Source organism: Leptidea sinapis, chromosome 2 (genome assembly GCF_905404315.1).
Source record: "Leptidea sinapis chromosome 2, ilLepSina1.1, whole genome shotgun sequence".
NCBI lineage: Eukaryota > Metazoa > Arthropoda > Insecta > Lepidoptera > Pieridae > Leptidea > Leptidea sinapis.
In genome coordinates this window covers 18,480,821-18,552,909 of record NC_066266.1, presented here as the reverse complement: position 1 = coordinate 18,552,909, position 72,089 = coordinate 18,480,821, and the positions used below count along the sequence as shown (strand labels likewise).

Here is a 72,089-nt window from a genome sequence, read left to right as displayed (position 1 = left end):
GCGTTAAAGCAAAAAGCAATCATAAGTTATATAAGTTAATACTATAGGCACACGGTTTCAATTCTTCATATAAATAACTTGTCCCAACGGCTCAAATTTTCGACCAGTTTCATTTTTGCCGGCCGAGAAGGTGCTTCACGACGAAATTTTAAATAAAATTTCTTTAGTTTTGCAAATTGTGACTGCTTATTTGTCGCCATTTTTTAGTGATTTTTAACAATTTAAATGTTGACACGTGTATGTGTATTGATCTATTTTTAACTTTGCACTTATTATCTGTTCTGGTTTATTGTAACACTCTTGTAGTAAGGAACCCGATAAAGTTTTTCTAGGTGGCAGATTGTAGCCAGTGATCCACCTGGAATTTTTTTTAAATTATCTTTCCTCGACAATTGAGAATGCGTCAAATCCATCTATGCAGAGATCAAGCAAATCCGAATCAATTTGTTTATTTTGTTCTACACTAATAATTCTTTTTTCGGTATATATGTTTCAATAACTCTTTGTCGTATGGGTTGCGATGGTGCTGCTGCTGATACTGGTGCTGGTGCAGGTTCAACTGTTAATGATGGGCCCGGTGGACTAGCTGTGGAAGTACTAGTCAAATATTCGGGGTTTCGTGGTAGTGAAACAGAGTTATTTTCCCCTTGACACATTGACATATACACTGCAAATAGTTTGTATACAATACAAAAAATAGTTAGTTTGTCTATGAAATCTTTGGCTAAGTTGGAACCAAGGAAGATTATTTTGTGGCCATTGTGATATTTTATTTAATCCTTCCTAAGTCATACATACAAAGGTTATGGTTTCTTGATTTTGCATAAAATATCATAGAAATTTCATCTGCGAAGGTAAAGATTCTTGCATTGGCATTAACTGCTCATTACGTCGCTAACTTCATAAAATAGTTTAAGTTTGATGCATATTCTTTTGCTCGATACAATCCCATTCTTCATTTCGAATTATTGCTAGAAAACATTTAGTGTGGCCGCTGCTGCTTGAATGGCTTCTTTCACAGAATGAAAGCGCTCCAGTGGAATTCCATCTGGTTGGTACTGCTTTTATGATGTTCTGGGTTGCTGGACGTTTTGGTTACTGGGTTCGTATTTCATTCGCTTTTCTTTACCAAAACAGGTTTCTTTGAAATATCTCACTGTTTGTGTCACTTTATTAATTGTTTCATCATTGGTGTTTAAAGTATCTTGGACTACAAGATTTATTTTATGCTCAATGCCTCCAAAGTATTCCCAATTGAATATTTGGCTTGCGCTGGATATTTGGGCATTTTCTGTTATCGATAAGTTCATTTTGTCTGTTAGATCCCATGCTTCTACTATTGCCCTTAGCTCCCAGGCAACCCGGCAATGCCGTGGTAAGTAGAGTTCGTTGCCAAGCGGTTTTGATCTCTCCAGACCATGACATCAACGTCTCCACTGATGTAGCCGCCAATTTTGTCCAGGACGCATACTGGCTCATAATGACGGCTGGTCATAATCGAAATCGCTGACACCGTTGGAACACGATTTCCTTTTGTTCGCAAGGTGCCAACACAATCAAATCCCAATAATTTAAGTTAACCAAGAGCGGATGAATTGTAGAAGTTATCCATCCACGGCGTGTACCCCGTGTGTGTTCTAAACCTTTGATAAGCTTTAATACAAGCGCCGGTGTTCATGCTGCGAATGGATCGGTGCTGGTTTGTGCGCGTGAATTATGAATCGCCACAATTAGCCAGATTCTGCTCGAAAATGTCGTAACTTTTGATTCCCACTGCTGCAGCTTTATTTGGGATAAACTGGTTTATGTCGAGCCACCCTTTTCATTGTAGCAGTGACGCATCAAGAGGGCTGTAGCGTCGCTTACAATTGCTTTTTTCAGCATTACAAGCCTCCTTTTGAGCTATATGTTCAACGTAATCGTTCTTCATTTTAAGCTGTTCCTTAGGTGTGGCTTTTTTGTATTTCGAACTCATCGAGCACTGACCTTTCTTTGGCACAAAAAAAGCTATATTTATTGCAAAAAACTCTTCTGTACGTTATTTCTGAAACTGGTGGAATAACGTTTAGATTTATAAGCTGGTATCTTTGTAATAGACAAAGAGGCATCTAAATACAACGTTTTGATGTTTTACATATTTAATGTGGCTCCATAGTAGGGAAGGAATCAATATGCTTCTTGACGAAGTTAATATTTTTATTTGGTTTTACTAGGACGTTTCAGTGAAGTGGGCAGGTTTCGCCACCTCTTTTTCCTCCATCTCAGTAGCAACTGACTAATTATTAATTTTAACCAAACAATGAGAAAGTCCTAGCGGTACAACATCATAACATCATCATATGTTTTACGAACAAGAAGTCCATCTCAAAACTTTTAACATACAGGTAAATTAGAATAATAAACATACACATATAGAAATATAATTAATAAATAACTTTTATGTACGCGTAAACGTGGCGCGTCAACAGTTTGTTTGTCTTACTATTTTTAATAATATTTTTGTAATTAAAATTAGTAGATCCCGTATTTGGGATTTTTTTATTCTAAAATGTTTTCCGTCAATCGAGCCTAGACAATTAGGCATATTCCACAAAGTATAGTATCGTTCAGCAATTCGCTTCCACTTATCATGGTCTGGAACTGGCATAAATCTATTCTTTAAAGAATCCCATATTTTTTGTAGTATCAGCCACAATCGTTGCAATTGTGGATTCTCCTCTAGCGAAGTATAAGCCCAAAGCCACATATGTACTAGATGTACCTCCTAAATACCTGTAAACAAATAAAGCTAAGTATCGGTAAAACCAATAAACACAAAAAAAAACATTGACAGACAACATATAAAATAAATTATTTTAATAGATTTTTTTCACAGGTGCTGCTTGCAATGAAAAATGGCGAAATCTACGTGTTGTTTATATGAGACATCTGAAACCTTTGCCAAGTGGTTCTGGAAGAAAACGGAAAAAACCGTACTATTTACTTGATCATATGCATTTTTAACGCCATATGTAAAACCGACGAATTCACCTGAAGCAGGGAACTTGCCATCCACTTCATTACAGAATACATCTGAAATGTCAAACGATCTGCCAGACGACGTGCCTGCCGAGCCCGAGCAACCTACTGAGCGCTGTGATATAGAACCTGCACCTTCCAGTACACAAGATAATATTCAAGATAATGCAACCCAACATTCTTCTAACTCAAAACGGAAGAACTATTTATTGCACGAGACTGATAAACATTTTATTAATTATTTAAAAAAGAAATCTAATAAATTGACTGTATCTCAGACTTCCATGGACTCTGTTATGTCGTTTTTGAATAGTCTAGCACCAGAGTTAAGAGAAATGAATCTCCAACAATTCGAAATGTTCAAGAGTCGTGTGCTAAGCCTTAAGAATCCATCTTCTATTACGCCTGAAAGTGCAGCAACGAGTCAATTTATTACGTTAAGTAATGAAACGTCCCATCAAACAGTATATTTATTATTTATTTTTTAATAGTAAGATTTAATTTTAATAAATATGGTAATAATAAATCTTTAAAAATACTTACATAAGTGTTATTAATAGCCTTTCTTGAGGACTCACACATTCTCTCATATTAGTATTCTGTTTCTGCAACTGAGGTGTCATTATTTCAACAAGCTCATACGATAACAATCCAAAAATTTTCTATCAGTTTCTTGTAATTCTTAAGCAGTTACAAACATACGACAGGTGATATTCTTCTCGATGTAGGGATGTATCCACATAGTTCTTCTTTTGCGCCTTCTTCTTTGTCGAAGATACAAATACATAACCACAATTTCTTCGTCACTCGAAGAACTCATTATGCAGACCTCTGTTCTCAAAGAAAACCGAAATGATTGTGGTTGCTCCGTGTGATGAAAACGGTTGAAACTGGTTTCAAACCAATAATTTCAAGAGGGTTTCATTGCAGTTGCGTTTCACCGTGTGTTCTGGGCCTAAGAGTACCAGTAAGAATTCCACGTAAGCTTATTACTCCACCTTGTTGAACGATCCTAGGTACCAATTCCCCAGTCCCACGATTATATAAAATTTTTATGTCAGTACGAACAGATCCTTCTTTTGTAAAGTTTCAAGCAAGCACTCTATATCACCGAACCATGGCCTCAAACACTGGTGCCCCCACTCTGAATAGGAAGGCGGAGGATATATTAGTTGATTCCGATACACTAAAAGTTATTGAAGGTACAAAAAAAACCCTAAGATTGATTTAAACGCAGATAAAAAATATTTGTGAAATAGTTGAAATGTATGAGAAGGTAATCAACATGTTGAAAGGAGAAAGACTAGCATCAGGCCCATCCCAAATGGAAATTGACCAGAGCCCTACCGAGGATCTAATGGGGATAGAAAATAATATTACAGTGGGAAACCACATAATGAGTATTATTTTCACAATCCACAACGTGTTTCGCCAATCAATCAAGGGGAAAGAGTTTAACATAATCAAGAAAACGAAGGCCACCTCGTATAAAGCGCACTACAAGGGGAAGGATTACAACATCCCAAATGAGGCAATTGAGAGAGCTTGGTCTTCCATCTTGAAGAAGAATAATCTTGAATATAAGTATTTTGATTCGGCTGATGAGAATTCATGGTACGGGACAATGGGGCCTTATTTGGACATGTTTTCAGCGTACCCATTGAGAGTGAACGAGCTTCGTCTGAGCCACAACAACATGCCTATAACCAAAGTGGATTGTGTTCACAAAAGTTTCCCAGTGTCAAAATACGGACTGTCTGGTGCTCACCACGTTCTTCTCGAGGGAACCTCATTACCACCAGAGCGCAGGTCGTCAATAGTACAGAGCTTGGGTCCCATGACGGCGTGACTTTGTATGATACGTAGTAAGGGGGTTAACAAGAGGAAATATGCAGCAGTAGTTAAGATGGCAATGGCACATGTACCTTGCATCAATAACATCATAGAGCTCACTAAAAACACAAAACAGGCATCGGAGATTTCCACATTGACGACTTTAGTTGCGGATATATTGTTGGTAACCACATCTGGACAGGCAACAAGAATGTTTTTCCCGTTAACTATTTTCGCAGCAGTATGAAATATACAGGTTGACACAAGAAGGTTTTGTGATTTCTTCAGCACCACAGGAGCAGGTGGTTGGTACGCGTATAAGTGTGCGGCAGAATAAGGACAAGTATTTACGATCAACGGTACCATGGAACACGAAATGGCATCCCAAATAGTGTTTCATGGGATCTTCGGGACCTACAAGGAAGATCTGGACGTCTTGTAGCGTATTACTGATATCTCGACGTGGTTCACTAGAGAGGAATTGGGCCCTTGTTTTAGAAAGCAAGGTTCTTCTACAGAGGTGATAAGAGTAAAGTTACCTACTGTCAGATTCTATTCAAAAAATGTCCTTCGCGAATCAGACTGGTTTATTGTCAGGAGTGTACAATTAAGTTGTCACAGTTCTTTCTTTCTTCAGTTTTTCTTAAATTCGTAGCTTAAAGCGTAGCTGATATTTTGATATATTTGCTGATTCCTTAGCCAAATTCCGCAAGACCATTTGCAGCATCATTGGTAATCTTCGATAATGTTATAATTGGAAAATTCATGTAACTGTGTATAACTATGTAACCTACAAATTTATTAATGTTAACAAAATGTTTCATTCGTAAATTATTCTTTATAAAACCTAAAATTAATTATTACTGTCCATGCTGTGTTTATTTGTAAGTAATCACTACAATTACTTCCTAGTTTTTAGTTCTACTTTTTATATTTGTGTGTATTATTGTAAGTGATTGTAGATAAACCTAATAAATAAATATATAAAGCAGAAACAGGTTCATTTCGCCATATGTCTTTGCTGTCTTTGTTTTTACAAATTAACTGCGTCCGACCATAACTTGTTTTGAATGCGGTGGGCCCGGGGTTATAAGGTCAAATTGAAAGACGTTTAAAGAAAAGAACACTACTAAATTTTTAATACTGATGCCTTCATCCTGCAATTTAAAGGTGCAGCATATCGGGTTCCAGGATATCCTTGATCTGATTACCACGTGTACCAAACACTTAGCGGCAGCGATTTTTCGCTTTCAGCATTGCACGTTGATAAAGCCGTAGTGCTATTCTTGCCCGGAGATGAGATTATTCTAGTGGATGTGTAGCCTCTAAGCCCTACAAACTTTGAATTGTCTAGGGCGTTGCAAATTTTAATAATTTGTCATTTTTGTGTTTTTCAATAATCCTGAGCGGCACTGCATTGTAATGGGTAGGGCGTATCAAATGCCAGCAGCTGAACGTCCTGCTCGTCTCGTCCCTTATTTTCATAAAAAAAACTAGATTCATCGGAATTCCAGATATGTGAAGGTTTATCATGTAAGCCTAAATCTTAATAGTTTTCTCCAGCAATTCAAAGTAAGGATAGATTACCGCAGGCCTGCATGATTTGTACGTGCATATTCTACGGGGTGGGGTTATTTTACGGAAAGGTCATGCCTTTTTTTGAATGCAGGAACCAGTCCTCTTCTGGAATCCCGTTTTTGAACGGGGTTTCGATATTGTTTTCGACCACGTATTGACCAACGACTTCAAGTACGTTGCGTGTCAAACCAAAACTGTATTTCTACATTATGTGGAGATATTCGTCAAGCGTTTTCTCCACACCCCTAACGCTGTAGGTCTACTTAATGTGTTCGATTTAAGACCATTCCTATTATATACGCGGTTCACTATTGTTGGTCTAAGTATGCCGTACAATTTTGAAGCGACATATCCAGATAGTGTACTATTTTTACTGCCTCGACAGTATCTTTTAAATGTTCTTGAGTGTAGGCAGCGCCTCTATTAGATTTTTTTAAATAGGTTTTCTTCATGTTTCATAGTTTTTCAGAAAAAAGTTAAAAATAAGTCCCCTAAAAATAAATCAATAGGGACAATTATGTTATTAGAAATTATTAATGCATCATAATATTTATCACCCCTGACATCGGCGAAGAGGAACATACTGTTTCTCTTTCCCCGTAAGTAACTTTTCTCCTTTTTAAGTTTTTGGAGGTTATGATTTGGAGGAGGTTAATGTGATGAAACTTCTATTATTTGCAGGTTTTGGTATAGATTATCAAAGAAAACATAAATTTATCGTTATGTTATTATTTGGCGAGAATAAAACTACTGCAGCCAACCCGTGTTCTTAGACTTTAAAACTGCCAAATTGTTTATATTACCACATTTGTTTTTTCGGCTGTGGAACGTCGTCGTAGCGACATCTGTTAGCAACCTTTTGAATATTTTTACTGTGCTGTTTTATCGACTGATTCACGTATTAGAGTTACGTGTTCCTCTAAAGCCCCGTCCATACGCTTGGCAAACAAACATGTGGATGGGTGTTTGTATGTGTTTGCCTGTTCCTGTTTATGTTCACCACTGTTTGGGGTCGGTGTCGGTTTTTCTGCACAGATCAAAGGCTGTTTGGCAAACTTTTCGCGGTGTTTCCATACGCTTGGTAAACGTTTATAGTGTTTGTTGTTGTTCTTTCCGCAAACTGAAAAGAACGGAGTCATACGTCATTTCCCACACAATTTGTCAAACAAAGAACTACATACCGAATTATGTTCAATTTACGAAAGAGTAGCAATACGCAGATTCACAAAGAAAGTTGGTCAAGAACGAGTGCCACTACAAACGATGAGCATCACTTTTCTGTCCAATGTTTTACCGGTTTATTTTCATTTCGAGTATTTGAAGACGTAACTCCATTACAACAATGTTTTATTTTCATCTTCTCGATGTAGGGATGTATCCACATAGTTCTTCTTTTGCGCATTCTTCTTTGTCGAACATACAAATACATAACCACAATTTCTTCGTCACTCGAAGAACTCATTTTGCAGACGTCTGTTCTCAAAGAAAACCGAAATGATTGTGGTTGCTCCGTGTGATGAAAACGGTTAAAACTGGTTTCAAACCAATAATTTTTTTATTTTTATTTAATGGATCACCAACATAAGAAATAGTAGTTACAGTTTTAATAATTACATTGCATTACTTATAAAATTTAACTTTTCCTACAATTAAAGGTAATCACAGCATGCTTTCTGTTACAAAAATTATTAGTAAGGACAAATCAAAAGAAAAAAAAATATTAATTAAAATTACTAAATTACGAGCTATTTATATTAATTACAAATCTGTGAATGCAGTATTCCAATCAATTTATTATATAAGACTATCTAGGTATTACATTCTGAGGCTGTAGATAGGTCACACTTAATAAGCTTTAATTTAAAGTTGTTAAGACTATCAAAATTAATGTCGATATTTGGACTTTTCTTTGTATAGTCATTATAGCGACGAGAAATGCGTACCACAGGTGAATCACGTCCTAGATTGGTTTTACAGAAACTTGGCTCAAACAAGTCACATAGATGTCGTGGTATTCTGGCAGGAAATTTAAATTTAAGTAACAGAGCTGGACAATCAATGCCGCCGTTTATTAACCTATGGAGAAATAACATGTCGAGATGAGATCGTCGCGAGGATAGCTGCTGTAATTGAAAGTGCTTCAGTTTGTCTGCATATGTCCTGACTGTATTTGGAGTCTTGAATCGGTACGATAGACTACCAATTAACTTTTTCTGTACCCTTTCCAGTCGATAGACGCACATATATATGCACCTTATAAGTCGGGTTCCAAGCTGTACTACAATACTCAAGCTTGCTCCTAACGTAACAGTTATATAATTTAATTAGTGTAGTAATGTAATTACTGTAGGTTTTTTGAAGCCCTTTGTACTTCTTAAAATAAGCACAGAGATCGATTTGCTTCAGCCGAGATTTTATCAATATGATCCGAAAAACGTAGCTTACTGTCTACTTGGATACCGAGGTCTCGAATACTTGGTACTTCATGTAGTTTTTGTCCGTCAATGAAGTATTCGGATTGCAAAGTGCATCGCTTTCTAACATACTTTATATGTTGACATTTTAAGGTGTTTAGAAACATTTTGTTCTTTGTGCACCAATCATGAATTTTGTCAATGTCATTCTGAAGGTATTTCTCGTCAGAGCTGTTTCTCACTGTCTTGACCAACTTGAGGTCGTCTGCAAAAAGATAAACATCACTGTGATTTACAGATCGTATTATGTCATTGATGAAGACATTGAAAAATGGTTTCAAGAGGGATTCGTTGCAGTTGCGTTTCACCGTGTGTTCTGGGCCTAAGAGTACCAGTAAGAATTCCACGTAAGCCTATTACTCCACTTTGTCGAACGATCCTAGGTACCAATTCCCCATTCCCACGATTATGTAAAATTTTGATGTCAGTATGAACAGATCCTTCTTTTGTAAAGTTTAGTCTGTCAAGCAAGCACTCTATATCAGCGAACCATGGCCTCAAACACTGGTGCCCCCACTCTGAATAGGAAGGCGGAGGATATATTAGTTGATCCCGATACACTAAAAGTTATTGAAGGTTCAAAAAAAAACCTTAAGATTGATTTAAACGCAGATAAAAAATATTTGTGCCTTAAATGAATAGTTGAAATGTATGAGAAGGTAATCAACATGTTGAAAGGAGAAAGACTAGCATCAGGCCCATCCCAAATGGATATTGACCAGAGCCCTACCGAGGAACTAATGGGGATAGAAAATAATATTACAGTGGGAAACCACATAATGAGTATTATTTTCACAATCCACAACGTGTTTCGCCAATCAAGCAAGGGGAAAGAGTTTAACATAATCAAGAAAACGAAGGCCACCTCGTATAAAGTGCACTACAAGGGGAAGAATTACAACATCCCAAATGAGGCAATTGAGAGAGCTTGGTCTTCCATCTTGAAGAAGAATAATCTTGAATATACGGATTTTGATTCGGCTGATGAGAATTCATGGTACGGGACAATGGGGCCTTATTTGGACATGTTTTCAGCGTACCCATTGAGAGTTTACGAGCTTCGTCTGGGCCACAACAACATGCCTATAACCAAAGTAGAGAACCTCATTACCACCAGAGCGCAGGTCGTCAATAGTACAGAGCTTGGGTCCCATGACGGTGTGACTTTGTTTGATACGTAGTGAGGGGGTACAGGAGGAAATATGCAGCAGCAGTCAAGATGGCAATGGCACATGTACCTTGCATCGATGACATCATAGAGCTCACTAAAAACACAAAACAGGCATCGGAGATTTCGACATTGACGACTTTAGTTGCGGATATATTGTTGGTAACCACATCTAGACAGGCAAGAAGAATGTTTTTCCCGTTAACTATTTTCGCAGCAGTATGGAATATACAGGTTGACACAAGAAGGTTTTGTGATTTCTTCAGCACCACAGGAGCAGGTGGTTGGTACGCGTATAAGTGTGCGGCAGAATAAGGACAAGTATTTACGATCAACGGTACCATGGAACACGAAATGGCATCCCAAATAGTGTTTCATGGGATCTTCGGGACCTACAAGGAAGATCTGGACGTCTTGTCGCATATTACTGACATCTCGACGTGGTTCACTAGAGAGGAATTGGGCCCTTGTTTTAGAAAGCAAGGTTCCACTACAGAGGTGATAAGAGTAAAGTTACCTACTGTCAGATTCTATTCAAAAATGTCCTTCGCGAATCAGACTGGTTTATTGTCAGGAGTATACAAATAAGTTGTCACAGTTCTTTCTTTCTTTCTTCAGTTTTTTTAAATTGGTAGCTTAAAGCGTAGCTGATATTTTGATATATTTGCTGATTCCTTAGCCAAATTCCGCAAGACTATTTGCAGCATCATTGGTAATCTTTGATAATTGGAAAATTCATGTAACTGTGTATAACTATGTAACCTACTAATTTATTAATTTAAACAAAATGTTTCATTCGTAACTTATTCTTTATAAAACCTAAAATTAATTATTGCTGTCCATGCTGTGTTTATTTGTAAGTAATCACTACAATTACTTCCTAGTTTTTAGTTCTACTTTTTATATTTGTGTGTATTATTGTAAGTGATTGTAGATAAACCTAATAAATAAATATATAAAACAGAAACAGGTTCATTTTGCCAGATGCCTTTGTTGTCTTTGTTTTTACAAATTTACTGCGTCCGTCCATAACTTGTTTTGAACGCGGTGGGCCCGGGGTTATAAGATCAAATTGTAAGACGTTTAAAGAAAAGAACACTACTAAATTTTTAATACTGATGCCTCCATCCTGCAATTTAAAGGTGCAGCATATCGGGTTCCAGGATACCCTTGATCTGATTACCACGTGTACCAAACACTTAGCGGCAGCGATTTTTCGCTTTCAGCATTGCACGTTGATAAAGCGGTAGTGCTATTCTTGCCCGGAGATGAGATTGTTCTAGTGGATGTGTAGCCTCTAAGCCCTACAAACTTTGAATTGTCTGGGGCCTTGCAAATTTTAATAATTTGTCATTTTTGTGTTTTTCAATAATCCTGAGCGGCACTGCATTGTAATGGGTAGGGTGTATCAACTGCCAGCAGCTGAACGTCCTGCTCGTCTCGTCCCTTATTTTCATAAAAGAAACTAGATTCATCGGAATTCCAGATATGTGAAGGTTTATCATGTAAGCCTAAATCTTGATAGTTTTCTCCAGCAATTCAAAGTAAGGATAGATTACCGCAGGCCTGCATGATTTGTACGTGCATATTCTACGGGGTGGGCTTATTTTACGGAAAGGTCATGCCTTTTTTTGAATGCGGAGGGGAACCAGTCCTCTTCTGGAATCCCGTTTTTGAACGGGGTTTCGATATTGTTTTCGACCACGCATTGACCAACGACTTCAAGTACGTTGCGTGTCAAACCAAAACTGTATTTCTACATTATGTGGAGATATTCGTCAAGCGTTTTCTCCACACCCCTAACGCTGTAGGTCTACTTAATGTGTTCGATTTAAGACCATTCCGATTATATACGCGGTTCACTATTGTTGGTCTAAGTATGCCATACAAATTTGAAGCGACATATCCAGATAGTTAGTTTTTACTGCCTCGACAGTATCTTTTAAATGTTCTTGAGTGTGGGCAGCGCCTCTTTTCGATTTTTTTAAATAGGTTTTCGTCATGTTTCATAGTTTTTCAGAAAAAAGTTAAAAATTTGTCCCCTAAAAATAAACCAATAGGGACAATTATGTTATTAGAAATTATTAATGCATCATAATATTTATCACCCCTGACATCGGCGAAGAGGAACATACTGTTTCTCTTTCCCCGTAAGTAACTTTTCTCCTACCCGAACAAAGTTTTTGGAGGTTATGATTTGGAGGAGGTTAATGTGATGAAACTTCTATTATTTGCAGGTTTTGATATAGATTATCAAAGAAAACATAAATTTATCGTTATGTTATTATTTTGCGCGAATAAAAGTATTGCAGCCAACCCGTGTTCTTAGACTTTACAACTGCCAAATTGTTTATATTACCACATTTGTTTTTTCGGCTGTGGAACGTCGTCGTAGCGACATCTGTTAGCAACCTTTTGAATATTTTTACGGTTTTTCTTCACAGATCAAAGGCTGTTTGGCAAACTTTTCGCGGTGTTTCCATACGCTTGGTAAACGTTTATAGTGTTTGTTGTTGTTCTTTCCGCTACGTTTTTATATCTAAAAGTGCCGTAAAACACTTTTCGGACACGAATTATCTAAAAATGAATGACGACGGGGGGGGGGGGGGGCTTGATCCGCTAAACTCCAAGTTTGCGGTGCAATATGGACAATGACATCAGCGGCGGCGGTGAGCGTAGTGACTCTAATATGTATTCTCCGTTCATAAAACCTAATTACATAAGAATGTATCCAGAGGACTCCACAAATACAGAGTTCAAAATAGTTTTTGTTGAACTTGCGAACAGCAATGAGAAATGGGACATAAAAGTCCAGTATACCTGAATCATCTTTTCTCCACTGGGATAAAGGGTGTGATGGCTATTCGGCGATTGAACGCCAATAAAATTGCAGTAATATTCAACCAATATAACACGGCCAATTACTTTATCTCTAACGCGGCTTTTCTGGAATAAAAATAGCGCGGGTCTACATTCCAGCAACGCAAACTGAAAAGAACGGAGTCATACGTCATTTCCCACACAATTTGTCAAACAAAGAACTACATACCGAATTATCTTCAATTTACGAAAGAGTAGCAATACGCAGATTCACAAAGAAAGTTGGTCAAGAACGAGTGCCACTACAAACGATGAGCATCACTTTTCTGTCCAATGTTTTACCGGTTTATTTTCATTTCGAGTATTTGAAGACGTAACTCCATTACAACAATGTTTTAAATTCACTCTCCCAAAATCTGTAAGGGCAAGCAACGTTGTTCAGTCTGTTCTGGTGAACACTTGTATAAGGATTGTGACAAACCTAATGATATTAGCTGTTGCAATTGCAGTGGCCCTCATCCTGCAATTTAAAAACTATGTCCCGTAAAGATGAATAAAATTAACGAAAAGAAAAACAAGATTACTTATGAAAGTATTACACAAACTATAACTCCCAGATTCCCCCCACTACCACCGCCTCGCCCTGTGCGTGCTGTAACAAAACCTGTAATTGTAAATAAGCTTGAAATTTGCCTGTGCCTCAGACTGTAAATAAAGATGTCCCTCCTATGGACATCAAAGCCCAAATCGTCTCCAACAATGACGTACTTCTGGCCCTGGTACGTTGCTTGGTGGAGCTGGGCACTACGGAATGGCCCAAGACACACATTTCGGATAGGTCATTTCCAGGTTCGTCAGTCGATCGGACTCAATTATTACATTAGGCTAAGTCAAAGGTGAAGATAAAAGATGGAAAACGTTTGTAGCTAAAAGGGTAGCTGAGATACAAAAACTAATACAAGCAAAATGGAATCACGTAATAACGTCGAATAACCCGGCGGGTGTAATTTCAAGAGGAATTGAAGCAAGTAAATTCCACAATTTTACACTATGGTGGAATAGCCCAACTTGGTTAAAAACAAATATCCCGTAACCAAAACCAAAGCTTAACTATGCGAAGCAATCAAAAGAAGCATTCACATTAACTTACCAACAACTATTTAACCAAATGATCCAAAAGATGAAGAAAGATTTTTGGAAAAGCTGGACCCACGATTCTTCATCAAGAAAAATACAAGTCGAAGACAAAGAATGAAAACTTAAGAATTGGAACTACTAGTACTAGCGTGTTGCTCTGTTTTTTACGTTGTATTTTTTTCTTCTTGCTTTGTTAACTTGTTGTTTTTCAGCTTCATTTTCTTTATAACATTCGTAAACTTCATCGTGGGTTATAACTTAATAAATACGTAACTAATTAATTAAGTACATCTTAGTAGACATGAATTTTGTCTCTGGTATGACGTGAATTGTCATATATGGTGCAACGTCCTCAGCGTTCGAAAAAAAGCTCGTGGTTTCACTTCTCGCTCCTAACCTCGGATATTATAGTGGCGACGAGTTGAAAAAAATAATATATGTAATACATATACGGCGTGTGCGTCGTTAAGCTCGATCGTCTGCACCGTTCTGTTTTAATATTATTTAAATTTAATTACAAGTAACTCACGGGATTGTCAACTTAACACAAAGACTATAGAGACAAGTGTTGCGTGATAACAAAGTGTCTATCGCAGTTGCACTCGATAGTAACGCTTTCGTGGGTGCGTGAATAAGTATACGTAGGGCTTACTTCAACTATCCGACAGCACATACGCTCGCAGCTCGACGCCGATCCATCTGCGATAAGGTGCGCATGCTATTGTGTGTGTATCTATTACCTACGTTGAGTTGGGTTTTTTACGTATTGCCTTGTTCGGAGTGGTTTTTTTATTTGGTTACTATGGAACGAACACTACCATCCAGATTCGGTTCGGACCCTGACATATCTCGCCACAACATAATGTCACTGTGAAACTACTAGTGTTCATCTCAGATACCATAAGATCGTGAGTCGAAGGCGTTATATCAAAAAAATTAGAACAAATCTCGTCCGACTTCGTGTTACTTAAAACGGAAGTGACAGATTCACTTAAAGATATGAAGACTCGTTTAAACGAGATCAAGTCCGGAGCCTGCTTTGCCGCCGATCGTCAGGACAAACTGGAATCACGAGGATCCATCATAGAAAAATAGTCTGAGCTTATGAGCCAACAGGAAAATGATATAACTATTTTAAAAACTGAGTGCGCGCGTCTCAGCGCGCTAATACATAATAAAGAGCAGTGGGAGACAGACAATTGGAAAAAAATTAAGTTCCAGAAAACAATAACGAACAGCTCAATAACTTAACTATCCAATTAGCCGAGTCTATCGACGTCACCCGAACACCCACAAAGGACACAGAATTTGTAAATACAACGGAAGCAAACGAGGCCCGAAGTACCGCGCACTATTCTCGTCAAGTTCAGAAACCGTGGTATTAAAGGCAAAATTTTTGCGGGGTGCAGCGCTGTCGCGGTATTACACGTAAACACATGGAACTACAGGGCGACCAGCGAGTATTTGTCAACGAATACCTTTAAAATAAAAGTCTATTTAATAAGTGTCGAGAGCTTACTTTAATGAAAATCATACAAGTATATGTGGATTTGAAATTGCCAAATTTTTGTGTGAAGGGACGACAAATCACCGAAAATATCTATAAAAAAAGAGGTAGATCTCTCAAAAATAAAGTGATTTGTTGTCCTTCACTTTTACTACCGATCTGAATATTAACTTTTGCGATACTTACGGTTATCTAGTCTTGCCATAAATATTGAAAAAAAAAAATCTATTACAAACCACATTTATTACTTTTACAGTGTGTTAGTTTAATACATAAATATAAAACAATTTAAAATATAAAAAGCTTATTAGAAGTGGTCTTCAATGGCTGCAATATAGTCCTTTAAACGTTGAGGCCAGTTATCAAAAGAAGCACGCACTCTTTCCATGGGAAAATTCTTAACTGCTATCGTACGGATTGTTTTAGGGAATCCAAATTACCATAGCGTTTAGAGCAATCCCTACTTTCCAAAACTGACCATAAATCCAGCGGATTAAAATAAAAAACCATCACTGAAGTCGTATAGTGACCACGTTGCACTATGTCGACTAGTTGGGAAGCTTCCTTAGAGCTTTGAGCATAAATACGTTCATTTTGTCTGTTAAAATGTTACTCAATCGTAACAATTTTCTCATCCGTAAACAGTACTTTTCTGTGACCTCCCTTTGCGTACCGCTTCAGTAGTTTTTTTTTATGACATTAAGGGACGAGACGAACAGGACGCAGTGCAGTAACCCAATACAGTACCGCTAAGGATTCTTGTGAAACCCAAGAATGGGTGGTAGTTTTTGACTTTCAATAAGTGATGTCACATCCTATTTTGAATAAAATATTTGAATTTGAATAACATTTAATCTTTTCAATTAATAAATTAATTAAGTGCGTGTGGAGAAAGTACGTTAACAATGTGAATCGGCAAGTTAAGCGAGTTTGATGTGAAGTGCGGAACGTGATCGTCATACGTCGACAGACTAAACATGTACTTTAAAGCGAATCAAAGACAAACTTAAATTGCCTATTCTAATAGCAGCAATAGGTGATTTGGCATATCATCTGCTAGCTAATCTAGCCAGCCCAAGGATACCATCGGAGTTATCTTCGAGCGAGCTGACGAATTGTTAGGTATCCACCATTAGCGGAAAGATACCGGTTCAGACAGAGAAGGCAAAACAACGACGAAAATAGTGTAGATTGAAGTGAAGAACTGTCACTGAGTTAAAATGACTGTCCCGTTATTGAAAATTCGGTGACAAATTAAACGAAAATCTACGAGATTAGTTTGTGTGCGGGCTGAGAAGTGACGTATTCCAGCTACGTTTATGGGTGCGCCGCAATTGTGTATTCTCTTTCTTGTAATTTTTTGTTCTGGTAAACGATAGTTTAGACATTTTCTGTAAAAATATAGAGAGATACCCATAGACAACAGACGCATTGGTATCTGATTCGCTAATCTAAGGCCAGTTGTCTCTTGCGCCGATTAAGAACAAAACTGTCACCTGCACAGTTCGCACGCAATACGCATATCATATTAATTAATAATCCATCAACGAAGTAATAACATCGCATCAAAAGGTATCAGTGTAACGTAACTCATATTTCATTCTACAAACGCCGAGAGGACAGTAACACCCACTTTAGCATCAGGAGTTTCTAGAGGATTAGCTCCTCGGAGTCTCAGGTATGTCTGTCTTTTGTTTTGCCATAACTTATTTACATTTTTAATATCATATGTTTTTCCTACCCACGCGCTAAAACAGTTTATTCGCGGAGCACGACGAGTTAAACTTCAATGACACAGTGAAATTGGCGGCGGAGACCGTTGGAGTGAGCCCGGTGCATGCGCTTGCGACGGTGCTTCCGGCAGCAGCTCGCTAACGGGCCGCGGCACGCAGTGGTGGCGTCCGGCAGAGCGGGCACAAACAACTATCTGACTTTTCGTAGCGCCTTTTAAAATTTCGTGCATTCTGGTAGTTTATGTTGAGACATTTTACAAAATTGACACTGATAATCACATTTTGTCTGTATTAGTAGTGTGTGTGATGGCGGCGTATTACATATTCTTAAAACCTTCGTAAGTGTCGAAAAAAACCCGTAATTCCTTCTAAAGAAGGAAAAATAAAGAAGCGGTGAAGATTTGTAAGTAAAAATTTGATTTATCAAAGCAATATATTTCATTTTATCTGACACGACGGTTTGCTGACAACTACTTTTTACTAGTGGCGCTGTCAGTATATATATGAGCGCAGCTTTAGATTAAGAGTGACTCGAGCCGATACATCAAGATTCACCGCGTTTATCGTTGACGCAATTATCAGAGCAAAAAATGGAACTACCATCATGTTGGTTTATGGGTTGGACATGCGTGGTGGCATTTTTTGATATCACAGTACCTGAAACGACAGACGATTCAAAATCAGAAGAGATAGATATTTAGCTATTCGGAGAAGATCTCTACCACCACGTCCACGAGCTCTTCCCGGCTTCTTCCACTATGCGCCAGTGATTTGATATCTGTAAGGAGATCCGGTCAATAAAGTAGCGGTACATGACTTTTTTTTAATGAAAATAGGGGACGAGACGACCGGACGGTCAGCTGATGGTAAATAATACGTCCCGCCCATTACAATTCAGTGCCGCTCAAGATTCTTGAAAGACCCAAAAATTCTGTGCGGCAATACAACTGCGCTTGTCACCTTGAGATATAAGATGTTAAGTCTCATTTGCCCAGTAAATTCACTAGCTACGGCGCCCTTCAGACCGAAACACAGAAATGTTTACACATTACTGCTTCACGGCAGAAATAGGCGCCGTTGTTGTCCCCATAATCTAGCCGGCTTTCTGTGCAAAGGTGTCAGTTGTCGCGCGCCGCCGCGCAGGTTACATGTGTAATACATTATTAATTATTATCATCATACCGCCACGTGTCACAGCGCAAGTTACCTGACGTGTTAAAGTTATTATTACGACTGCGTGTGATTACGGCCTATTTACTTGTGTCCAATTTAAAGTTTTATTCTAATTATAAGCTACATAATAATTCGTTTAGTGTATTGAGGCTAAAAATCAGTGTCTGTAAATATGGAGTGCAGTGGTGGTTGTGGACATCCTTTGACAGAACAATTGCTTATGAAGTGCTATTACTGTAAATTAGGCTATCACTCTGAGTGTCTGAATATTAACCCACAACAATACAAGACACTTAGTAAGGACTATCTGGCCTCCTGGAAATGTCCCTCCTGCTGCAATGTAACTCGGCGACGTAAAGGAAACCGTGAAAACACTCCGGTACGTAATTCATTAATTCCGTCCGCTGAGGAAACGAACACGTCACCTAAACTCTCCGAACAACAGGCGACACATCCAGAATTTGAATTGCGTAAAAATGATCTGCAGAATATGCTACAAACATGGCGTAAAGAAATCGACGACAGCCTAAATAGAATTAGTGGCGATATCAAAAGTGCTTTATCTGAAGTACAGCTTGAAATGCAATCACTGCGGACCGAGCAAGCTAACTTGAAAAGTGGTTTGGCCAGTGTAACCAAGGATATCACCGAACTGCAATCATCGGCCCAATTTCAATCAGAGGAGCACGCTCACATTGAAAAAAAGGTACGTGAACTTGAGGAATTTAAGAAGGGTGTGCTTGGAACAGCTAATCTCGTTTCTACCCTGGAACATAAAATCGACTCCCTGGAGCAGCAGGCGAGGCAGTGCAATATTGAGATATGTAACGCACCTGACAAACGGAATGAAAATCTACTTTCAATACTAGATGCCATAGGCTTGGCTATTAACTACACAATCTCGAACAAAGATGTAATTTCGATTCATCGAGTCTCACATGCAAATCAACAAAACAATCGCCAGCCTAAAAACATAATTGTCAAATTCACCACTAGGATTCTGCGTGACAACATTCTAAGTGCTTTCCGTGACGCTCGTGGAGTACGGAGTGAACAGATAGGTATTCAAGGTCAGTCGCATATTATCTTTATGAATGAGCATCTTACTCTTAAGAATAAACGACTTTTTCGCGAGTGCCGTGAGGAGGCGAAGAGGCTCAAATATAAATACGTGTGGGTCAAAAATGCAACTATCCTCGTCCGAGAAAATGACACATCCCCATCATTTGCTATCCGATCCACTGGAGATTTTACTAAATTCAAAAATCGAGGCGCTGACAGAATGGAAAACTAGTCGATATCAAATAAAATACATATACATTTTTTGTGCACTCTGTCTCGCTCATCATGCGATCACAGGCCTTAATTACTACATAATAAGGATTACCTATTATTGGTCTTGTATGCATTATAAACGTAAATACCTATTTTATATACCTACTATACTATATATTATATACCTGACTTGCTGCAGTTATTACCGATTGTCACCAGTAAATATATTTATTACCCTATATTTCTATTTTACTGCTGGTATTGCGTTTTTTGTATAATAATGTTACTAAAAACATGTTTATTTTCTTATTTTTTGGCTAATATAATGTATTCTCGTGTCACTCTTCGTAAAATAAACCATATTACTTGAACATGTTACATTTATCTCACTGTGTTTCTATTTTGTATTGCCGTTTTTGTACTAAAAACATGTTTATTTTCTTATTTTTTGGCTAATATAATGTATTCTCATCTCATTCTCTGTAAAATAAACCATATTACTTGTACATGTTACATTTATCTCACTGTGTTTATATTTTACTACTGGTATTGCGTTTTTTGTATGATAATGTTAGTAAAAACATGTTTATTTTCTTATTTTTCAGCTTACAATATAATGTATTCTCATGTCACTTTCCGTAAAATAAACCATATTATTTTTAGTTACAATTATGTTACTTATTAACTATTAATCAACAATTACGTCATTGTAGTTCTCATGAAATCATAATTAATGTGCGTGTCACTCTGTGTCTAAAAATAATAAAATTATAATAATGCGATTTAAAACTCTAATTATTTTTAATTTATTAGTATACAGTAGATAATTTTTATGGACAAAGTTCTTTCAGTGTATTATCAGAACTGTCGTGAATTACGGACTAAGCTCCATACGCTTTATATGAATATACTTATGCATGACTACGATCTAATACTCCTGACTGAAACATGGTTAACTGATGAGATATTTGACAATGAACTCATTGACTCGAGATATCACGTATACCGGTGTGATAGGAACCGAACCGCGACCGGGCGGCGTGATGGCGGTGGAGTTATGATTGCGGTGCGTCGCTCCCTGGCTGCCACGCTTCTTACGCTGCCAATGTCACAGCCAGCCACTATGCTTGCCATGCCACCAATTATTGATTACGTACTAGTTGAGTTGCGCACTACAGCTGGCCGTCACATATTTGGTGTAACATATATTCCGCCGAATCAGACCCATGATATATACCTATCTTATTTTAATTACCTACAAGAAATCTTGTTACTTAGCGATAATATACACCTTGTTGGCGACTATAACATACCAACAATAAATTGGTTGCGACACGGTGCGCATATGGAACCACAATTAAGTAATAGTTATTGTTTAACGAGTCAATATTTTTGTCAATTTATGTATACCTTGAATCTATCACAATATAATTGTTTTGAAAATTATAATAATCATATTTTAGATCTATTCCTATCCAGTAACAATGATTGTATTTTATTAAATGCACTTACTGCCTTGGTGCCACCTGATGGTCATCATCCACCTTTCTATGCACTATTGCCCTTTGCTAATAGACCACATATCCCTTTAACTACACAGACACACTACTGTTTTAAACAAGCTGAGTATTCAATTATTAATGAAGAGATACTTAACACCAACTGGGAAAGATATTTTCAAGGCAAATCTGCTGATCAAGCTGTCGGTTTATTCTATGAAATAATCTATGGATTCATACGTAAGTATATCCCATCTAAAACTATAAAGGCAAAGAGCTTCCCAGTTTGGTTTAATTCATCCTTAATACATATATTTAAAGATAAAAAAGGGCTTGGATAAAGTGGAAAAAATTTAATAATACGTCAGACTATGAGATATTCTATATACTCAGACGTCGTTTTAAAAAGGATTCGAAACGTCGTTACAGTGAATATATGAACATAGTAGAAGATAGTATTAAAGTCAATGCACAATATTTTTGGACATACTTCTCTAATATAAAAACAATTCCCGTATTCCTTATAATGTATTTTACAAAAATAATACAGCTAATACTCCGATCGATGCATGTAATTTATTTTCTGACTTTTTTTACTCGGTTTTTGTATCATCTACTCTTACCAATGACTTTGACATAGATCATATTGAATGCACTGGTAAGGATGAAATAGTGTGTGACATTATCAGTCAAACTGTTATCTCGACTGAAAATGTAATTAAGGCTCTAAACAAGTTGGATGTAATGAAGGGTTCTGGTTTGGATGATATACCTCCAATATTTTTCAAAGCCACTTCTACTACCATTTACAAACCACTGCATATTTTATTCAGTATGTGTCTTAAACAAGGCATATTTCCAGAGAAATGGAAAATGGCTCGCATAGTGCCTGTACGTAAAGGAGGATCCAAAAAGAACGTAGAAAATTACCGACCAATCTCTATCTTGCCTGTACTTTCCAAGCTCTTTGAGCGGCTTGTACACGATTCCATTTATCCACTGATACATAGGATTATAATTCCACAACAACATGGATTCGTGCAGAAACGCTCAACAGTAACTAATCTTCTTGTTTTTGCTTCACACTTATTTGTAGATTTAGATAACAATAGACAAACAGACTGCATTTATACAGACTTTCAGAAAGCTTTTGATAGGATAGACCATAGACGCTTATTAGAAAAATTAGCATATAACGGCATACGTGGTGATCTTTGGCGATGGTTTAAATCATACATCTCAAATCGCACTCAAAGAGTTATCATCAGTGGACATGAATCGAAAATGGTAATGATTACTTCTGGAGTTCCACAAGGGTCAATTCTTGGACCTCTTTTATTTATTATATTCATCAACGATATTCATACATGCTTTAAACATAGTAATTTTCTACTATATGCAGATGATCTTAAAATATTTAAAACAATTGAATTACAAGAATATCATTACCATCTTCAGGATGATTTAAATAGATTTACTAAATATTGTACAGAAAATAAACTTAATCTAAGCTTAAGTAAATGTAAGCATATCACTTTTACTAAAAAGAGATCAGCTAGCAACTGTAAATATTCACTTTATGGAGAGAGTCTAGACAAGGTTAGTAATATAAAGATCTAGGAATAACATTGGATAGTAAGTTACATTTAGACACGCATACACAAAACATTGTAAATAAAGCTTTTAAAATGTATGGATTTATAATGCGGACCGGTATTAATTTCAATAGAGTTGCTACATATCTAAATTTGTATAAATCGCTGGTTCGCTCACAACTCGAATATGCTGTTTGTATCTGGAATCCCCATTATAATAAATATGTTAAGAGAATAGAAACTGTACAGAAAAAATGTTTACGGACGATGCACTATAAATGTACGGGAAAATAAGCTACCTTCCTTATGACCAGCTTCTTGAAAAATATAGTATACTTGACTTGCAGTCAAGGCGCAAACAACTTGAAGCTATGCTCTTATTTGATCTGTGTCATAATAAATACGACTGTATTCCTTTAACTCGTAAACTCTGTTACAAAATACCAGTTAGAAGTCATGTACGCAATAATCAAACGCATAAACTTTTTGCTACTATAAAATGTCGTACAAATTCTGGCGAGCGCTCACCACTATGGAGAATGACACACTCATATAATGCGTGCTTTGGCAATATTGATATTTTTTCCACACGTGTGGGCTCTTTCAAAAAGCTGGTCATGGATTATCTTAAGAAGAATATTACTATATTAGACTAAACCTGTAGAATAATAACAATAAAACTAAACGAATATATTTTTTATATCTACACTTATATTCATACATGTACCTTTCGTAATTAAGTATTAATCAATAACTATGTGGTTGTCGTAGTGGGTAGCATGTATAGTATTACTGTATTATATTATAACTGATTTTTTTCTAAGCACTGCGTGCTACTGTTTGTTGACCCGAATAAATAAAATAAAAATAAAAAAGGTGCCTCCCACTGGTAAAATGATAGGTTTCTTATTCTTAGGTGTCAGCAACAGTAAGATATGTTCAGGATAGAATAACAGGATTATTATCAATATGGGAAGATCGATTTACTTGTCCACAAGGAATTGGAACATGTGTACTGGTAGAGGTAGAAAAAGGTGCTTGAAGAGTGACCACTCTATTGGCACTCCAGTAGAGCTTGCTATATATTCAGTACGCATTTCTGTTTATCGGGTAAATACTATTCACCCTGAACCCATTTACAGCAACAGCTCTAGTTTGGAACCTCAGATAGGCACATCTCAATAATTCAGCTATTTTGTACGGCATCGACGCCCGATTGGAATTTAGTAACCACTGCCTGGTTGCATCTTGTGTGTTGAGTGTGGAGGGATAGTAATTATTGTGACATTATTAGCCCTAGCCTCCATCAAGACTATATCTAAATTGCGCGTATGTGAATAGTGGCCATCCAGTATTAAAAGAACAGGTGAGGCTTGGGTCACATGAGTTTTCTCAACGAAATGACGGGGCCAGTCAGCCATCTGTTTATATATTTCTTAACAAATATCAAAATTCATACAAGCTAATGGGATGTTATTATCAATCATTTGGTTGTATCTAAGTAAGAGTTACGAGTTAGAGACACGAAAACTATGGGAACTGTAGCTAAGTCAAATAGATTCTGATGAGATGCCATTCTGGGAACAGCTCAAGAAGTTATTAGAGACAAGATTTGGAACTGTAGAGATATAAGAAGGTGCTAAGCCAAACTCACGTGTTAAATTTTTTCATTCTACAGTCCCGGATAATAAATGTATCACATGTGTAATGGGCAACATTCAATTTATAGTTGTAAACAATTTGTAAAATACACACCCAACGAACGGTCAGAATATGTTTAAAGGACTGTGCTTGAACTGTCTTTCACCTAATCATATGGTGAAAAAAAATCATCAATCGTCGAGTTGTAAGCGATGTGGAAAACACAGTCACACATATCATCCACCCGACCAATCATGAGCGTATTTACCGGCCAGAATGAGCTTCGTCAGGACGAGGCGTTGAAGGTTGTTCTCAACACAGCTTAGACCTTCTCAGTAGCTGTCGATGCGGGGGCTTCGCTGCCCTGCGGAGCGGGGAGCTCCTAAGCACAACATACTGGCTGTTGAAGTACGGGACGGATACTGCCTGTGAGTACTACATGGCAAACATACCTACAGGAAAGTGGGTCACCTACAAAGGCAGGCAGGCCGACACCTTCACCTCTCTTTGCGTAATGATGGGATTCGTAAAGGAGCTCACCCGCGAGTATATGGACACGGGGTTCAAGAGATTGAAGGCAGGACTGGCTTTCCAGGGTCTGGCAGACCTCTTGTAGGATAGAATCAAGACAGTACTGTGGAGCACCATCTTGAATGAGCAAACCAATCTGTACTCCCACGTGAATAAGAGACAACTCCTGCTCACGCGAAACCTAGAAATAATCGGAAATGCCACCATGCTTGCCTACCAGCCCATCACCAGTAGAGCCTTCATGAATCAGCAGTGGATTATAACAAATACCAAGACCTTAACCATAGCTTATATCCCGATTTGTATGTCGTCACACTTCAGTGGACCCGTCGCGTGAGCGAGTGCAGAAAAATTATCAAGGGAGCAAAGCTATTATTGACAGGGCGCAGGACACGGACCTGGCCAAGCCATCTCAAAGCACAATAAGCTCTGTCTCGTGTGGGTCAGTAAAGCGGAGCTATCAGAAGAAGATAAAAAGTGGTTACGGGATATAGGCTGCGACGCAACTGTAAAGGAGGCAAGGAGGCTGGTGGAATATTATTTATTTTATTATGCCCTAGTCCGAAGCAAACTAGAAACAAGCACCTCTGTCTGGGATCCATACGAGAAAAAGTACGGACTATTAGTAGAAAATAGTGCAGAAGGCCTTCCTAAGATACCTTTACATATACCGGTTGCTTGGATATTATCCTTTCATGTATCCAACCAAATTTCTATCAACGCTATCTTGGACAAGAATGTGATCCATTCAATGATGGGTGGACTTCCCTAGTTTCTGAAATACTAAGGTACGCGGAGATCATTGAAATTGTACAATTAATTCAATTTATATTCCTTTTTTGTTTGTAATTTTTCCTTTTTGTGTTTCATCTAATTAGTGTAAGTGGCACTACTGTGCTAATTGGACAATAAATAACTCCCTTCCTCTACACAGGCAAAGTTCAATCTCGCGGATATGGAATCGCGAGGAACATCAGCCAAACAACTTGGTCGAATTAAATCCATCGAACAGGATGAAACCAATACAGTACCAATATTATATTATATAGTATAGTATAACTTTTATATACAACAGTTGTGCGAAAATTGAACTAACATTAAGTTTTTGTTTCATCGGAATTGGTTCACTCTTCATCACTAATTTATTGTGTTTCCGAAGTAAAATATTACAATTATAAAATTATACCATATTATAATACGTCATCTATCGAACTAAGACTGAACGAAGCAGTATCTATAATGTAAAATTATTCGTTGTGCGTTTCTGAATCGTGGTGTTTTTCCGTGAAAGAAGAGAGCCTCACCCATGTCTGCCGAAATTTTGAGGTTTTGAAGGTGTCATAGAACTTCTCGAGTATTGTCTTTGAATTAAGTCTTGATATTATTATCATTCGTTTTATCTTCCAAAAATGTTTACGAAAAAGTTTTGGTTTAACTTTGAGGTCTTAATTTTAAGACGAAGCAAATGATACTACTTGCATTTGAGTCAAGTAATTTTATTTACTTCTTAGTTTCAAGTTAGTTAACAGTGTTGAATTTGCAGAATAAAATAAGTCGTACATTTTTGTATTTGTAAATATTATTTTCTTGCAAAGATTGTCTTTATTACGAGTTATATCTGCTGACCTTTGTTTTTGGCTTTTGTTTGCGTGTGATATCTTTATTGAAACAGTGTAATATGTATATAGTAGATAAGGATGGTTTAGTAACCAAGTAGTACCAAGTACCTAATTACAGATTTTAAATTTTAGTTTGACTTCTCATTTTAACAAGAGGGTAATCTTAAAAAATATATATATACAATAATCTAGTTCGGACTTACACATATTTTATTTATAATAAAGTCACCTAATCTAGAGGTTTAAAAGCTGTAATTCTTAATAGAAATGATCAGAACATTAATGAAAATATGGCAAAGAAGTGCAATGCTTGCGGCCGCTTTACAAATACAGCAGATAGAATAGATAATATATCAATAGATACTCGTCGTATTTAACATTCCGGTGGAAGGAACAGTTGCTGCGGGATGCCTATGTCCAGGTTGTAAGGCCCGTACCCCCCAAAGACCCCCTGCAAAGACAATACGGACATTCCATTGCGGGGTGAGAAATTAGACTACATTGCTGTTTCCCAGGGCTTGAGTCCCGCGTGCGGCTCCTGTGCAGACTTGTTGAAGGAATTGAAAAATATAAACGTTAATTGATGTGTATTTAAGGATGATATAAACTGTATGAAAGAAGATTTAAGTGTACTTCGTGGCGCAGTCAAACGTTACAATGGACGCCTGGATGATATGGAGTCACGTCTAGTATGTCTCGAAGAAAAATATTATGAAGAGCTCTTGGTGCAAGTTGAAGACCCGTTGACTGTACTGTCTTCCTTGCAAAATCATTTAGCGGATGGTAATAGTACAATAGACATTTTAAAACAGGAGAACATGACTCAGAACAAATTTTCTAGTTTGAACAATATTGAAATTCAAGGTATACCTCAGAAAAATGGCAAAAACCTTGTTTCTATTCTGCATGAAATTTGCACGACGTGGGGTGTTACATTGTAAGCAACCGATATTTACACAGAGTTCGACCATTTAATCGTGCAGGCGAGCCAAGCGCTGCTCGTACTCACCATCCGTCCATCATAGCACGCTTCATACAGCGTCTATGCAATAAGCTGCTTCTAATATTTACATCAATGAACATCTCACACCAACCAACAAACTTCTTCTTAAAAGGTTGCGCGAGCTTCAGGCCGATATGAAATATTCATACGTACACGAGTTAGTGATCAACCATTAAAGATCGTTTACACGAGACCAGCAGTTCTCCAGGAGACGCGTAGTGCGGATACCATTAACAAGCGCTCATTGTGCAAACCGCTTTTTTATTATTATACATTAAAAATACACGCTATAACGAATTAGTACTGTCTGGTTATATCTATGATTAGATTGTAGAAATATAATTAATGTCCATGTGTCACTGGCATTCTGTTTTTCTTGCTAAGCTGTACGGCTTCGTGGCTATACAATAAAATGTTGCACGATTGGCTGTTGGTGTTTTCATTACTACAACCTTTTTTGTACCTTACATTTAGCATTGGCACTCATATAAATGTTTGCAAGGATCTCAAGCAGCATCTCTCTGCTAGGTCATTTAACAAGCTCTCATCTCATCAAACATAACAAGTGCACTGACAATTGCAGACCTCTATTATATATATATATATATATACTATTTCCCAATTGAGTGTCACTGTGGTTACATAATGCCTGAGACACAGTTCAAAGGAATATGTAGACATGGCACACTTGTGTCTGTCATCTCTGATTATGACCGGGAATATTCCCAATACTTGACTCTTAATAAAATGACTATGGCCTCTCAGATCCATACTACATCATCTGGAGTCACAGGAAACATGATATCCCTCTAGAATGTAATTCGTAACAGTTCGGTAAAGAAATATGCAAAATTACAAGACAAGAAAACTATCTTGCTACTGGTATTCCAGTACTCGATAAAGACCTGAATGAATAATATTTATACAAAAAAAAGATAGACACTTCAAAGGTGGCATGGACGTAGTCCTACGTACTAAGAACGTAGTCCCTTGTCAGAACTTAAATACAGATTATCCAATGTCAATTGGCATGCTTTCGCCTCACATCTTGACCAGAAAATAGAGTCTTTTCCTTTATCAAATCCAGCCAATGTTGTAGATACCAAACTCGTAGAGGCAATGATCTCATGTGCAGATAATAACTTTCCTTTAAAAACCCTTCTAACAGAAGTACAATTTCTACTTCTTGGTGGGATGCAGAATGTACAGAGGCGGAAATTGGCTGAAAAACCTACTCAAGAAATATAACACTAGTTTTATCTGAGTCATTTCATTCTGTAGAGCATAATTTGAGTGTTGATTCATCTAGTTGGCTCTATTCCTTCTCTGATAGAATGTCCCCCCCTTCCGTTCCCGATTATTTTTTGGCGCCCCAACACCTAGTTCTCTCTACCCAGTCTTGACTGCCCTTTTACTTTCCCTGAACTTCTACTGGCTATAAATGGTTTAGATGACTCTCCTCCGAGGGGAGATGGCACCCCATATTCATTTCTGAAAAATTCTTCAAAAAATACCAAGGAATACTACTTAGACCTCACTTAATAATCAGTTTGATGTTGGTATAATTCCTCCGCCTTGGAAAAATCAAGTAGTTATTCCAGTGCTTAAACCTGGCCAGAATCCATCTGAAGCTTCCAGTGATAGACCAATCGCTTATCTTCAGCTCTTGCAAAGATTTCTGAACACATGATAAAACACAGACTGGAAACGTAGAAAGTGTACGAGTGGAACATTGCGTTGTATCGCACATCACGTTGCACCCTGTCAGCGCTTGCGCTGGCACGTGCCGTGTTTCCACATTTTCCCCCAGTTCACGCTCGAGCATCAATCGGTTAGCGTGTGCTCATAACCATTTACCATTTTAACCATTAAGTAAGTCTTAATGGTCGATAAACCAATTGTAATTACGTCTCGTTTAATTTATGAACTATACATCAATTAATCTGTACGGCAACCATACCACCCTACAGAAAGAAACAACCTTCTATCTAATTCCTAGTATGGGTCAGAAAAGGCAAGAGTTCCTTAGAAAGTCTAAGTATCCTCACAACTGACATAAGAATTGCACTCCATAAAAAAGAACATCTTTTGGGAGTTTTCTTAGATATTGAACATAAGACAATGCGTCTCTTTCTGTGCTCAGGAATAAACTCGACTAGCTGAGCATTCCAGAGAAGCTATCCCTTTTCATATGCAACATGCTTTATGAAGAGAACCATTATCATTAAAAGCCCTTTCTCGTTTCTCCCTCCTAAGTCAGTATGTAAATGTTCAGTTCTTAAACAGTGAATCGATATTCAGAGACAAGTAGCTGCATATTAGTTTCGTTTCTAGCTACCTTATATTATTGTTCACTGGAATTGTTATTTCGTGTGTTACTACGAGGAAAAAGGCCAAGGACTTATTTTAATAATGAATGGGAAGAAAGATTCTTTCTAATTGAGTTAAACGTAAAAAGTATTTGCTTTTTATGCACCGCCAGTGAAGCAGTCCCTAAAAAAAGTAACATTGAAAGACACTTCAATACTCAGCATGCGTCGAATAACAGTAGTTTTCCTCCAAATACTGAAAGTACTCGTAAGAAATGTGTCGCCGAATTGAAAACAAATTTAACAAAACAAGAAAGTGTTCTCACAAGGCCAACAAAACTTTCGAAAAGTACCTACTACAATTGCAACTTTAAAAGTTTCTCATTTGCTGGCTTAGAAGAAAAAGCCATTTGTAGACGGAGAAATAATAAAGGAAGCCTTCTTAACAGCTGCTGATTCTGTTGATCAGAATTTTAAAAACAAAACTAAAATTATTGCGGCTATTATTGTCAACTAGAACAGTATCGAGAAGAATAGAAGTTATCGCCACTGGTGTGAAATCGGAGTTGGAAAGTGACATTAATAAGTGCAGTTTTTTTTCTCTTTAACTCGACGAGTCCACAGACATTTCTGACACTGCACAGCTATCTATTATTATTCAAATGGTATTTAATTATCAACTGGAAAGAAATGGATATCTGGGCTTCAAAAAACATCAAAAACAACAACAGAAAAATCTGGAAAAGTAATAGTCAATATTGCAATGCTTCTACAAAAATCTACACACGAGTACAATTATGAAAAGCTAAGATAACATTATGAAGGACTACAATGACAATGAAAATGGCGATGAAATACCAAGTATCATGAGAAAAGAAGAAAGTGCGATGAATTCATTAGACATAAACAAAGTACCAGAACCGAATAATATTAGCTCAAGAAGCTTAAAGGTAGGAAAAAATGTTATATTAGATGTCTTTATTGAGCTCTTCAATAAAATTCTAGTAGTCGTTCAATTTTCGCTGAGTGCAGTTGCGTTGCTCGCGACCACGCATAGGTAAACGCGCCGGGTGAAGTGCAAACAATCATCACAACACTGTCGCTGCCCGGCGACGGCCATTACGCGATGAAAAAGTTGATTGACGATGCAATATAATAATTGATGACGAACTATCAACTTTATTAAGGAGTAAGGTGAAGTTGATTATTGAATTATATTAAAATAATGGATTCGAGACCAAAGAAAGATTCTCCGAGATCTAGTAATCTAAGGCTCATTACGGAGACGGAACATTTACTGTAGAGACGTTTTACTGATGAGAGAGACCAACGAGAAAAAATCCAGTCTTGTTAATAACTTCTAGTCTTCTTGTCTTCTTCAATAAGCCCAATAGAAATCCTTAAACAGCAACTCAAATGTTTTGCTGAGACTAACAAAAGTATACAGAAAGCCATGAAAACTTCTGCTCCCCGTGATCGTTATAGCACGGGTGAAGAAGACCTTGCTGAAACTGAATGGATTCGGGTGAAAATAAGGAAGAAGAGAAAATTTAACTAATCACCCGATCAAGTGAAGCCCAACGACGAAAAAAACAAAAACACTTCAGAAAAACCAAAGAAAACCCCACAGCCACCTCCTATTATAGTGGATGGTATTAAAAATTACCAGTGAGAAAGTCAGAACGTTTATTTATCCTTACATAATATGATGTCGATCTTTTTTAATTAATACGCTTTTATTAGCTTCTGCTGTATGTCTGTTTGTACCCGACTCCATTGGACTTGATTTTGTTAAGTAGGTGTTCAAGTAGGGGTTCTTGAAGAGTAAACTCCAGTCATGCGTCGGAGCTGACACACACACTTATTTTATTGTAAAGGCAAGTCCTTATGTCTGTATGGACTTATGGGATCCAGCTGTGGGGCTGCACCAAACAAACAAATATTCAAATCATACAACCCTTCCAGAATAACGTTTTGAGGGAAATTGTGAACGCACCTTGGTACATTCGAAACAGCGAACTCCCTGGAACTTTAACATTGAGTTTGTTGCCAAAGTTATCCACAAATATGCTGAAGCTCATCAACGTAGACTTCACCATCACATGAATGTCGAGGCAATCCAGCTCCTTGACAACACTGATATAGTAAGAAGACTAAAAGGAACAAATCCTTTTGAGTTAGTGTAGTGCTAGTGAATTAGTGTAATACAATATAAAAATACAGACATTATAAAAGGGACATGAACAAAGTGACTTCCCCTTAATAGAGACATTAAGAAATGTGTTAATGGACACATTCTTAGTTTAATCTATCTAGCAGTTTAAGTTAAAGTAGAATTACTTATTAGTCTAAGTTAAGGCTAGATTGTAATTCAAGTGGAGCAACATTATAATAAATATATAATTATTTTCACTAATTGAAAGAAAGAAAATATACTACCACAGTAGACAACAACAGAAATCTAACTAATATATAACAAGGGTAATAAGTTTCAATAACATCAAAAAGTACAGGCCCATTAGTATGATTACAAACCTATACAAAACCTTCTCAAAGATTTTAACAAAACGAATAAACACGTATATAACCATACAACAGCCACCAGAACAAGCTGGATTCCGAAGCTCATAATCGACAAGTGATCACCAGCAATGTATCCAACAAATAATAGAAAAAGCTTAGGAGTACCAACAAACTATATACATAGACTTTAATAAGGCCTTTGACTCTATAGATCACGGTGCAGTATGGAATTCGTTGAAGGCGGATGGAGTGCCAAATAAATACATAAGGCTTATACAAAATATTTATTAGAACAGCACGGCACTATTAAAGCTGGAAACTAAAAGTGATATATTCAAAATTCAAAGAATTGTCAAATAGGGTGATCCAATGTCCCCAAAACTATTCAACTCAGTTCTACAGCAAATATTTATTAGACTCAAAGATAAACGGGAAAACTTAGGAATTAAAATAAGCGGACAAAACCTTACCAATGTAAGATATGCTGATGACATAGTTATTTTCTCACAAAAACCTGAAGACTTACAGACAATGTTGGAAGATCTAAAAGAAGAAAGCAAGAGAGGAGGACTCATTGTGAACATGGAAAAAACCAAAGTAATGAAAAACGAGTAAGAACATATGAATTTAAAGATTAAATGATTATAAATAAGAAGAAGTACCTAAATAAATACACATACCTCGGTCAAACAGTAACATTTAAGGGTTGGCAAGACATAGAGATTGAAAAGAGTTTACAACTATGATGGAATTAATTTTGGGCACTGAAACATATACTTAAAAACAAAGAACTCCTTTCAGCTTAAAATCAAAAACATTTAACAGCTGTATCGCTCCCTCGCGCTCAATAAACACTAAGTGAAGAGACCAAAACTGACTCAGAGAAATATGGAAAGAAACTTATTAAGTATTAGACTAAAAGACAAAACAACAAGGAATTAAATATGGAAAATAAGTAAACTAAAAGACATAATAAAAATCGCAAAAACTGCAAATTGGGCAGGCCACATATCAAGGGCCAGTAATGAAAGATGGAGCAGTATAGCAACAAACTGGTACCCATTACACGCCAAAAGAAGAAGAGGTAGACTACTTGGTAGGTACTACAAAGCTGTGGAATGAGCTTCCTTGTGTGGTGTTTTCGGGGCGATACGACATGGGTACCTCCAAAAAAAGCGCGTACACCTTCCTTAACAGCCGGTAACGCTCTTGTGATTCCTCTGGTGTTGCAAGAGAATGTAGGCGGCGGTGATCACTTAACACCAGGTGTATCCCATGTCGTATCGTCCAGGAAACACCGCACGAGGAAGCTCATTCCACAGCTTTGTAGTACGTGGAAGAAAGCTTAAAAACCGCACTGTAGAGGACCGCCACACATCCAGATGGTGGGGATGATATCCTAACTTGTGGCGTGTCGTGCGAAGGTGGAATTCGGCGGCAGGAATCAGGTTAAACAGCTCTTTGGAACACTCCCTGTGATCAATGCGGTAGAAGACACACAATGAAGCGACATCTCTGCGCAACGCCAAGTGATCCAGCCGTTCACAGAGCACTGGGTCCCCGACAATTCAAGCTGCTCTACGTTGCACGCGGTCAAATGGGTCGAGCTGATACTGGGGTGCGCCAGACCAGAGATGACAGCAATACTCCATATGTGATAATTAACTCTATTAAGGCTGCGGCAATGCAAGACCGTTTGTTTCGGCAGGATGAAGATCTTGAGTTCGCAGATTTGATATTGCACACAGAACTTCGATGGCTGAGCAGAGATAGAGTGCTTGTACGCTTTCTCAGTTTGATAAACGAAACTAAACTATTCTAAGCAACGAGAAAGGAAGATTATCTACAATTGAGTGATCGCTCGTGGCTTACAGATTTGGGATTTCTAACTGACGTGACAAAACTAAATGAATTGAACCTGGTAATGTAAGGAAAAATATTCATGTTGCAAAAATGGTTTAATCAGTGAACACCCATTTACTGAAATGTTCAACTTCACAATTCTCAAATTTGAAAAAAAATCTCGATCACATGAATGTATGTGAAAAAGGTAGCACTTCGTTTACTCCACTATTAGACACACTGTTGGACGAATTTAACTCTCGTTTCCAACAATTTAAGAAACTCGAACCTGTCTTGGATATCATAATCAACCCATTCGCAGAAGATGATGTTTCAGAAAAGATAAAAAATTACTATATACCCATATATGAAATCAAAATATAGAAGCAAAATGACCGATGTTAATTTGGACCATTGTATGAGGACAGGGACTTCCATCTGCATGTAAATTTAATTCCAGTAATTTTAGCAGATTTTACTGGAAAACTAAGCACATACAATCTGGAACTACAAGGAAATAATAAAACATTAACAGAAATGATGACTTCTATTGCAGCATTCCAAAGTCAAACAGTGTCTATGATAGATGACATAGAAAACAAAAAATTTTAACTATTTTTAAACATCAAGGATCATATGGAAAAACATACTAACTACGATTTAATTCCTGACAAATACACAGCAGAAATTAAGGTAGTGGTATCAGACTTCGAAATTTGCTTTAGTGATTTCAAAAAAAATTAGAAGTTGGTGGAATTCATCAGTAATCCGTTTAATAATTCCATTGATCATAGTGATACCTATAAAATGGCTGCAAAATTTGCAGATAAATTTCAATTATAGTTGTTCATCTGTCACATATTTACTTACAGGAGCATCATTTGAGGCCAATATATATTAGAGGCCATTGAATTTATTAAGTCCCACATTTTGATCAACTCCATTATACTTACAGATTCTAAAAGTTGCCTCCAAGCAATTCTCTCAAATACATTTTGTTCCAAAGTTTTTATTTGCATAAACATGTTAGATTTATGTTACATAAATATTATAAAGTACGTGTTTGCCACATTTATGACGTGCAAATGTTACAAAATACATTTCTATATCATTAGAGTACAATAATATCAATAGAACAAAAAATTTATAGCAGAATTATTTATCATTATTTTATATTATACTCGTATTATAAAAAAATCATTGACAATTTTTTTAATTAAAAATATTCATTTAATGAATAAAGCAGTTTTTAATAAGGTATATTTTCAATCCCTATTTGACAATATCTCTCTTATATGTGATTATACATTTTTATGCACATACAAAAACAGTTTCTCTGAAACAATGCAGTTCTACAGTAAGGTACTTGTAGTTTAGTGGGGTCGCTGGATGGGAAAAGAGAAGTGTTTTCATATTTACTAAATTCGCAATTTTTTTTTCAAACAAACACACAGGACTCAGATATGTATAATAAGTTTCCAATTATATTTTAAATAAAAGAGTCATAACATCTGTGTCATAAACTCAACATTATGTCTCAATGTGACGAGCACTGTTGTACTCAGAATTTTTGTGTTTTTCAAGAATCCTGAGCGGCACTGCGTTATAATGAGCAGGGTGTCTCAATCACCATCAGCTGAACATCCTACTAATTCCCTTATTCTCATAAAAAAATAATTTAAATATGTATTACTAAACATATTTTTTCTTACACATATTTTATAATATAGATATATTATTCCTAATCTATTTACTATTATTATAAGAAATATATATTTAACAAAATAATTTTATATTTTCAAACACCCTGTAATATACCAATATAAATATTAATTTTGCACAGCCATATCACTTAATATTAACAATAATTAAAACAGTTTACTGATTGCATTATAAATAATAGATTTTTTTTATATAATATGTGATAAGTTAAAAGATACTGCTTGATCCTGCTTTTAAATAGATTACTCATAATTTATTTTTGGCATAATAAACTTTTCTTCCACAAAATATTTAAATTACATTGAAAGATATTTATAATAGTCATCACTTAAAGAGTAATTTTATTCTAATACTAGCTAAATTGATAAAACAAAATAAAATTTATTTAATATACAAGAAAATTCAATTAACTGAATAATTTGAAATATGACAAGGCCTTTTAAGGTGTCTGTATGTAAGACACAGTAATATTATATTAATGAACATGAATGACATTATGATAATTTGTTTAATATTTATATAGTGAAGTTTTTGATTTGTAATATCAAAATTGTCTTCTAACTTCCCTATAACATCAACCATAGAGTTATGTGGTTTCAATGTTGTTTTTTCTCCAATATGCACACAAGTCATTCTGTACTCATCAACTGCACTGCGACTAGTTTGCCAAATATGTGTTAATTCTTTATAAGACAAATTAGCTTTAGGCACTTGAACAGACACTATAAGAAACCTATCCTTATTTACTAAGTCATTGAAAAACCCATTTTGTAATATTATAACAATATTTTGTGACATTCTAGGTGATAGGATTCCAGAACTATTCTTAACTATGTATTTTTCCGGGGCTGTTGTTCTGATTTTGTACGCAACTAAACTGTCTTCCATATTCCTTATATCTAATTGAGCACTAATTTCATTATTTCTCATTTTGAATTCAAGTACTTTATGGGGATTTAGGCAAAGCATCTCTCCTGGTGAATAATTCTCATAATTAACATTTTCTACCTGGTGAATTTGTCTATTTTCTGGCTCAAACTTAAATGTATAATTATCTTTACCACCCCAATCAACTAAAGCCTGCTCTGGTGCTACCCAATCTTTTAATTTATCTTTGTTAACAGTTTTTAATCTATCCATTGCAGATGCAGGCAAAACACTCTTTATTATCTTAAAACCAGCACCTAAGACCCATGGCATTTGAAAAACAATTATATAATTAATAAAACTCGGGTAATAACTTTTTAAAACATCAATGATATACATAAAGACTTCCAAATCCATATTACTTAGTCCACAGCCATCCATATCAAGGAACAAAGTTACCTTTTTTCCACTTTCCTCTCTTTCCAATCTTTCCAGCCAGTAAACAAATACTTTTTTCACAGCTTGTCTATCAGTTTGGCCTTTGACATAAATTTTTGACCTCATGATGAAAAGTAAACAACTGTCTATATCTCGGCCATGGGGGAAAAACAATCCATTTTCAAGAATAGACCTGTCCACAGATGACTCGTTAATATCATTTACGTTATTTAACTTTCTCCATACCATTGTATTAAAAAGCATATCTGCGGCTTGTGTTACGCTATTGGAGGAGTGTTCCAATACTCTATATAAATATTTGTCATTGCTTATTCTTTGTAAGTCTCTGGGGTCAAAGGAACCTGGAGGATTCGGAATGCCTTCTTTCACCTTAGCGTCAAGTAGCAGTCTAATCTCAGATAGCTTCGACATATTAAGATCTACGACAAAATCTTTGAATTATTCTTGAGTACAAAGTTCATTCATAATTCGTAGTCAAGTTATAGATAAGCTATAAACAAACATGGAAAATATCAATACAATAAAAAAAATATAAAAGAACTAGTTCATAATTACGATCTGTAACACGTACCCGTTTATTTTGACTAGACAAATATAATTTGATAGTTTAAAATGTAAAAGTAATTCGAAAAAGTTAGAACTTTCAACTTAGAAGTTTGAACGATTGTCACTTGGCGATCACAGAACACTTTTACTCTTAACGAATAACGATAGCGATTGACGACAAACACGAACAAGGAACCTATTATTTACTCTAGGATTAACACGAAGTAAGAAAAAATACCAAATAGACATTTTAAATTTTCAACAGTCAGTTATCTATTACATTTACATGCATATAAAAATGAATCCCTATTTCCCTTGGTCACGCCCTCGCCTCGTTAGTCGTTAGAGTAATAGTGTTCTGTGGTCACAGGTTACGGGTAAAAATTAGAAAATTAACCACCTTATAAAAATTATTTCTAATATAACCAACGCTTCGGACAATTATTTTAATTATTGGCCCTTAGTGTAGTCTGTGTATTGGGCTAATGCCGTATGCTTTTTTTTTTTGGGATTTTATGACCTGGTAACTAAGACCTTTAAGTCAAGTCTTTTATTATTATCTAAATATATTGTATACTTTTCATTTCATAGTATACTTTTCATTCATTCACTTATCACGTCACTTTATTTTATATTTACTTTGTAAGCAAATATATATGTATTACCTATTAACAATAATTGGAACTACATTATATCGTTGTTACAATTTGATTGACTTTTAGGTAGTCTAAGAAATTTAAATTTCGTTTTACTTAAGAGAACTCTTGTGACGTAGTGGGTTTCGTGGTAGTAAGAAGAGAAAAAATTAAACCCACTGATCCGCACAAAGAATTTATTCTTCAGTAGTGGAAGTTCAAGGTCGTGGACAAAAAGGGCCCGTCAAATAATTTGCCACCCAAAATCTGTAGTGGGCGAGTTTTGCTCGGCACAATTCATTAACACGTTGAATAAAAGTCCTTACGCAAGATTTGCCGTCAAATTTTAATTTAGAAAATAAATTCAGGTTGCCTCCTTCACAAGTAACGTTGACATTGAGTGGCAGTGTAGATGATGCATGATTTGAAGAGCTACTGCTCGCAATGGCTAGTGGATCTGTAGCATTGTCTAAAAGCGTAATAATTTTCGCTGCGTAATTTTTATACAAGGTGACACATTCATCGTAATCTTGTTTAATTTTATCAGTGCATGGAATACGATGAAGCCGATGATATAAATGGTTTAATGTTGTGTTTAAGTGTTGAGCAATCCGCAAAGAAAAGAAATAAAACCAACCAAATACTCCGTCAGTTACAAATTAAATTAATTAAATAACGTTTTGGTTGATTTTGCGAAAAGCATGTGATGAAAACTAAAATACTAAAAAATAAAATAAAATAAACGGAAATAAAATAATTTGTGCATCTAATGTGTACGCTCACTTAAAAAAAATCTCTTAATATTTTTTTTTGTTGACCGTACCTCAAAGACGGTAAGCTTCAAAAGAACTCAAAGCAAGCTATAAGCGAAACAATTTAAACAAACATTCACACAAAAAAAATGTTTGAAGGTAGGAAATTAAGTAAACCTAAATGTATGGCCTTAACAAATATAATAAGTATATATATTATGTATACGTACACCTTAGTTGCTAGCAACCAAACATTAAAATGAACGTTTTACAAAAACACATACACCAAATTACCACTACAAATTCAGGATGCAAATTAATGACCTTGATAACCACGTTGGGCGCCAGTGTGACGTAGTGGGTTTCGTGGTAGTAAGAAGAGTAAAAATTAAACACACTGGTCAGCACAAAGAATTTATTCTTCAGTAGTGGAAGTACATGGTCGTGGATAAAAAGGGCCCGTCAAATAATTTGCCACCCAAAATCTGTAGTGGGCGAGTACTGCCCTGGCTTGTGGCCGATGGCTGCATGTCCCAGATGAAGCAGACGGAGACACGTGTCGGCCTTGCAGTCGTGTAGGTCGATAGGAGGTAAAACCACGGAGACTCCGCACAGGAAGTAAGACAGGCCTGCTATGGCTGCAGCAAGTACAGGTTGTAGGTGCAACCTCGGACCCCTATACACGGGGTTTAAACAAACTCACAATGCGCTCGTACAGCGAGACGCGAAACAGTTAAGGGTCCAGTCGCGGCGTATGAGTCGATGTTTCGTGTGCCTCGCACGACGCGACGATGCCTTTGTCTCTGGGCGGACCGTGAGCGTCGGTCTTCAATCGAAGAAAACCCCGCGCGCCGCGCGTCTCTCCCCGCGGGAAACCAGTTCCGCGAAGTGATCAGATTAACAGTCTAACTACGCCATTATTAAAACATGTAAGTTATAACGCTACACTCTAAAAATAAATTGATTATTAAGTAATTCATTATTAATATAGTAAATAATAATTGAATTAATTCTTATTAAGTGTATTTAAAAGAATAATTGTTATTGAAATATATTTTATGTACCTGACCTATTAATACCTACCTAATAAATATTTAAAACGCCCTACCCATTACAATGCAGTGCCACTTAGGATTCTGGAAAAACCCAAAAGCGGCACTACAATTGCGCTCATCACCTTGAGACTTAAGATTTTTAGTCTCATTTGCCCAGTAATTTAATTTAAGTTGTTGTGATACCCGTAATCTAGCCGGCTGTGCAAAGGAACCTCCTTTGCATTAATATATATATGTATTGACAGATGACGGGTATAATCTTCTAAAAAACGGAGATCCAATACTTTTTAAGTTTTTTTAACTGTTCGCTTTCAAACTTAGCTGGGTTCTTCATCGCCATACTTGTAATTACTATTTCAAATGTATGTTTATTATCTGCATGATTCATACTAAACTAAATTTCAATTTTTACTTAGGCAGTCCCACCTATTACTACATAGTATTAACATCCTCTTCGGTTTTTTTTTAACATGTCGAGAGCATGAAAGTTTCACCTTTGATACATTCAAATTTGGAACAATTTATTTTACTTGCCAGTACTTTTTCATATATAGACAATAACAGAGTAGATATATGCACATCTACTGTGACAATAGTTTTTAATTAAATGCATATAAAACCTCTTTTATTTAAGTTGTTATTTTCATTACAGAAGTTGTGGGTGCCCGTTTTTGTTTGCAAATGGATTTTTTTATAAAAAAAAACTGTATAACATAATTTATCTTAATAAATGATTATCATACATAGGTATTTGAGAATTCAAACAATTCTCATTCTTATGAGTCAGTGATGAGTCACATCTATTGTGATAAAATGTTTAAATTTATTTGGTAAATAAAGTACCCAATAATACATACCTAGTACCTATTCTTAGATCTGATGACCCGACTCACAAAATCAGATATCCAATGATTAGGATTCTATAATATTTATTGCTATCACTGTCACTTGTCAGCACAACTCATTGAAGAGCTGATCAGAGTTTCAATTCAATCTAATGTGAGGCAGACTCTGATCCCAATTCAACATTTATGTTTTTTGTAATGTTATGTTAATTCTATTTTGTTTTATTCGCAGGTGTCCTTCAAAGGTGTTTGTTGGTGACACATTCTGTTACGTATCTGGAATGACTTTTGCTGTAGTTGCTATACTAGGCCATTCTAATAAAACAGTTTTACTATTTTTCATACATACATACATAAAATCACGCCTCTTTCTCGTAGGGGTAGGCAGAGACCACTTATCTCCACTTGCTACGATCCTTACATGCTTGTTTCGCTTCGTCCACTTTCATTATTCCTTTCTTACATGCTCTCTGGTTTAGGGTACTCTTGACCTGGCCTTTTGACTATTTTTCATACCTCAAATAATTAATTTTCAATATTCTGTTCCACAATTATTTCACATCGTTCCATGCCCTAGACATCGCTTGCCAAAGTATTGTGCCGAAACAGATTTATTAAAAACAAGTGTAACTGTTTTAAGTAAAAAATATCAGGATAATTTGTTAAATAAATTTGTGTTAAAGGTTTTTAAGCTGTTAGCTATAGTAAATATTAATGAAAATAATGAATGCACATATAAGAACAATTTTTTTATTTTTTTTATTTATTTATTCATTTATTCAAGTAAGTAAGTAAATAAGTAAGTAACATTAGATACACTATTAATCTTATATTAATCATTAATCAATTATTCTATATTTTAACAATACAAGTTTTTGCAAATTTAATATGAACAGCTGAAAAATACAAAGATAAGAGACCCCGCAAACTGCAGACTTTTGATCGGCCGATAGTTTGGTTGGTTTCTTAATCAGTATGAAGATGTATGAGAGTGCGCATATTATAACGATTAAGTAATTATAGTTTTACATAACTAGTGTTTCTAATAGTTAGTTAAAATATTTTATATTATTTTAGTTACCACTAGCATTAAACTAGGCCGGGCCTGTATGTTTAGTAATTAAACATAAATAAATTTATTTTTACTTCTGAAGTAAGTCTTACAAAAAGATTAGTATGTTTCCAAATAATTTGTTCCTGTTTTGCATTTTTAAAAAGATATCCATTGGCATCGTATTTTTATAATATTAGCTTGTAAAATTGGTTGTAAATATATTTACACCAAAGTGCACGTATTATATATACATTTAAGTATTGTTTTGTAAATATATTTATAAAAATATTGTGTAGGCACCTACACAATATTTACCTTTTTTTCTTGCATAAGAAACCAAATTAAGACACTTTTGCCAATAAAATAATATTTAAACTGAAATTGTTTTATTTGATTCTCATTTCTCACATCAATATTTATGTATATAACGACAAACTAATAAATCCATGGAAATAATTTTGATTGTTTCAAGGTTTTAATTTACATAATATTATTGGTCTTTTAAAATAACGCCCATCCATACAAATATAATAATAAAAATAAGAATCAACTTGTACTAAAAATTATTTATTAAAATTACTATTTACACACACCTTTACATCACTTACCTTCCTATTTTAATATTATAGACTAGAATATATTGGATTTTAAAATTATACTTTTACTATCTTACATGAACTCCTTCAGTTGGTAATCTATCTATATGTATAAAAGAGAATGTATGTTTGTATGTTCCCTAATAACTCCTAAACTATTCGACCGATCTCAATGAAATATTTTGTAATAGGCATACAAAGGCATTTATTTTCTCAAAATTGATTCCTTTAGAATTCTTTTTGATGTCATTTCTTATACTACTAGATACTACTACCGCTTCGGAAACAAATGGCGCTCTGAGAGAGAAGAAGCGGCGCAAGAAACTCTCTCAGCATTCTTTTTTTGCGCTCTTTTCAATAAAATATATACAATATTGTACAGTCATTTCTATCGTTATAAAATAATCACAATCTAGTCCCAGGCTGTCCGATCATTTAGATATTCAGATTATTCTCGGAGTAATAGGATTTACGACAGAGCCATTTTTTTATAAAATATTTAAATTTATTTATATTTAATGCCTGAACAGTGGCTGAGACTTTATTATAGAAGTGTATACATTTACCCTTAAAGCTATTATGTATCTTATGAAGCCTACTAGAATTAGTTATAATAATGAAAATCACTATTAAGAGCAAAAAGGTGAATGATTTGACTGACAATGAACAGTCAGTCAATAATATTTATTTCTTTAAATTTTTCTTTGAGAGACTGTCTATAACCAAGCTGATATAGCACGAACAGTTCTCTTTTGCAGAGCAAACACTATATCAATGTAAGCAGCATGACCCTATAGTAATATACCGTACGTCATGATGCTGTGAAAATAACTGAAGTACACTAATCTAGCGGTCGCAACATTCGTGTACTCTCTAATCTTTCTAACTGCATATGCCGCAGAGCTGAGTCTATCTGCTAGATGGGCAATATGTGGACCCCACTGAAGAAAATAGATTCGTTGAAGCTCAAGGAAGGTTTACATATATAATTTATATGGCAAAACAAGGTTTGCCAGGTCAGCTAGTTTATATTACTTATAGCTCAAATAATTTGACGTAATTCAGATATGTACAGTTTTTGACTTCATCTCAAAGAAAAAAAAACAAGATCAACAACATGGATGTAAAGCTAAAAATGCTTCTTTAATTTACGTATTAAAAAAACATTATTAAGCCCAAAATTCTTTCATGGTTGTGACATTTCACTGTAAAACTATCTCTGTAAATTTCTACGAATGTATGTATGACGCTTAGAGTAACGAAAAGCTTGAGAGTAGTCCTGTACAATTGTTGTTCTCGGGTTCACATTAAACCTCAACATGGTCACTCCTTTATTGCCAGTTGTCAGCAATTTTGTTGAATCAAAGTCTAGACTATACACTGGTGAATACTTTTCCTGGGTAAAATACATCTGAAAAATATATAAATTTTTGGGGAATTAACAAGCATCAATTTTCATTTTGTATTATCTATCTATCTATATATATAAAAATAAATTGCTGTTCGTAAGTCTCGCTAAAACTCGAGAACGGCTGGACCAACTTGGCCAATTTAGGTCTTGAATTATTTGTGGAAGTCTAGAGAAGGTTTACAAGGTGAATAAATAGGAAAATGCTGCTAAATTAAATAAAAACAACAAATTTGTTTTTCCTTTCATGTGTCCATACATAATTTCTATGAGAGAATTTATTGACGCACGGTTTGACAGTTCTGCTGTGAAACAATTTCATTACGACAGCAGGGTGCATATTTCACGAAGTAATTATTGATGTTATGATATATTATTGACAAATTCATATAAAAACATTATTTTATTTATTATATACAGAACAACGTCTGTCGGGTGCTTCAACACTTCACATTTGAAGCATTTTTATAACTGAAAAAGGCCACTAGTTGGTTAATTAAAGAGAAACCTCTATTAGGGAAAGGGAAATACACTACTTCGGACCGTGTTTGCACGGGCACGGATCCGTCGTAGTGAGAAAGCACTCTAATACTTATTTTTGTTAATGAGACAAGCAAGTAGTGATAATAATAAACTAGAATTAGGTCTATAGTTATTGGTGTTAATGTATAAGTATTATAGAAATACAAGTACGTTCATCTAATTTCACGACGATCATGCTGTTTACTTCGCTGCATAGCAAGAATACCACGCGCATGTGATTCGGATCTACCGATTCACTCTCTTTCTGTCTCCTACTTTCTGCCTTTGTGTATCTTTCTCTCACTCTTCCTCTTGCGTTGGAGTATTGGACGCTACTCGTTGCTAACGCTCGTGCTATCCTGTAACAGGTATACTACGCGCATGCGTTCGAGTACCACGCATTCACTCTCGCTGTCTCTTTCTGTTCTCCCTTCCCAGGAACGTTTAACGCAGAAGTGCTTTCATACCTCCTACATGGTATCGTTAAACGTCAAACGCAACCTTGTTGGAAGTCGCATTAGAAATTTCACATCAAAAAGCAATTGTATGAAATGTGCAGTCATTGATCGATTGACAGGTGACGGCTGTAATCAGGGCCGGATTTAAATTTGTGCCGCCCTGGGGCACTGAAGAAAATGCCGCCCTATGACTTAAATTTTATTTTAATAGTTTTGGTAACTTATTTTTTAAGAATTAGCATAACTAATTGATTTCAGGAAATTTATTATTTATATAGCATTTATTATACATTATGTTATTAGTTAATTATATATTGTATAGAAAATTTTTTCTCACTTTCCAAATTTTGCCGCCCTGGGCACTAGCCCCGACTGCCCCTAGTATAAATCCATCACTGGCTGTAATCTTGTAAAAAACGGAGATAGCCGAAATCCACTACGTTTTAAGCAACTGTTCACTTTCAAACTTAGCCGGATTAAACTTCGTCGCCATATTGTAATTACTATTTCAAACTGCACATTTCATACTAAACTAAACTTCAATTTTAACTTAGGTAGCCTCTGATTACGTACTATTTACCATCCCCTTTGATTAAAAGGACCATATTGTTTCACATTCGTTCTAGACTAAATATTTTCAAAAAGATAGTCTAGAACGAATTTATTAATCGGTTGATTTGATAAACATTTTGAAATTGAGATATTTAAGTAAGATATTAAGTTATATACTTATATCAATAGGATTTTCAAACATCACTTGATACACATCGCTTACAATGACTCTTCAAGCCACCACCAAACCACTTCAAAACCACTAAATTATTTCGAACAACTGTATAAATAAGTAGGTACTTAGTACCAGAATCTTTGAATGTGATCTATTTACTATTAAGACAAATGCAATTAATTTATAATTTACCTGCACGTGTCTCGTTGAACGTAAATCGTAAAGTACGCAGTGAGAGAACTGCGAGGATCCAACAACTATGGCCCGTTCTTTATCTGTCCTAACGCAATGCAATGATGCATCTATCGGGTCTTTGGTTTCATATGTCTGAAATATTACATTTTCATCTAAATATTTATATTGTGATTTGAAGAACAACATGTCACATTATTCAACCAGCTCATAAAGGGTATCCTTCAGGATATTGGGTTTACAGGAATCTTAAGCGGAAATTGCAATTATCGTCTGGTGAGCTAAGCAAATCTCGGCAGTTTTAATAAAAATATAATAAATCAGGATTTTGGGTCGAAATACATAAGATTTACCTACAGAATTTTCTGTCACTGTAAGTCACTGCCGCCTTTGCCCACTATGGGATACCCATACCGGCTAACGCCATTTAGATTGCCAAACCAACATTCCGATGTACCTATATCTCGGAAATATCTATAGACCTATCGGCTTACGTTATATTAGAGTCCGCTGTGCACCAAAACAATCATTAATCATTATTTTTTACCTGCTTAGGTACTAACCTTGGAAAGAACGTACCTACAGAGTAGGTAATAATAAAGTTTTTTTTAATGGAAAAAGGAGGACAAACGAGCGTACGGGTCACCTGGTGTTATGTGATCACCGCCGCCCACCTTCTCTTGCAACACCACAGGAATCACAGAAGGTTAGGCCGGCAAGGCCTTAAGTAAGGTGTACGCGCTTTTTTTGATGGTATTATGGATGGATGGTATATGTCGTTACGTCCCAGAAACACCGCACAAGGAAGCTCGTTCCACAGCTTTGTAGTATGTGGAAGAAAGCTCCTTGGAAAGCGCACAGTGGAGGACCGAAATATCTATTTCCAATTATTTTCTGGCCTTATCCGTCGTATTTGCCAGCGCAAATATCACACTTCATTTACAATTTGACTTCCCGGTAGGAATTGCAAGTGCACATCACCGCGATAGTCAATATGAATTTGACTTTAGCTCGTTTTTGGGTTTCGGATCAGTTGGAAGTCGCCACTCCGAAGCATGTTGCCTAGTGTACATGTCAAACTCGTAATCTCACGTTTCACCAGTAACAATGCGGTTCATGAATGTTGTGTCAGAATCGTTCTAGTGTGCCCTCAGCGAATCTTATACGATAGAGTTTTCTAGAAAAATCAGGTCTTTTAGGACCAACGCAGCGGCAACATGTTTCATACCCAAGTGATAGTGATCGACTCTATCTGTCAAACTTGAATGAGAACCTTCAGTTACCTATTATTTTCTTCACTTTTACAAACTCAGCTTCAGTTGAAGACGTTGATTGCCTACTAGGGAGCGGCAAATCTTGTAGGATGTCTCGACCGCTTTTAAGCGCTTGAAACCACTTATAAACAAGTGTTTTTATATACGGTAGGTTCACCGCAAGCCTTCTGTAACATCAGTGTCTCCGAACACGAAATTCCATTGGCGTAGCAAAATTAGCACAGACTCTTTTGTTAATTATGAAATTCGTAATACACACTATACTAAGGCCAACGAGTCGAAATAAAGAATGTAAACAAACTGTCATTTACTGAGATACATTGCGATTTTTTATTTATTTATTTATTTATAGCTTTATTTCCTTACATCTATACATTAAGATATTTACTTATAAATTGTATTTGTTAGTATGTGTTAGTATTCACTATTTTAAATAAAAATATAAATTTTGTTATTATAATTAGTTATTAATTTCGACATAAGGACCGCCTTTAGCAGTAAAAGCCTCCTCCATTGATTTCCACTTGTTCCTGTCTCTTGCAATTCTTGTCCACATCTTTCCTGCTGTTTCTACTATGTCATCGCTCCATCTCTTATTAGGCCTGCCTCGATTTCGTTTCCTATTTATAGGGTACCAATTCGTTACTACTTTGGACCATCTTTCGTCTTTTGTTCTTTGTATATGTCCAGCCCATTTCCATTTTAAACGCAGTGTTTTATTTCTTATTGTGACATTTTTAATTTTGTCTCTTATTCTTAGCCCCATATAACTTCTCTCAATTCCTCTCTGACAAACTTTAATTTTTTCTAAGTTTCTATAGGTTAGAGGCCATGTCTGACAAGCGTAAGTGAGGCATGGCATTAAACAGGTCTCCATAGCTTTTGTTTTAAGCTTCGTTGGCAAATTTGATTTGAAAATTTCCTTCATCGACCAGTATTTATTCCAAGTGCTTTTAGTTCGACGTTCTATTTCTTTCTCATTGCAGGATTTGAAGGATATTACATGCCCTAGGTAAATGTAATCGTCAGCATATTCAATAAATTTTGCATTAAGACTTATAGGTACCTGTTCTCTGTTAGTCATTATTTTTGTCTTGTCTTGATTTATTTCGAGGCCCACTTTCTTACTTTCTTGGCAGAGTGAGTTTATCATAAATTGCATTTCTATTGCATCTTCTGAGAATAATACAATATCATCTGCAAACCTGAGGTGTGAGAAATCTTTGCCGTGAAGTTGGAGCCCTTTATCTTCCCAGTTTAGTGCTCTGAAGACTTCCTCTAAAACAGACGTAAAAAGCTTCGGTGATAGCGGGTCTCCTTGTTTTACTCCTCTTCCTATTTTGAATGATGGTCCTGGAGTATCTAATTTAATTTTGGAAGTACTTTTTTCATATATCTCTTTGACTATGTCAATGTAATTTGTATTTATGCCTTGCATGGACAGAGCTTTCCAAATTGAGTTATGAGAGATTGAGTCAAAAGCTTTGCTGTAATCTATGAAGCATATGTATAGTGGTATATTGTATTCACAGTATTTCTCTATGATAATTTTCACTGTGTTGATATGGTCTAATGTCGAAAAACTTTGTAGAAATCCCGCCTGCTCCACTGACTGATTTTCGTCCAATATTTTAGTTAATCGTCTTAATATTGTTTTCGAGAATAATTTGTATATACACGAACTGAGGCTGATGGGTCTATAATTGGAGATGTCTTTTGAATCGCCTTTTTTGAATAGTAGTACTATATCCGTGCTTGTCCATTGTTTTGGTATCTTTTTCGTTATTAAAATAAGATTAAATAGCTTAGTTAATGGCCTAATCAGTGTATCTTTTCCAGCAGTGATCATCTCGTTAGTAATTCCATCTGGTCCGGGGCTTTTATCCAGTTTTAACGTTTTTATTGACATTTCTACTTCACTTTCGAGGAACAATGGAATTTCTTCGCATATATTTTGCTTCAATTCAAAATATTCCTCAGGAGATTCTGTCGGCATGTATAGTTTTTTAAAGAAATTTGTCGCAACTTGTACTAATTCTTTCCTATTTGTGACTACTGCTCCTGTTTCTGCCCGTAATTGATTACTTAAATGCTTGTTTGCCTTCTTGACTGCTCCTGTTTTTTTCAAATAATTTTCTATAATGCCACATCTATATTTTTTTCCATTTCTCTCTATTTTCTTTTTAATTCTTCTATGTATTTTACTTAGTTCATGTTTTTCTTCTTTTGTTTTGTTTTCTTTTTCCCTTAATATGTTTTCGTTCATATAGTTCCATTACCTCTTGTGTCATTATTTCCTCCCTTCTATTTCGCACTTTCTGTGGGCGTGAAGTAATTTTCACACTCTCTAAAATCATTTTTTCAATACTGTCGTAGTAAGTTTGTACTGAAGTACTCTCTGTGTCTTCGAATTTAGAAAGATGTAAGCTGTAGTTTTTGCAGTCAAAGTTGTTTGAAAGTTTAGTATTGAATTTACATCTTGACTGCTTTCTAACATTTATGTTGGTAGTAATCCTTACTAAGCGGTGGTCACTTGGATGTTTTAAGTTACTGATGACATTGCAGTTTAGTATAATTTGCGGCTTGTTTGTAGCAATGAAATCTATCTCATTTTTAACTGTATTATCAGGTGATCTCCATGTCCATCGTAGCTTATGTGGTTTCTTAAACATTGTGTTCGCTATTTTCAGGTTGTTTTGAAGACAAAATTGGACAAACCTTTCACCTCTTTTGTTTCGCTTGCCATATCCGTATTCACCCATTATGTTCACTTCTCCATCTCTACGTGATCCGATTTTCGCATTCATATCGCCTAAAAGTATTAGGTTTCTTTTGCTGTTTTCAATAATTGTTATTAGATCTTTATAAAATATTTCTATTTCTTGTTCAGTTGAGCTAGAGGTGGGTGCGTATACTTGTGCTATCGAATATACCTTTCCATGAATATCTACGTGAATTATTGCCGCTCTTTCGGATATTCCAATGAAGTTTACAATCTGAATATTGGTTCTCTTTTTAACCATAAATCCTACTCCGTTTTTGCCTTTTGTTTCTCCATAGCAATACAGTTGGTATTCTTTTCGATCTTCAATCGTATAACCTTGTCGTCTTGTTTCACAGATACCTATTATGTCCCATTTAATATTTTCTACTGCGTGTTCTAATTCTATTATTCGTATCTCGTTCACAAGTGACCTTACGTTAAAAGTAGCGATATACAGTTTGTTGTGGCTTTTATAATATTCGTTGGTTAGATTGTCTTTATTTTTATGTTTATTAAGATTGGGGAAGTTTCTTATTGTTGGAGGGTTTTGGTCTACTGACCCCGCGGTGACCAGCCGTATTGGGGTCGCCTGTTTACATAAATTAGTTTCTGTCTGTTGTATGGAGGGGGCTTCTGACCTTCATGCTTCCTTAGTATTTGTTATGTATGAAAACATAGAGTTTTTGGTCGTTTTGTGTTTTTTCGGTGCTTGTTTTTTGTCCCTCCCGTTTTAGATACATTGCGATAGCGAGCGATTATTACATCTGTGACTATCACTCGTACACTGTTATGTCAATTGGTCGAGGACAGCAGTCGTGGCGTGTTTCGTGCTCACTGGCCTGTATAAATACCACTGGACAGGCTGTTCCATATGTTTGACAGCAATCTTTTGTGCCTACGCAATTCGCTAGCCGTCCAGAGAACTAATTTTGACGTATCATACAAATGGCTGTGACAGAAGCGTACAGTACTCTGAAATATTTTTGCATTCTGAATTAATTTTGTTCGTTTTCAGTGTTATTTATACTTCAGGGATCAACGTAACTCCGTTGATTCATAATAATTGAATAATATAAAGTACAATTTTTTTTGTAAATACTTTCTTACCATCTATCGATGTTTGTTTAGCCGAGGTCGTCATCACTAGTTTTAGTACCGCAGACTTTCGCTATGGCCAACAGCGCCAAAATAGCGAATATCAAACAGGCACTAAAGCTGTTTGACAGCCACCAATCCAGTTATAATTGGTAAATAGTAAAGGTCAGTGTTCGTGCTACAGGACTGCAGTTATTACCGCAGTTGTCAACATTTGGTCCACCATGTTATGAAAAAGTTCATTCCTGTTTTGATTGCGTTCCAAGTTATAACATTTTCGTTTCCGTATTTTCTTATTTTTTGTTATTATTAATCCGTTACTGTCGATTTGTGCTGTTATTGTGAGTAGTTTTTAAATATAATAATTATGGTATCAGTCTGGCAGCTCTAGACAACCTTTGAAAGATAGCAATTTTTTAAATTTTCAAAGATATCGAATCATTAAACGCAGCACTGTAATCTTCAGACGCCACTCAAACTCTACACGAAAATTTATAACATTTGTGGCAATTTAACACTAAATAAATTTATTTGCAACCCTAAACATATCATTCATGCCTGATATTTTTTGGCTGAATATAATATAACAAAAACCGTTTACAGCGAACAGGAAAAACAAAACGTGCGTTGGCGATTTTTCTGAACGATGTGTAGTGTGCACGTCACACGGGTGACGGGACGAGTTGTAACGTAGAGGAGGGGAGCGCACACGTTACGGAGGTTCACAGGGTTCAAAATACAGAATAGACATGTCGGTATTATTCAAAAATTGGTACTCACAATTGTGCCTGTCCGTATATCAAATAGATGTATCGAACCTGTAAACGTTACATAAACTATTTCATTTTGGTTATGCCAATGAATATCTGTTATACTACGATACGGGTCTTCAGCCGTATTGGTGTTCATACATATCTCTCCCCTGGAATAGAAAAGAGTGCTCTATAAGTAAATAAAAAAGATGTGTTTGTGTAATTTTAAGGAACTCTTTATAATGCTTTGTTCAAAGGCAATTAATAACTAAGTCTAAACATCCATACTTCTAATGTTAAACACTTAAACCAAGCTGACACCGATGCCATTAATAAAAATTATAAATACTTTAAGCTTGTGGTACCTACAGCGCGTATTTTTAGATATTTATGAGTAATATAATATCAATAATAATTATTTTTTCACATTATTATAGGTCAATTCGCAATGCACATAATTGACAGATTTGGATATCGATGGTAACAGCAGTTAACATTTTCGTTAAGTCATATTATTTTGCGCACACAATTTAAGCATAAGACATAGAGCGTTAACCATACAATTTTACCAACTATTTATATTTTCCAAGGTAGAATTAATTTCTTTGCTATTGTTAAACTAAAAATAAAACAATTTAAAATATATCAAAAATTAGGTATGAAGCCCCTTTTTTATTATTATGGAAGCCAAATAAATATACAAACAAAACCATATTATATGATAAAAAAAGCAATTGCAACTAAACAAACACTAAGTAAAAGTAGCTTGCCACAATACTTCAGTGAAATCCACATTCAAATATATGTCGCTGTTTCTCAGATTAATATAATATTCAAACAGATCAACCAACACAAAATATTAATTGTACAGAGTACCGAATACCAATGATTTTAATTAAATAACAAACCAAATGCTGTATATTGTTTTGTTAAAATAATAACGGACCATAAAAAATATGTGATAAGTAAATACTGTTTCAACATATAATAGTTGCTATTGTTCGTAAATAAATTAAATTTGGTACACCTTGTATTGTACAAAAAATATTCTATTAATTATTTTTTTTGGATTATGTGTATAATATTAATTCATTCATTCTACTACTACTACTCATTCTACCCAAGAAGAATATATTCTTCTTGGGTTTCTTGTCCAGGTGGTTAAGGACATCTCATCTTTTCACCTATCTATCAAGAGAGATACTATACCATACTAGGAAACTAAACTTATGTAGGTACCTAAGTTAGTTTCCTTATGGGAAATAGATACCTCTGAACAACCTATCAAAAAACTAGTAGTTATTATATTATACTGTGACACAACAAATTATATTTGTACATAATACAACTTCACAACACACTTGTACAGATCATGCGTGTTTAAAAGCGTTTAATCGCCTATCGGGTGATTGGCCCCGCTCAGATATGTTAGACATTTCTAGGATTAGGATTTGGAACACAAACATTGCAACTCTATGAAATATGAAAAATTAAAAATACACCCACATATTTAAGTCTAGCAAAAGAGGCTTACAACTTCCAATTAGGCCAATTGCTAGCTTTTTTTGCTGCTCGTTAATGGCAAATGATCTAAAGCTAGCACAGTCACCTAGCTTTACACTCTTTGAACCTGGAAAAAACACATACAAAAAACACACAATTGCCACATATTGCAAATAAGTATGACTTTAACTGAAAACAAACAGTTTACTATTTTTTTATGATTAAAATTAAACATATTTATTATTACTTCAATCCCTTATTTCTAGTGTTGTAATACTGAAAATAACCATTTAGAGCAAAAATATCCCAGTAGACCTAATTGACACATACTTACTTTTAACATTCATTTCAACACTATTCTTATCCCTTTCAAGTGACAATAAACATATGTTTGAATCAACTACTGACCCAGTTACTAACAAATGGTCTATAACTTCAACTGCTGTCACTACGTTCCCATCACCATGACAATTTTTTATATGCTTTAATAGTCGAGGTTTTCTTTTGGCTTCAAATATCTCAAATATAGCTGCTGAACCATCGCTAAAATATAAGTTTCGTACTTTAACATAAGACATTTAGATAATTTAATGTTAGTGGCATAAAAATTAAGTGACTTACGTACTTTTTCCCGCAAACAATCAAGTTCTCCTTTACTGTGAATCTTGATATGTCCTTAGTTCTCACATCATATCTTCTTGCATTAGGAACATCTAAGCTCCACAACAATTTATTATGTAAGCCAATATTTGTTGAGTAGCATTTAAGCTTAGAACCAACAGAAACATACAGCACTTCAGGAAACATTTGCAACATTGGCATGTAACTTCTTGTATAATGAATAATAGTCTGTAAAAATTTATATGTAATTCATTATAAAATTTTGAATTAAGCATATGAAACTAATAAGGAAAATAAAGAAACTAACCATACTTCTAAAGATGCCTTTGCGCCAGTTCTGTGATATTCTGCATTTGTTATACCATGTTAGGGTGATTCTAGGACTGTGAATACACAATTTCATGGATAAAATATTTTAAGAATTACACAGACCCCTAAACTAACAGGAGAACTAAGAGTATTTCTAATTCTATACTTACTTGTTGGGGCTGTGTACAATTAGTTTTTTTCTGAAAAGATATTTCCACAACAAGTTATCGCTAATAATTAAATTGTAAAATGTCTTACAAGAAAGCATTACACTCCTAATATCTTGTAAGCTTAATTGTTTGAAAATTTGAAATAGTATTTCTGAAGGGAGATTTTCCAAACAAATTAATTTACACATAGACATTGTTAGCTTAATTTTACGCAAGATATACTTAAAAAAATCATTCAAGCTTTATATATGCATGAAATGTCCAATAATAAAGAAAATCCCAAAGTCAATTATCATAGTACTATCTAAGATGAATTTACATTTTAGTGCGAATTTAAAACGTTACTTTAAAAACTATTTTTTATTAGGATAGAATGCAATTTAGTTTAATTAATTAATTTTTATGTTGGCCCTTTATTTAGGTATTAACAAACTATGAGGTTTGATAGAATAATCAATAAATACATTCTTTACTTTTGTCATGTTTTTTTTTTTGGGATTTTATGACCAGGTAACTACTATTAATATTATTTACTGGTAAGAAAAGGAGTAACATGGCCATTGTGATTGTGTTCTTATTTAACAAAATTTCATATCTATTTCTAGAAGTATGTTGAGCATTTCTGGAGAGATACCACTTAAGAGATCAATCCCTGTTGTTAATGATCCTAGAGATCTATTTTTATAAGATAAAGTTTTACTCATTATTAATTTGTTATTAGAGTATATTACATTGAGATGGGAGCAGATCCCAAAATACTTTCAATTTTTTACAAATCTATTGTCAGAAGTCACTTTGACTATAGCGCAATTGCGTACATGAACAGCAAGCATGCAAATAAATTAGATATCTTACAGAACAGAGCTCTGAGAATAGTATCTGGTGCAATGTGTTCATCTCCCATAAGGGCCATGGAAGTTGAAACAAAAATAATGCCTTTAATTTTGAGGCGGCTTTTGCTTGCAGAAAGGCATTATTTTTGTTTCATTTTGAGGCGGCTTTTAGATTAAAAACGTTTTGTTGCAAATTTTATAGGCTTTAATTCTAGGAACTAAAATTATACATTAGTAACATTTTTAACTTAAAAAAGATAAAACAATGAAAATAGACATTTTTAGTTTAGTGTAAAAAAATTCAACTAAAATGTATTACATGTTAATTAATTTTTAATAACTGGTATTGCCTCCTCGAGCTCTGATTACAGCTTCGAGCCGGTTTGGCATACTGAAAACTAGGTTTCAGAGCCGATGTTGGGGAATATTCTCCCATTCTTCTACCAGGGCCTGCTTTAGTGCCCTGGAGTAGTAGGTGGTGGTCTGCGATTTCTGACTAGCCTCCCAAGCTCATCCCAGGCGTGTTCAACCGGGTTGAGATCAGGACTTCTTGATGGCCAAGCCATCACGCTGATACCGACCTCCTGAATATACTCTTGTACGATATGAGCCGTGTGTGGCCGGGCATTATCATGCATCAGCATCGATCCATCACCCATATTTGCTAAATACGGCCCTGCATACTCATTGAAAATCTCTTGAGCATATCTTTGCCCAGTAAGGGTGCCATTTTCTATGGCTACTAGCTCTGTGCGACCTTCTGAAGATATGCCAGCCCATACATGTACACTGCCTCCACCGTATTGGACTCTTTCTGAGATGCAGGCTTGAAGGTATCGCTCACCAGGTCGCCTGTAAACACTTCGCCTTCCATCAGAAGTGTAAAGGGAGAATCGAGACTCATCTGCAAACAAAATTCTTGCCATTCTTCTTCATCCCACTGCATGTGTTCACGGGCGTATCGCAGTCTCGCTACTCGATGCTGTCTCTCGAGTTTTGGGCCACTCGCTGGTCTTCGGGGTTTCAAATTTGCTTCAGCAAGTCTTCTTCTCACTGTACTGTCACTAATGTAGTCCCTCCGGGTCTGAAGTAGCTGTTGCTGGACTGCGTTTTGGTGGCGATTTCTTAACACAGTGGAAATAATATAACGATCTACTCGGGCACTGGTACACCTGGGTCTGCCATTACAAGGTCTCCTCAAATGGTGTCCAGTCTCTTCGTACCTTCGCTTTACCTTCTGGACCGTTCGTACACCCACCATTCTTGCAGTGCGACGCATACTGATGCCTAGTTCCAGAAAAACCATGAACCTAGTACATTCTTCAACTGAAAGAGGCATGATAAATAAATGTTATGTGCTTTTCAGCATAAATTTTTAAAACATGACCCATCGATCTTGAAAAACATTTAAAACAGAAAGAAAAATGTGAATGGTAAAATTGTAATTCGGAAACGTCCACTTTGAAAAAGGAATGGTTTTGTTTTTGAAGTTTTTTTTCAGACAATTCTTAAAAGAAGGTTACCGACTATAAAGTTTTTATGTACAAAATTAAATTCTCTTTGGAGTCCTTTTTATTTCGAAAGTATATCTTGTGAACTTAAAACGTTATCCCAATTTTAAAAGTGTGATACTAACTTTTGAAGGCCAGTGTATATTGTACAATAAAGGTGATATTGCAGCACCCTGCATTGTACCTTTTGATGCAGTTTTTGGCCCAAATAATTGATTATTGTAGTCCCTTAGGAGGACAGTAAACACAAAGAATAGTCAAATTTCCACTACTAGTAGACAAGGACAGAGCAATGGTTTGAATATCTTCATAAGAAGTAGTGTCTAAGACATTATATTTTAAAAAAGGTTTTATGAGTATTGCTACTCCATTATGATGGTTATTAGAGGTTTTACTATAAATATTATATCCGGTTATTTAAAACTATTATCTTTAAACCAAGTTTCATTTAATAACCATATATCAATAGACTTTTCATTTAAAAATTTAGTAAGTAAGGGTTTTTTGCTATTTGCACTTTGTAAATTGTATTGAGCGATACGTAAGTTTGATTGAGTTTGGTATGGATCCATTATTTTAATTTTTTTATTAAAGCAACAGTGGTAGGAGCATCATCACCTTTATTAGCCAGTTCCACCAATGTCTATACTAGGGCCATAAGCACATCATTGTTGGCAACAATTTGGTTTTTAATGTCTTGTTGTGTACAGACATACTTATCATTATTTACATTATCTACAATATTATTTACAGATTTATTTATAATTTTATGTATAGGTTTACTTACAATATTATTTACAAATGGTTGTTTGGATGTTGAAAGAGGGGGGAAATCTATTTCTTTACTTGTATTTAAATTCTTAGATGTAGCACTTGCATATGTTACTTTTTGTTTTTTTTTCCATAATTTTCTTAATTTTAATTGGACATAGTTTGGAAATTGCTAAATGAGATCCACTGCAATTTACGCAGCAGATTTCATAAGGTTTATTACATTCTTTAAATAAGTGATCACCTCCACATATGGAACATCTATGTTTACTGTTACAAATTTTAGCGGAATGGTTGAATTTAAAACATTGCTGAAATGGTGGAACATAGTCAAATATCCTTTAAGAAAATAGATCGTACTGAACATTTTCGGGTAACAAATTAGATAAAAAAGTTATGCTGACAGTCTGTAGTGTGACACGTTCTTTTGCAGTTTTCTTTGTGAATCTTCTTATAGCTATTATTTCATATATGGAACTTAATCTGCTATAAAGTTATTTATTAGATATATTGGTTGTGACAAATCTTATGACTCCAATTTTTTCTATTTGAGCAGCTGGAATAAATGCCCTCATGCCATGTTTTGTTAAAAAATTACAGTTATAAATAAAATTATTAGCTGTATTACATTGTTTAAATAAAACAGCTATTTTATTAGCGTTGACACGCTGAATAGCCGTCACACCTTTGATATCATTGGCGAAAATATTGTTTAAATAAGTAGGGCTCTTGTTGCCCAGTTTTTCATTGCTCACTGACTCAACGTAAATTTTAAATTCTGTATTTATTGTGTTTTCATGGTATAGTCTTTTATAATTGGGTTTATAATAGGGTAAAAAGTCCTTCAACATTTTTTATTTGGTTGTCCTCGGACCGAGGACGTTTCAGTTAGGTGGGCGGGTTATCCCCGCCCCCCTCATTTCCCTCCATATCAGCAGCTACTCATTATATTATTAATTATTTTTAATTGTAAAACAATCAGAAATACTTGAATTATTAATATAAAATTAAAATTAAAGCGTAAGGTAAACCGCGCCATTGAGGTTCCCGCCAAAAGTCGATGCCTTAAGCCCTAAGAGTGCGTGCTGTAAATATCGTCATATCCGCCACAGAGGATGTAAAAAAATCTCAATATCGTTTAAATCAGAGGGCCTACTCCTAAAATCGATATTCGATAAATCGTCGCATTAGTCGTGTCGAATCCTACTCTTAGTTACATCGTAATCAATGTCGAAACGATGATTGAACGAACGAAACATTATTCGATATTATCGGTCGTAACCCTACTCTTAATTGAAAATATCAGAGACGAATATTCGAATTTCACAAATAATCAAACGTCACTTTTACGATAATCTCAACGACACCTTCTAGGCTGTAGATGCTATTTATCGTTTCAAGTTGTATAGATATATTTGCCACACAATATACATACCTAATAAATAATATTGAAATAATTATATGTGATTTACAACAGGATTTTTTTACTACTAAGTCATTTAAGTCATTTTGTTGATCGTTTATGCGTAGAAATAATGCAAATGGTCGCCTTAGAAATAGGATTTCGACGAGAAGGGTTGAGTTACTTTTTTTTACATTTTATTATCCGCAAGTTTTGTATTATTTATTCAATTTTAAATAGTCATATTGCATTCATTTCATATTTTTTTAACATTTACATTATGTGTAAACCTAATTAGTGGTGCAGAGCCTGCATGGTCCTTAGGGCCTAAACTATGTTTCGACTTTTGACACTTAACAGTGACATAGCACAGATAATGTTTAGGTTTGAACATATTTCATTCACACTAACATCGTAAAAAAATCTAAATATTAGTCTATGGTAACGATAAACGAAAAGGAATTCGGACATTTGTTAGATGTAGGATAGTTGCAATATATTCGGAGTTTTGTCGTTCCGAATGTATCGTTGTCGATTTTGCGAGTAGACCTCCAGATGCTTCGGGTCGGAGTCGGAGTCGGAGTTCTTTTATTGATAAAATACGTGTAAAATCATTAATTTATTATTAAAGTTTACTCCTTAAGAATCGATTTTCATATAAGACGCCTTGTATGAGGAAAATATGGAGAGTAAAACCTACTCATCAAATGGGATAGTAAACATTCCGGCGAGCGATCAACAGATCAATGAACTGAGAATGAAATTGGAAAATGAATTAGGAGAAAGGAAGATTATTAGAAAGTTCAACTAGTGGTACATTTCCAGCAAGATGGAAGACAGCAATTACTACTCTTGTCCATAAAGGTCAGGCTAGGGACAACATTGAACATTATCGACCCATATCAATACTATCATTATTAACGAAGATTTCGGAAAGATTCGTATATAATCGAGTTTACTCATTAATAATACCAATAATCGTGTATAATACCAATACAACTTGGTTTTGTCAAAGACCGCTGAACTGTCAGCAACCTGGCGGCTTACAGGGGTTTTATATGCCTCATAAGGCAACGGAAGCTGGTAAACAAGATGACTCAATGTATACAGATTTTATGAAAGTTTTAGATAAAGTGGACCACTTGGCAAAAATTGGCATTTAACGGTATAAAGGGAAGCTTATTGAGATGGTTTATGTCTTACGTCAACAATAGAACGCAAGAAGTAGTTGTTAATGGCTATCAATCGCAATTGTGTAGTGTATCTTTTGGTGTTCCACAGGGCTCAATCCTAGGTCCTTTCCTCTTTGTTTTATATATTAATGACATTCGTAATATTATAAAAAATTACAAAATTATCAGGAATAATAATGAATTTTGTTTCTTGCAATCTGATTAAGATAGTCTGGCTAAATATTGTGAAGCTCATAAAATAAAATATATTATAAACCAATGCAAATAAATAACTTTTATAAAAAAGAAAAACCCTATTAATTTTTAATATAATATTTACAATAATGAACTTGTAAGGTTGAACTCTCATAATGTCTACTATTGTATACGCAGTCATAGTTTGGGATCCTGTGTACACTGATGGTTTGGAAAAAAATTAATGCCTGAAAATGTTTTTGATTATATTAGCATACTAAAACAACATAATATGCCATCTCTTCATCACCGTAGAATACAACTCGAATCACTATATTTATACAAAATCATTCATAACAACATAAATTGCACTGATTTATTCAAAAAAGTATACTGTAAAACAACGAAGTGTGCATGTGACACGACTAAAATACTCTTATAAATACCACCATCGTGTACAAATGCTGGAATATTATTACTTGTCCGTAGAAAGTGTTATGGATATAAAGAATACTTCACCAATTTTGATATTTTTACATTATCTTTTGTATTTTGGTAGAGTTTTCGTGACAGACTTCGTCATGCTCAGTTAATGCCACTGCTTGTGGCGGCGACGTGGGGCGGGTCGTTCCCTTCCCTAAAACATGGTCGAGGGAAGCGATGGCTGGTCCATGCGACATGCTCATGAACGGGTGCTGCTTGTGGTGGCTGGATGATCCTCTCACCGGAAAATCTGATTTGAGATTTTTTATTTATTTTATTTTTTCTGTCTTCTTTTTTATTAAAGTTACTATTGATTTTATTATATACGTGTGTAACTTGCACACACACACATATTTTTGAATTATTTATTAAAGATAAGCGGCCAAATGCGTGTCGGACTCAAATGATGGGATTTAGATCTAATTATATACGAGCCCATATATGCTTGTAATGTCAAAGAAGCTAATATTCCAGTTTGACAAGATATATTCCAAAAATATTTGTGTGCCTCCTCGCGTAGTTAGACAAGGTGGTAATAACGTCCTGTATGCAGCGTTCTGCTTGAATGACAGTATACAATAGTCTTAATATATATCATTATTAATAATATATCAATAACACCTCCGTTGAAGTCGCCAAAAAGTAATGTTCGCATATTGTCGTTACAAAATCCTGGTTACCAATTTATGACGTATTAAAAAAACTACCTACTAGATTTCCATCAAACCAAATTTCGGTGGATGTTTGCATGGTATATTTATTTTAGTTTTATCATTCTCTTATTTTAGAAGTTACTTTACCCCTTTTATCACTTTGGAAGTGTCTCTAGCGCATTCCTATCCCTAGATACCCACAAGTATAAGTTTGATGAAAAAAAATTTGAGTTCCACTCCTAATCATGAGGACCCCCAAATTTTTTTTTTTTTCCATTTTTGTGTGAAATTCTTATCACAGAATACTTACCAAGTTTCGGAAATTTGCTGTGACATACGGACGGACAGGCAGACAGACAGACATCTATAGGGGTTCCGTTTTTTGCCACTTTGCTACGGAACCCTAAAAATCAAAGGTCTAATTTATAGAATGAAATATCGATTCACTACAACATATCAATTCTTCGACCATTCGATTGCAGATCGCCACTATACTGTCATGCATAACGCATTGCATAGTAGTACTAAATACTAAATTGGATAGTGTTTTAGGGTGTAGGCTCGGTCAGGGACAATCAAAAATTATCTTCGAGATCTGAAAATGTAATGTACTGCTTACAAATAATAATATATAAAACAGAATAGTAATTATTGTTTATAAATTATATTATTAACAAGGGCTTGGAATAATTTATATTATGTGTGTGTGTGACATTTGTATAAATATAGGTATTCTCTAGGGAATAATAAAAATTCAACCAAGAATAATATGGGTATGTGGTATACCAGGCGAGGTGGCAAGCAGACAAATTATTCCTGTATAAAAAATTGTCATTGAGTGGAAAGCAGACATATTATGTCTGCTCGCGGGAGGCTGGAGGATATAATTTCTTCGTTAAAAATACACTGAGTTAGACAGACAGACTATAAAAGTAAAAATACTTTGATATAAAAGTTTATCTGTGTAAAATACGACAAGCCGTCAAAATGCGATCAGCCGTAAAAATATTCTGTAGCAGTCGATTTAAAAATTCTTTTTCGTATTATCTATGGTGTTTAGTTAGTAACTATTCTATTACTAATTAGATACTTAGTATGTTTTACTCATAAAAATCATTACAAACATAATCGATATCGAATTGTAATCTGGAGGTATAATTCATTGGAGTTTATGGCCTGGTATCCAGGCCAGTAACCAGGCCATAAACTCCAAAAAAAAAGAGTGTTTAAATTCGCTTTGGGTAAAGTTTTGGTAAAGTAAAAAACCCTAACCCTACGGCCTACGGGCGACGGGCGTAAGCATCATTTAACATTCTAGTCTGATTGTCTGATGGAATTAATTGCGTAAATTATGCAGTATCTATTGTTTATGTTATTTAACAAAGAGCTAGCTTGTTTCAAATATTGCAAGTTGCAACCAGAGCCGTTGCGTCATGCGGTGACCTTCAAGTCGATTGGCACTCGAACACTTGTGTTTTAAAATGCTTGCCAGTCCCACGGTAGACACTGCCTACATGTTGAAAAATGGAAATTCATGTTCAGTCAAAAACTTCCACCCATCGAAAAATAAGCCTCAAACCTGTAGTGAAAGTCTTATATTGAGTAGGAACTACTTAGATTTAAATCTGGTGTAGGGCAGACAAAACTTATCAAATCTTTATGCCCTTAAAATTGACTAGATTGGAATGGTGTAGACTGTTTTTATACAGGTCAACTACACTCATTCATACAATATATTATTATTTATAGTTATTAATTAGTTTGTGTGTGAATATGAATTTACTGCAATGTTTTTTCATGGACTTACAGTCTATTGTGTTGCAGATCAAACTAAACACAAACAGTCTTTGTCACTTGTGATTCTGGGTAGGTTGTATGGGGCCCCCGTTACAGTGTACATCAGTGCTCACCTTCATTGCTTGTGTTCTCCCTGCGAAGCTATGTTTGGTAATCAAATAATAGTGTACTTTTATATGTTACTAGCTGACCCACCAGACATTGTTCTGTAGATGATAAGAAAAAATAATGTTTTATAGGAATTTGCCAATAATATTTCAAAACATCAAGAATTATTTTGTAAAAAATGCTCCCTGTTGTTATAATGAATTTGTTTCACAGTGGAACTGTCAATTTTGTCAATCTTGAATAAATCTTTTAAGTGGATCTAGCAGTGCTCAATAATAAGATGTCACCTAGTTGAATATTTCAGACAGATTCAGGAGTTCGGGCATCTTTGAAATAGTTGATGAACTCTTGAGCATTTGTATCCATTGGTAAAGTTGCAGATAACCTTCTGACTAGAGTACCAGACAGTTTTAAACAATATTTATTCTACAATATGAGTAAGGCTAATATTGTTATATAATGTGGATAACTTTCAATATATATATTTGTATGATTCTATGTATGTATTTTAAAACCTTTGGGATAAGGTGAGTTTAGTGAATTTGTTTCTCCAACACAAATAAGTAATCTGTGGATAACATAGTTGATTATACATGTATTTATATATTTTTTTAATTTCACTCCTTTTTGGAGACTTTGGCTCGCACATTTCATGCATCCGCCAGCTTCAAGTTCTCTTTCATCGATTCACATTGCAAATTTTCTTGTATGTTCTACTTCAAAGTGTTTTTAATTATTTTAAGGTAGGGAAATGAATCACGTTACAAAAATAAACAACACGAGAATTTTGATATTTGATATGGTTAAGATAAATGCTAAGGTAAATAAATATATATAAAAAATTGATGAATACATTATTTACAATTTAATATTATTGCTATAAATATATCTAGAAAGTATACTATACAATATAGGATCAACAGAACTCAGAAGGGTTTTTATAGAAGTGGGGAAAGGGACACGGATGGATATCAAACTATCTAAAAAGGAAGTTCGGTCATATTTAGGACAGGAAAAGAATAAGTGATCCAGATCCCCAAAGTCATGTCTGCATTCACATTGTGGACTATCTATAATATGAAACCTTGCAAGGTGGGCCGGACAAGTGGTGTGTCCAAGGCACATTCTTATCAATATGGTGGTAATGATGTTATCAAGTTTACAGTGACAGAGAACCATGACTTGTTAGGAATTATTTACTTCATTAATAATTTAATTTTTGCCTTTAAATTGGCCACTTTCTGCTCAGACTTTACCCCAGGAGGCCCTGAGATAAAGACCAGAAAGAACAGCTAAATCCTGAGTATATATTTTAAAGGGGAATTTGTCACCACACACCACAGCTTCATTTGCAAGTATGTCGGCTGTTTCATTGCCTATTATGCCACAGTGTTTTGTCTGGATACCTAGTGTGTGACACTAGGTAAAAGTGACTGAAAGACCTTTTGTTGAACACTCGTAAAGATTACTTCTAATGTCTGCTATAATAGGAAAAAATGATTTTGCTTTGAAGGGAAATCGCAAAAGAGCCTGTAAAGCACTCTTGGAATCACATAAAATTAAACTATTATTAAGTTTACAAAGTAAAACATATTCTAATGCTTTGGCGATGCCAAGACATTCAGCAGTAAAAACTGATGTGTTAGATGGGTATTTTATTTTTTGGACAATATTATATTGGGCATGATAAACTCCTACTACAAAATCTTCTGACTTGTCTTTGACGCATCGGTATAAATATGATGCCATCCTCGTCAGTTTTCTTTAACAACAGAATTAAAATAATTATTGGCATTATATTTTTCAATATTTGCAAGATAATGAACAGTCGGAATGGTAGATAAGGCTTCATAGTTACATTTAAATAAATCAAGCTTTGGAGATCGATGTATCAGGTAGTGAATCAATTTATACCTCAAATAACTTTTTACCAAACAAGGTAGTGGCTTGATATTCCAATAACTTGATGATTCAATGAGATCCGTGAGAGTATTTAATTTGGTTATCAAGGGGCTATTTGAAAATTGCAAAACACGAAAAAATAGACGATCAGACAAAAACTGGCGCCTTAAATAAAGCGGGGGTTCGTTACACTCTACTTGTAATGCATTCAAAGGACTCCATTTCATGGCTCCAGTTATTGTTCTCATAGCTTTTGATTGGATAGAATCTAGTTTTCTTAGACCTGCTAAATTACAGGGCTCTAACAAGAAGGTTTCGTAATCAAGGATACTCCGTACTGTAGCATTGTAAAGTAGCTTCAGGGAAAACGGATGTGCACCCCACCAAACACCAGAGAGGCATCTCATTAAATTAAGAAGCTTTTCACATTTAGTAACTACGTATTCACAATGAGCCATTCCTGTCAGTTTTGAATCAAAAACGACTCCCAAAAACTTGACATGGTTATTAGTTGGTATTCGACGATTATCGTAAATTATGGAAATTGGAGGATGTAAACGTTGACGCGTGAAGATTACTACCGAACTTTTAAGAGGTGAAATGCTGAGACCATTTTCATCCATCCAAAGTTTTAAACAATCTAAGGAATTTGATATTCGGCTACATAATGAACTACATGTGTTACCCATGGCATATATTACTAAATCATCAGCATATTGAAGCATGTTAATAGAATTCGGAAGTGAAGATTCCAAGTCATGAGTATATAGGTTAAAAAGTATCGGACTGAGTACAGATCCTTGTGGAAGTCCTTTCCACACAAGTCTACTTTGATCCCGTTGTTGGTCAAGTTTTATTGTTCTACCTGACAGAAGGTTTGCAATAAAGTTTGTTAGAATATCCGGAATAGCAAGTTTATTCATTTTATATTGAAGAAAATGCAGATTGACATTATCATAAGCTGATTGCAAGTCTAAAAAGACTGCAATAGCTGATTCATTACGTGTAAAAGCCAATCATACATCTGTCGTAAAAGTGCCCACACTATCCAAAGTGCTCCTACCTTTCCTGAATCCAAACTGTGATTCGGGTAGTATTCCACGATTTTCAATGAACCATTCAAGACGATTTTTTACCAAATTCTCAGCAATTTTTGCGATTACAGGTGATAATGCTATTGGGCGATATGATGATGCTAGACTCGGTGACTTGTCTGGTTTAAGAATGGGAATAATAATTTGCGATTTCCAAGAAGGCGGAACATTGCCCGATAGAATTATTTTATTAATTAAATCCAAGTAATACTGAAGAGAAGCTTGACTAAGGTTTGCTAAAAAAGAATATGCAATACCATCTTCACCTGGGGCAGAGTTAAAGCACTTTGTAGTTCTTGCATAGTGAAGGAAGAATTAATGATACATTGGTTTTGGAAGATGTACGAAGTAATATTACTACAAAAAAGGTTGTGTTCCGGAACTGAAGGGGGAGCTAGACGATCCAGAAATGTTTCGCTTAAATTTGGAGCTAATGATATAATACGATTATCACTGATACCATTTCTAAATCGTCTTATATTTTGCCAAACAATAGATGGATTAACATGAGGAGAAATGGATAGGCAAATTTTTTTCCATGCCTGCATTTTTTTTTCTTTTAGTAGTTTGCGTGCACTTGATATAGCATCAGACACGGCGCTAAAGTTTTCGTCTGACATGTCTCTATTGTACCGTTTCTCAGCCTCTTTTCTTAATTTATATTTCAGTACATTCTTTATCCCACCACGGTGGAGAAGGGATATGGCGACTAGGTGACTTTTTCAAAGGGAATGTTTCATCTGCAGCTTGTAGTAGTGCACTTGTAAATGCATTGCTACAATTATTAACTCCATGCGATAAATTGTGTTGCATCATAATTGATCCATCATCAATGATGCCTTTTGGAACAACCTGCTAACTAATGTTGTTACTGTCGAAGATATCTGATATATGTTGATCCTTGTCATCTCTTTCGATAATAATATTGAAATTTATCTGTCAAATATTGTCATCTCTTTTGATAATATTGGAATTGATCTGTCAAATGTTGTCATCTCTTTCGATAACATTGGAATTTATCTGTCGATGTGAGTCATGAAACTACGAAGATTGATGTCAGTCTGTAACTTGAACCAGACTTCTTCCTTTGACTCCCTATTTATTTCAAGAATTACTCTTACGGACTCTGAATTCACGAATATATTACCATACCATGTGGATAAATAACTAGTAAGTACTGGATAACTTTGGAAAACAAATATAAGGTAAATGTTTACTCATGTGATTGATAATTACTTACAGCATTTATTTTCATTTTAAACTTCGACGGCTCTAGAATGACAAGAGGTTATTATAAGGTGACAGACCCTTAGGTATTATTACCAATCGAATAATATTTGTAATAGTTAGTTTCCAATTGAATGGTGCTGGATCCAAGGCAGGTTATTCCTTTTCCGTTTAAGTTTTAAGGTTGTATGTATTGGTTCCTGATGACACATTCTGCCTATCAATATTTTTGTGTTGTATCGTAATCGATTCATCATTAATGATGCCTTTTGGATCTGCCTGTTTACTGATGTCGTTGCAGTCGAAGGTATCTATTATCTGTCGAATGTCGTCATCTCTTTCGATAATATTCGAATTTATCTGTCGATGTGAGTCATTAAACTTCGGAGACTTCTTCCTTTGACTCCGTATTTATTTCAAGAATTACATACTGCGCGGACTCTGTATTCACGAATATATTAGAACAGCCATTCGAAAACTCTGAAACATAAAGTAAGATAGGAATCTTTGACTAATATTTCTATTGAACATTATTTTAACTTTCAATGCAAAAACTCATAGGTTAAATACTTCTGGATATCCAGCCTGTGACAGCTACGTCCTCTGCTGAATGTACGTCATCGGCCAGGCTTGGGAACATGTCCGAATGGATGATGAGATGTGAAGAGGGCATGGGCCCTTCACATCTTCTCATCTTGGATATTAGAAAACTTGCTGTCGGAATGGTATAATTTCTCAGAGAGGATAAGACGTGACGTGAAACCTTCCCGCGTTTGCACTGAACGCAATAGTTTGTCCAAGCACGGCAGCCTTTGCTGATTAGAGGCGACCGCTTCCACGCGCACCAGGATGGCTGAGGTTGTGTAGTCTTATCTGATGGTAGTACCTCAACTTATAATTTCATAAAGGGTAATTAATTGAAAATGATTGAATTTTTTACAGTATAATACGTTTATTTATGAAATACAGCTTTGTTATTTAAATTCAAATTCAAATATTTTTATTATTGAACGTCAAAATCTATCACCCATTCAAAAGAGACTGCCTCAGACCTGAGAAGAATGGGCGCAAGAAACTCAGCGGGCTTTTTTTTTTAAATATAAAATATGGATTACAATGTAATATCGTACAATAAACATTTATAATTAAAGAGCCTGAGGGTGTTCGCTTTATTCCCAGTCCGTGGTGTCATAAAGAAAATCGTTTATGCTATAATAACCTTTCCCACACAAACGTTTTTTAACAATTCTTTTAAATTTCGTAACACATTTGTTTTGTACATTTTCTGAGATCATATTGTAGAAGCATATACATCGCCCAACAAAAGACTTACTAACTCGACCCAACCGAGTAGTAGGCATAACAAGTTTATGTTTGTTCCTCGTGTTTACATTATGAATGTCACAGTTTCTAGAAAATTCCTCAATGTGCTTATGAACATACAAAACATTATCGAAAATGTATTGAGAAGCAACAGTCAAAATGTTTATTTCTTTAAATTTTTCTCTTAATGATTCTTTAGGACCTAGGTTATAAATCGCGCGAATAGCCCTCTTCTGCAGCACAAAGATAGTATTAATATCGGCCGCACAGCCCCACTATAATATACCATAGGACATAATACCATGAAAGTAACTAAAGTATACTAATCTCGCCGTATCTATGTCAGTTAGCCGTCTAATTTTCTTAACCGCATATGCTGCAAAACTAAGTCTATTCGCCAATCCTTCAATACAGCAATAAAGAAAGCTTAACACTGATATTATTATCAGCAAACATTTTGTGACGTCGTCCGAGATCCGTTGCTTTATCAGATAAATATTTTTCTTCTTAAATATGTTACCCTTTATACTTGTGTTCAATCCATGCATAGTACCATCTTTGGATTAGGTCCTCCATAGGTGTTGTTATTTTATTCGGTGAATGATCCATATGAGCTACTACCACTCGAATTCGTTTGAATGATGACATGATTTTTCTGAAGAGTACTCAATCCATAGAAGCTGTCAAGTATCGAATGAGTCCTGTTGTAGAGATTGTAATTTGTTTCGTGACACGTAGGTATTATTTCCAGTTGAATAATATTTGTAATAGGTATTTTCCAAGTGATCGGTGTTTAATCCAAGGGAGGTTATTCCTATTCCGTTTAAGTGTTCAAAAAATTTGTTATTTTTTCATTGTCTGATCCGTTTGTATTGGTTCCTGATGACGCAATCTGCCTAATCTGACAGTAACCCCAAAAAAGTGGAATGCCAGAAATTACACCATTTCCAAGCAACCTTTTGATACCTAAATTTCGTTAATATATAAATATGTTTGCATGGAAAAGCTTATTTAAACATTCTTTTAATGTGTTCATAGGCATTTTTGTGTTTAATTTAACTTTTTCTTGTATAAAAGCACATTTTTATATTATTTTTTATGACAAAATTATTTTTGTTCCAACTGATCAAAATAAGCAAAATCCCATTATCAGCCAATATTGTCTTTTTGCATGTGAACAAAGCCCTTTAATGGCGTATGTTGTCATAAGCAGTAAACCTATTTGTAAGTGATATTGCCTCTTTCATAAGGTAAACATTATCATCATCAGCCTGTGTCCACTCACTGCTGGATGTGGATTTTTCCGTGGTCCACGACTCTTCTCATCCACCCACTCCTGGCCACCGTTTTTAGGTGATCCAAGAGCTACCTCTTGTAAAAAAATTAGAAGAGTTATTTAGAAATTAAAGAAAACGAAATTACCTAGTTTATATTAATATTTATCTATAATTTATAATCTTTCATAACCTAACTTGTCGATGATACCTTTCTTCCTATCTTCTTTTATTCCTACAGGCCTTGTAATTCCTTACAGTTTATTCATTTCGTTGATTCCTGCCCTATTTAGGATGTTCATTTCAATTTCCTCACCATCCTAGCTGGTTCTGTAGGCCAATGTTTTTAATCCTCTTACAGCCCGAATCGTCACAATATCGGCAACATAAGGTCGTTCACTGTTAATCTTTTTGTTTTTTTGTAGATACTTGAGTAATCCTTCCACTGAAAGAAGTCAAAGTTTCCCATTACTTTTACATTAACTTGGGTGGCCGTTGCTTTCCGTACGGCTTCTTCAAAGTCACTGAAGTCGTATGTTACCCTGGGACTTAAGTGACTTCTCTACACAATGATGGAAAGTATCGGCGGACATGAATGTATGTCCTGCCTCGAAGTATTTGACGACGATTTCTTCTACTGCAACTTCGTCAGAATTGACTATGTAAATTAAAAATTAAAAGACAGTCCAATTTTTATTTTGAGCGGAGCAGTTGTCCACCCATATTATGATCTTTTTGGCATCTCTGTAGTACGTGCTTATAATGTCCTCCTTACTTTAGCCGCTAATGGCTTCATGCCATATTACAGCATAGGGGTAGAGATTTTTTATTTACTCCTACCCTTACAAAACTTTCATTATAGGCAATAAGACGTGGTGTAAAAAGAACAGTTTTGAATGTATCTATTCTCGGCAACATTATAATTTTCTGCAAGTCCGCCGATATACAAATGTCTGTGTCTGTAAAATCTTTTTCTGCGTCCAACTTATAAGCAACTCAAGACTGTCCAGCTGTTTTTAGATGTTTCAAGTATTCTGCACAATTTGTACACGTTGCGGTATGATTTTGTGGGTGTTTTGTGTGATCTTTGTCGTGTAATTTAAAATCTTCACAGTCTTCCCACTCCTCATGACCAAGTTTTGTGAAATGTATAGGCATATTTTTTACAACTTTACTGCATAAAAAATACGATATTTTCATGTGCGGGTTCTTCTTAAAAAGTTTTGCTGCATGTCTGTGACAGTAAGGTCGCTAGGTAAATAGCGTATGTTCGGGGCGTGCTCCCGGCGGTAATGAGAAACTGAGGGATTATATGACTCAATTTGTTCGAATATGAATTGACGATCAATTTTATTCACTGCTGGTGCTTTTCCTCGTCCGTCTGCTGCAACACTTACGGACCTACTTCTTCTTTTTTTGACAAGAGTTTGTAGAACACGCTATCGTTTTTTTCGTGAAATCCTAACGTGGTCAGGAAAAACGATTTACACACATCTTCACGCTGCCCCTTTTCGCTAAGCAAGAAGTATTTTATTGATATATTCCTCTTATGTCCTTCATCTGCAGTAGGAGAAGAGTAGTGCCTCTTGACATTTGCTTTCGAGGTAAGTCCTATTAAAAATGTGTGTTGTTAATTCCATGTCATACTCACAAAGTTAGTGTTGATTTTTTTCCGACGTTCTTCCGGAATTTTTGTTATGCATTTCAGTTTACAACCTTTTCTTACGCACGGAGCCTCAC

General features: G+C 35.4%; 3 protein-coding genes across 3 annotated transcripts in view; all 3 read right to left on the bottom strand.

Moving 5' to 3' along the window:
* The window catches only part of LOC126973329 (uncharacterized), a 7,185-nt gene extending 3,544 nt beyond the window's left edge, over nt 1-3,641 (bottom strand). Inside the window, 1 exon segment of the mRNA XM_050820552.1 lies at nt 3,597-3,641. Within this exon segment, the coding sequence (XP_050676509.1) occupies nt 3,597-3,641 (45 nt within the window).
* A 31,207-nt stretch (nt 3,642-34,848) lies between these two features.
* Nucleotides 34,849-38,313, bottom strand: LOC126971537 (motile sperm domain-containing protein 2-like). The gene has a single exon (XM_050817825.1). The coding sequence runs from the start codon at nt 37,735-37,737 to the stop codon at nt 36,403-36,405; it is 1,335 nt and encodes a 444-aa protein (XP_050673782.1). The 5' UTR covers nt 37,738-38,313; the 3' UTR covers nt 34,849-36,402.
* Nucleotides 38,314-41,895: 3,582 nt separating this feature from the next.
* Nucleotides 41,896-55,009, bottom strand: LOC126973319 (uncharacterized). The gene is made up of 6 exons (XM_050820539.1): nt 54,605-55,009; nt 54,130-54,333; nt 53,820-54,047; nt 52,018-52,171; nt 46,117-46,299; nt 41,896-44,220 (listed from the first exon to the last, which is right to left on the bottom strand). The coding sequence occupies exons 1-6, from the start codon at nt 54,796-54,798 to the stop codon at nt 44,023-44,025; spliced, it is 1,161 nt and encodes a 386-aa protein (XP_050676496.1). The 5' UTR covers nt 54,799-55,009; the 3' UTR covers nt 41,896-44,022.
* Between the last annotated feature and the right edge of the window lie 17,080 nt (nt 55,010-72,089).

What these genes read in the sequence shown, in the direction of transcription:
- LOC126971537 (XM_050817825.1), bottom strand. Translation starts at nt 37,737, where the DNA reads ATGTCGAAGCTATCTGAGATTAGACTGCTACTTGACGCTAAGGTGAAA.
- LOC126973319 (XM_050820539.1), bottom strand. Translation starts at nt 54,798, where the DNA reads ATGTCTATGTGTAAATTAATTTGTTTGGAAAATCTCCCTTCAGAAATA. An exon ending in ATTGTACACAGCCCCAACAA is followed by an intron (nt 54,334 to 54,604) that starts GTAAGTATAGAA and finishes TCATTATACAAG; the next exon opens with AAGTTACATGCCAATGTTGC. An exon ending in AGTAAGTATGTGTCAATTAG is followed by an intron (nt 52,172 to 53,819) that starts GTCTACTGGGAT and finishes TTTCTATTCCAG; the next exon opens with GGGAGAGATATGTATGAACA.